Raw genomic sequence first — 72,089 nt, 5'->3', positions numbered from 1 at the left:
CCCCGGGCCTCAGCCCCCGCCCCGCGAGGAAAACATTCTTTGGCAGAGCCCGGCTTACTAACCAAAACCTCCAGGAGAGCTCAGCTGGGTGCTGCTGGGCCGGGGAGACTGGGGAGGGCAGAAGTTGAGGGGCGCTGGTGAGAGAGGCTCCTGCCAACGTAATGAAGTAGGCAAGGAGGAGATAATCAATAGCAGCTATCCCAGGCCCACGGCGGGATCCAGCCCCGCGGGAGACGTGTTGCTATTACTGTGGTGCCGCCAGACAGGATCTGCAGACCCCTTTCTTGCCCTTTCTCCCGCCGTCGCGACCCCTTCTCCAGATCGGCTTCCCACCTCCCTGTTACCCAGCAAAGATTTGGCTTCACAGGGAAATGCAGCAGGTGCGGTCCGCAGTGTGGCAGAAACTCTTCTGCTGTGTTCGCCCCCACCGACAGGAGCCGCAGGAACAGGCAGCACTGCAGGGCTGGCCCTCACCACTCCCCGACTCCCTCCCCCAGGACCCGGGCAGGGAAGGCTGGGGGACACGCTGCTGCCCTTGGGAAGAGTCAGCTACTCACAAAACGGGCCCTCCGGCAGAACTTGCAAAGCCAGCTGGCCCACGGGGCTCTGAACTTGAGAGTGCAGCTTACAGCACCCTAGGTGGGCAGACGAGGATGCCCTTTGCTTTTGGGAAATGTGTGTGGGCAGCCCAGCCTGCCTTCTGCCTAGATAGGGCATCTGAGAAGGTCCAGGGTGCTTTGGGGAGGCATAAGACAGCCTCAAGCCCCTGCTAGTTCTGTTCTCCAGGTCCCTGTCAGGGTCACCTAGACAGGTGTGCCAAACAGTGGTGGTTCCTTGAGATCAGACTGCGGTAGATATGGAGCTCTGGATTCAGAGGGGCTCTAGCACTGAGAAGTCCCCACTGGGCCCTCCCCCACCCTCCCGCCAGGAAACCCTCCTCTCTATGTGTGTGCCTCATGGGGAGAGCCCCGAAAGCCCATGAGGCCCGACTCCGGATTCTGGCATTTCGTAGTGGTAGTCTGTGAGGTGTGGTTGAAGACTGGGAGCCTGCCTAGAGCTGCAGGGGGTGGTCTGGGAGGGCAGTGGCCTCCAGGAGCCTGAAGGATGACAGATGACTATAGAGAAGGGCTGGTATGGTTTAGAGTCCCTTGAACCTGGCCTGTCAGTGTCCCAGTCAGTGAACGGCTCGGGTGTTTTGGAGGCAGCCAGATGGAAGTGTAAATCCCTAACAGTTACTAGGTAAGTTATTTCACTTCTCTGGGCACCAGTGTTCTCCTCTGAAAAATCAGGATGTCCCTAAGGGTGTGGTGAGGTCTTAATTGTTGAATGAGTTTAGCATCCAGCAGACACTGAATACATGACGATTTCTCTGCTCTGCTTCCTTGTGAAACTCTCCTCATAGCTCTCAGCCTCCAGCTTAGCTCTGGGGTGTTTCTCCAGGCTCCCAATCACCAGGTCCTTGTTGCCCTATTCCCTCTGCTTCCCAGATTGCCCCACCCTTTACTCTCCCTGAGATCTCACCATTCCCACCCCTCTACCAAATTGACCGCCAGTTCCCTTCCCTATATACTCTTTTTGAAAGCCTCCCCTGACCAGCACCAAGGGGCTCTGTTTCTCCGACTTGGCACACTGAGTTCTCCTGTCATTTAAAGTCAGGTAATCCTGTGTGGCCAAAGTCAGATGCTTTATCCATTTGATCATATGTATATATTTCCTTTGCCTTCCTTCTTGAAAACAGAAGCTGTGGACAGAGAAAAGCGCTTGAAGGAGAATCAGTTGTCATAATTGGTGACATGGGCTTACCATGTGTCAGACCCTGTGCTAAGCACTTCTAACCCAGGGCAACATTTAATCTTCACAGCCCTATAAGTTAGTGTATACATTAGTACCATTTTATAGGAAAGGAAATGGAGGCAGTGAGAGGTGAAATCACCTGCCTGAGGTTAATAAGTGGTGACTCTAGGACTGGAATTAGTTCTTTGTGATTCCAGGACATGTACCCTTAGCTCCCACACCACACTGTGCAGGTAGAATGAGTAGCCCTTGAATTTCATTTCCCTCTTTGAGATCTTCCTCTGACCTCTGCTTCTATTTTGTGACTTGGCCTCAGGGGTATGTTGTCCTCTCTCTATCCTTTAAACTTAAGTGTGAACAACAACAAAAAAAGAAATTAACTAAAGAAGGAAAAAAAAAAAAAAGAACCATCATAATAGTTGTTCAGGCACATTTCAGGGCTTCTGCCCTGAAAAGTATCTGTCAGTACTTGGTTTGGGAGTGCTGTGTAGGAAAAGAACTCAGGCCCTATTCCCAGCACTGACGCTTGCTAGCTGTATGAACTTGAGCAAGTTATTGACACTCTCTGAGACTCCTACTGTTCGTTTCCTAGTTGGTTGAATGGGAGAGCAAAGCTACTTTACAGGGTAATAAGGACAAGATTAGTATAAAGAATGGACAGCCAGCTAACTTAACTGAACCCCCTTTCCAGTTCTGTGGTGGGCTCCATTTCTGATTTTTGGCCACACAATAGCAGCCAGAGTGTCCCTTGATCCTTTCCCTGCGCAGGGTGAAAATCCCCAAAGACCACTCCCTTCCCTTTGGTTTGGTTTCCTGCTTGAGAGCCAGGCCTTGCCCTCAGCAGAGGGAAGGGCTGTGGTGGCTGTCACCGTGAGTGATTGGTGACTACGGTCATCTAAAAGAAGAGTTTATAACTGTGTGTGCATACACACCCACACCCACACAGAGGGACTGGAGGCAGAATCTCTTAGTTCTTCCCATTTGTGAATCTTCTCAGGTGTCACTCCCAGGGAACTAGCTCCCCTTCCTGGCATGACTGCCACTTCTGCTTGATGCTCCCCACCAGCCCACCCACCCATGTGCTGGCACAGTCCGCACTCACCCATAGGTAGGCAGGGCAGGAGGACACTGGACTGACAGCCCTCCAGAGATCATTTGATTTAATCCTTGCCACCAGCCAGTGGGAAATATATCATTGTCTCTATTTTACAGATGAAGATACTGAAGCTCAGAGAGGACCAATGTAATTTAGCTGATTAGTAGTAAGGCTGGAACAGAACTCAAGATTGTGTGACTGTAAGTCACCATGCCATTCTACTGTCCACTTTTACTGTTAGCTCGGTGCCAGGCCCCTGGGCTCAATTTCTGGTCTCAGGAACAGAGATTCCCCAGGGGTCGTCTCTCCTGGAGGCAACCTGACTTCACGCCAATCTGGTTTAGAAGGGAGTTGGTGCTGGTGATTAACTGTTCATACCTTAACTGAGGGCCTTGAGGCAGTGGTGGTGCAAGAGTCAGGACCCAAAGGCTCCCAAAGAGGAGGACAAGGCAAGGCATCTGACCAGGACTGCAGTCTATGTGACCCAAGCTCACTCACTTGACCTTTCTGTGTAGCAGTTTACTAATAAAATAGGTAGGACACTAGGCCCCCCCTACCCCCTTGCTTCATAGGCTTAAAGAGAGAGTGAGGAAGGAAGGAAGGAAGGAAGGAAAGAAGGAAGGAAGGAAAGAAGGAAGGAAGGAAGGAGGGGGCGAAGGAGGGAAGGAAGGAGGGAAATGGACCTTCGTTGTTAGTGTGTGTTAACATGTCTTTGGTTAGGACTACAGAGGATTAATACCCATGGAGGTGCATGGAGAAGCAAAGCCTGGTCAGTGTGGAACAGGACTCTGTTAAAGTCACTGTTGTTGCTGATGTTGTGGTTGTGCATCTGCCTGACGTTTGAGAACTTCCCTTGGAAGTGGCATGGGCCTCCACTCCAGCCCACTACTTACCTCCAAAGTCAAGGTCAGCCTCCTGCAGGAAGGCTTCTCAGATTAACTTCAGCTGCCTCTAAGGGGCTCCTTCATGGATGCCTGGGCCTTGGCTCCTGTCTTGAATGAGCTGCTACACACTCATCTCACTGCAATATTGGCTAAATAAAAGAATATGTTCTTTTATTACAGGGTGGCTCATGCCTATAATCCCAGTAACTTGGGAGGCTGAGGTGGGAGGATTGCTTGAGGCCAGGAATTCAGTATCAGCCTAGGCAACATAGGCAACATAAGGCTCCACCTCTAAAAATTTTTTTAAAAATTAGCTGGGCATAATAGCTTGTCCCTGTAGTTCCAGCTACTCGGGAGGCTGAGGTGAGAGGATCATTTGAGCCCAGGAATTTGAGGCTGCAGTGAGCCATGATCATGCCACTGCACTCCAGCCTGGCTGACAGAGCAAGATCCTGTCTTGGGGGAAAAAAAAAAAAAAACAAAGGCTGGGTGTAGTGGTTCATGCCCTTAATTCTAACACTTTGGGAGGCTGAGGCAGGCAGATTGCTTGAGTCCAGGAATTTGAGATCAGCCTGGGCAACAAGGTGAAACCCCATCTCTACAAAAAATAGAAAAATCAGCCAGCACGGTGGTGCATGCCTGTAGACCCAGCTGCTCGGGAGGCTGAGGTGGGAGGATCAGCTGAGCCCCAGGGAGGTGGAGGCTGCAGTGAGCTGAGATTGCGCCACTGCACAACAGCCTGGGTGACAGGGTGAGAACCTGTCTCAAATAAATAAATAAATAAATAAATAAATAAATAAATAAATAAAAGAAAAGAACATGTTAAGGAATGGCTAATGAGGGTAGTCCCTCCCTCATGGTTTGGAGCTGCTGCTCTGGTTCAAGCAGTGTGCTGGTTGTCTTACCATGAGGCCCCCACTACTAATACTCAAAGGCAGAATAGCAAAGTGGTGGAAATACAGTCACGTGTCACTTAACGATGGGGCTACGTCCTGAGAAATGTGTAAGGTGATCTCATCATTGTGCAAACATCATAGAGTACTTACACAAACCTAGATGGTATAGCCTGTCACACACCCAGGCTGTATGGTAGAGCCTTTTGCCCTACGCTACAAACCTGTACAGCATGTTACTGTGCTGAATAGTGCAGATGATTGTAACACAGGGGTAACAACATTCACCCAGTTGCCCAAACCAGAAACCTGGATGTCCTTATCAACACTTTTCTTCCTCCTTCACCCGACACACTCCACATGCAGCCAATCACTTGGCCTTGGTGTCTGTTTGCTTCTCTCTGTTTCCCTCTCCCTCCCCATGTCACCCTGGTTCAAGCCACCAGCAAGCACAGTCTGGGCCACTGCAACCCCTGTTGGTCCTGTCTTCAGACTTGCTCCCCTCTGGTCTCTTCTCCCCACAGTTGCTATAGAGACCCTGCTAAAGTGCAGGTAGGATCTGTCACCTCTTCAACTCCTCATTGGCGCCCTATTGCTAGGATCAACCTGCATTTCCTAAAAGGCGAGCAAAGTCTTTCATGATCTGATGTTCCCCTGTCTTCCCTCTAAACCCCCATCCTGGAAGTCCACACTGGCATCACATTAAACGGCCTTGAAGGCTCTAACTGGCTGAAAACAGACAGGTTAGGTTAAGACTTGAAGTCAGACAGGCCTGGGGTGGAGCCCCTCCTCCACTGCTTGCCACTCACATGGCCTTTGGTGGGGTGTTTTTCCTCTCTGAGTCTCAGGTTCCAATCTGTAAAATGGGATTAATAATGCCCAGTGCATGCTCTGAGGTTAAATGAGATAGTGTGCCCAAGGTGTTTATCTCAGTGACTTCCAGGAAGGTATCAAGAAATGTGAGCTTCCAGATGGTTCCAGGTGTTTCTGCTTTGACTCCAGCAGCCCCCTGGCCAGAAATCCCTGCCTTCCTCCTTCTCTGTCACTTCAATGACTTCTTCTGACACTCAACTCATGTCACATCCTCCACGGAGGCTTTCTCAACCCTCTTCCTGGTCTCCACCCACCAACTCTATGCTCCAGACACAGATCTGTCACACCAAGTCCTGAGGGGCCTGTGTTCATCTGCACGTGGTCTTCCACTAGGTGGAAGCACCCTGAGGGCAGGGCCATGTCTCTTCTGCCCTTGCATACTGGTGTCTGGTCTAGGCTGGGCATGAAGAAGCTGCCCTGGCAGTGTTTGTGAACCAGCAAACACCAGCAGATGCACGGCCTCTATGGTGCCCACAGCTTAACTGCCTCTCCTTGCCTTTCAGCCCCTAGACTTGGTGTCCTTAGAGGGCCCTCACTTACAAAGAAATTTGAGTTGCCACAGGGCCAGCCAGGGGCTATTTCTGACTCTTGCCCAAGAGGCTGAGAGGGGTCAAGAGGGAAGACCAGCCTTGCACCAGTCATCACTGCCAGGAGGAGGATGCACCAGGCAGCCTCTGTATCAGACGATAGCAGGGCAGGGAGGAGGGTTTCCTAGAGCTGGTGGCTCCCTCTCTATTTTACAGAGAGGTTAAGTATCTTGTTCAGGGTCACCCAGCCAGTCCAGGCAAGAACCAGGGTTTGAACTCAGGCACTGTGGCTCCAGAATTCATGCTCCTATCCATCCTGCTGTGTTGTTCTCATTAGAGTGTTTGGGTATACTGTGGGCTGAACCTGGTCCTGTCCAGTAGTCACTCTGTGCTTTAAGGTCTCCTAAGCACCCATGGTCTTCCAGCTTCTGCTCACATGTGCTTATTGCCTCCTACCAGGGGTCATTCCAACTTTGGACAGAGCTAACTTTTCAGTTGCCTTTGTGGACCAGGAATTATCCTTCTTGAAGCTTTCACTCAGGCTTCTCTACCCACCTGTGGCCATACAGAACAATTCTTCCTCCCCTCCCCTGCACCTTGCAGACATCAGCACTTTACAAAGTTGAAAACAGTGGCCAGAAGCTCTGTGGCTTCTCTTCTTTGAGGTCATTATTCCCAGGTCCTTAACTCTTCCTTACATGCTGTGGCTTGAGATCTTGCACCACCCTGGCCATCCTCTGAAGTTTTCTAACTTCAAAGTGGGCCATGTATCAAAGTCTCCAGAGAAGAACACTTTGACCCTGGTGTGGCCCAGTTAGCCCAGAAGGGCAGACAGTATCACTGCTTTTGCTTCATAAACGTAGCCTAAAGCAGGTTGACGCCTTAATGTCTGCGTTATGTGGCTGAATTAGCTGGGCCTGAAGGTTACTCTAAGCCCCAGGTCCTTCTCTCCCTTTTATGGCCTTTGGTCAGTAGAGAAGAGGAATAGAACAGAAAAACAAGAAGCAACTTGATATCATGGAAAGGCCCTTGACCTGCCAGTTCCTGTCCTGACTTTATTACCAGGTGACCTGGTAAGTCACTTCCCCTCTTTGGGCCCCTGTTTCTTCATCTGTAAAATGGGAAAACTGGGCTACTTCTTGTTCTATGATTCGTTCTTCAACTTTACCTGGCCGAGGAGCGGGAGCCCTAAGCAGACGAATGCATGTATCTCCCTTATCTCCACTGGCACCGTAGGTCCTCCTACTGTCACTATTTTACTGAGAGGACATCAAGGCTCAGAGGTCACAGGACCTGCTTAAGGTCGCACGGCTCTAGTAAGTGGCAGAGCTGGGATCCCAGCCCAGGCCTTGCTGACCCCCACATCAACGGTTCCCCCATCACATCTCACTGTCTGTTTAAAAAGGGAGAAAGGACTTTCGAAGATGCCAAATCATTTTGAAAATGAATCCTGCAAACATTCCAAACAGTGCAAACCTGATGCTCAGTGCATCTTAATGATGTTTTCTGAGTCCAAGAGGGGTCATTACAAAGGGAACACAGGGAATCTTTGACTCTGAGGCCTTGCAGAAAGGAGGCTGAAACTGCAGTGAGGAGTTTCCTGAAGTTGAATCTGAGGAAAATGACTGGCTTTACTGGAAGTCTGATGGCCTAAAGCACCCACAGGTGACCTGTAAGAACAGAGCAGGGCCTGCCTGCCATGCACCACTTACCTAGGGCCTTACCCGAATGCTAAGGAAGTAGAATTAGAGGTGCGAAAGACTAGGTAGAAAACAATTGGATAAAAAAATGTGTTTGTTGATTGGAGTAAGCTCATGCGTGGAGAGGCAGTGGCGCTTGCCCTGGGAACTCAAATCTGAGGCTCTGGAGTGACTCAGCCTCTCTGGCTCAAATATTTTTATTTTTATTTTAAACATACATATGTTCTGAATTTCTTAAAAGAACAAAACATTCTAAGTCCCCTACTCCCGAACTCTCCTGCTAGAAGGAGGTTCAAGTTGGTCACTAGAATGGGGCTATTAGAAAGATTTTCTTTGCCACCAGATGTTCCGCTCCTGATCTTCCTTAAAGGCAATACCTTGGCACTACTTGTTAGTGTCAGCAGCAGGATGCTTTGGTGCTTTGATGGACCAAAGTCTTTGAAGCAGGGGAGGGAAAGGTAGAGGACAGAAGGTGGCTAAAGCATCCTGGCATTCCTGGTATTGCAGAGCCAACGTGTATCTGGAAGAGTACAGGGAAGATGACTTAGGAGCAGAAGAGAGCCTGGGGCACAAAGGACAACTAGGAGGAGGGACAGAGGGTTGGGGACGCCTGGGGTGGAGAACCCCTGTGGTTTCCTTGGCTGGCGACTAGGAGTCTTGGAATGCTTGCTTGTCGCCTGAAATTCCAGGATCATCCAACAGTGCCCCCCAGTGGCCACATGGGTGCAGGGACGTGCCCAAGGAAGTGGAAACCAGATGGGAGGAGAAAAGGGCCTCACTAACTCAGAAAAAGAGAAAACTGACGTCCTTTCTGCCCTCAGGTGTGGTGTAGGGCTCCCCAGGGGTCTTTGGACCTGGGCAGAGCCATGCTTTAAGGGTCCTGCATGCCCCAAAGGAATTCCTCTCTTCTCTGAACTCTGGCCATTAGAATCTGCTGGATTAAACCAGGGATTTCATAACCTGCAGATCCCCAAGTCAGCCTGGAGAGATGGGGCATCTGTAGCCCCCGGCCCAGGTTTCACTTCCTGAGATGATGAGGGGCTGGGAATGCAGCCCCACCCCCACCCCTACCACCCAGGTGCATCTAGTCAGGGTCAGGGCCCATGGCAGTTGTCAGGTCAGCTCTGTGGGACAGCAGTGGAGAGAGCAGTGGAGAGGATGGAAGTCAGAAGGTGACTTCAAAAGAAGGCATCTTCAAAAGTCCTTTTTCCCCTTTTAAACAGGCAGTGAGATGTGATGGGGGAACCGTTGATATGGGGATCAGTGAGGCCTGGGCTGGGATCCCAGCTCTGCCACTTACTAGAGCCATGCAACCTTGAGCAGGAAGTCAGAAGAGTGACTTCCTAGGGGGCTGCATACCACTTCCCTTCTCTTCCAGCCGCACCTCTCCGAAGTCCAGGAGCTTTCAGGAAATAAGCAAAAGTTCTTTCTTTAAGAAACATGGGACCCCAGAGTTAGATCATAAAGAAGCCAGCATGGTTCCTAAGAAAAAAACAACAGAGCCTGGGAACAAGGGTCTAACTGAAACTCTCCAGGCTATGTGAGAAGGATAATTCCTAACAGAGGCAGGTGCTATGTTCACTCCCTTTCAACAGTTACAGAAACAAGCTTGGTGAGGCTGAGTAGCTTGCCAGTAGCCACATAGCCAGCAGCTGGGTGCAAAAGGCAGGAGCTGAGTCATGGTCTGTCCTCTAGCCCCAGCTCTAAACCAGGCATCGAGCCAAGCACTGTGGGGGACACACAGAGTGTGGCACAGAGGAGGTGATTGATAAATACTAGTTCCTTCCTTAGAAGGATAGATACTGAAGCAGAGTTGTCAACAATTGACTCTAACCCAAGGCAGAATGAATTGGCTTAAATAGAAGAATAAAGTACAAAAGCACCTAATAAGAGGAAAGCCTTCACTAAGGATGGACATTGAGAGATGTCTTTATGGAGGAGCAGAATGTCCAAAGACCCTGAAAGAGGTGTTGAGGTGAGGTTTGGGCATTCTGCATGCGCAATCTGCATGCCTCGCCACCTGGTTCATTCATTCACTCCCTGGAGAAGGGCTCTCTGGAACAGCCTGTCTCACACTGTGTGAGGAGGGATTTTGAGGATTTTGTTCTCTCCTGTACCCCCAGTGCCTGGAGCACTCTGGGTGCTTAATACATAAATACCAAATTGGTGAGTGGATTCCACGAAAAAGGCACAACAGGGACAGACCAGAGAAGCAGCCTCATCTGTGCCAGGGATTCTGCACCAGATGGAGCGCCAGGAGCAAGCAGTGTGGGAGGACGTGGTGAGATGAGAGGTCGATGGGGGAAGGCTGAGAAAGGCCTTGAAGTCATGCTGAGGAGTTCGGGTTGTCCTGTAGGTGACAGAGAGCCATTGAGAGTTCTGAGAGGGAGAGATACGATCCAAGCTATGTTTCAGAAAGATAACTTGGGAAATGTAGAGTGTAGTGGAAAGGATGGATCTGAGAACAGAAGCAGGAAATGGGTAAGGAGGAGGTTGCTTCACCTCAGAGATGTCAAGGGTCTGGACTCAGGCCATTTGTTCAATGGGTGAATGGTAGAAGGGATGAAGGCAGTGGTGAAGAGAAAAGCACCAAAAGGGAAACACTATAGGGGGTGTAGGATTCAGTGATCAGTGAGATGGGACAGGGAGAGAGACTGTGGAGGGCCTTCGCAGGGCTTCAGAGGGGTGGTGTGTGCAGTGCATGTGCACCTGTGTGTGTGCACTCATGCATGTGTCAAGGGATGGAGCTCACATGGTGGGCAGTTCTGGCATACATGGGGGTTTGTGGGGCTGCTCTGATGGGCCTGTTCCTTGTCAACAGGGCAGATGGCAATGCTGGCCTGATGCTCAGGAGAGAGGTTGAGGGTAGGGAATGGAGAGTTGAGAGTCATCATCATGGAGGGGTCGTTGAAGCCAAGGGCGAGAATGAGATCCCCCAGGATGAGATGGAGTGAGAAGAGCAGGGAGGGGCCGGGTGCAGTGGCTCATGCCTGTAATCCCAGCATCTGGGGAGGCCAAAGCGGGAGGACTGCTTGAGGCCAGGAGTTTGAAACCAGCTTGTACAACACAGTGAGACCTTGCCTCTACAAAAAATAATTTAAAAAATTGTCTGAGCAGGATGGCACCCACCTGTAGTCCTAGTTACGTGGGAGCCTGAGGTGGGAGGATCACTTGAGTCCAGGAGTTCGAGGTTACAGTGAGCTATGATCATGCCACCACACTCCTGGCTGAGATGTGAGTGACCTGTCAGTGTGTGAGAAAAGGCATTTTGTCCTCTTTTAATTCCCCTCTGGAGAGTGGAGCCTAGAACCCTGACTGCCTCTGACCTTGCCATCCAGTTGGGGTGTGGCTCTGGAATATGAGCGCCTTTCCTCCATTCTTTCCCTGTGGACTTGCTGCTCTGTGTGGGTTTCCTTTCCTTTCGGAGGTAGGATGGGGAGGCCTGGGTGGCCCTCAGATGACAAAAAGACCCAGAAGAGCCATGAAAAGAACATAAGGAGAGGATGGAGAGGGTAGAGAGCCCTGCTCAGGTGCACTGAACATCATGACTTGGAGTCTAATTGGCAGCTCAAACATGGCATATCCCAAACTAAACTCTTGCTTCCTTCCCATGCCCCCATACCTGAACCCCCATCCGTCTGGGTAGCACCACTTCTCCCTCATCCAGTTGCTCAGGCCCAAACCCCGGGACACAGCCTTTGGTTAATCCAGCAGGGATTCCTATGGCCTCTGCTTTCAGACCATCTTCTGAACTAGATGTCTTATCTCCTCTGGCAGGCGAAGCAAACTGGCCCCAGACACTCTTCTCTCACCTGGTCTCTTCACAGGTCTTCCTGTTCCTATTCACGCCCTCGCAGAAGCCAGAGTAATTTTAAAAACAACATGAATCGAGTTGTTTTATGTCTTTGTTCAAAGTCCAATGGTTGTTCACTGCTCTCAGAACTAAACCTGAAGTCCTATGGCCCAGAAGGCTCTGTACTATCTGTCCCCTGGACATCTTTCTGACTTCATTTCCAACCACCCTCTGCAGCTGCCTCCTTGCTGGTCTCCACACCCAGAGAATGCATCCCTGTGGCGTGGCTGTCCCCACTCTGGGAGACTACGCCCAAACATGCTCATGACTTGCTCCCTTCCTTTATGGGGCCTCTGCTTACACATTACTTCCCAGGAGATGCCTGGAATACATTGGGAAAACGAATGGATGCATGTATGATAATACCTGTTTTAACCTTGTGCTTGGCACATGGGAGGTTCTTGCAAGCTCTCCTGTCTCGGCTATGAAATCTGCTTCCACTCCCAAAGGCATGGCTGGTTCTTTGTAAAGGAGGCCCCACCTACACAGAGAAGGTGGAGATCAGCTCTGCAGAAAGGACAGACGCACGAGCTGCCACTGGACGCCAGAGGGCGCCGCATGCAGCGGCATCTGCACACTGCGGTTCGGGCGGCGCTGCTGCCATCTGGGAGGGCTGCAGCCGTCAACGCCTACGCAGCAGGGAGAGACCGGGACTGGACAGCCACTGGCAGGGCTTCTGAACCAGCCGCGCCTGGCTCCCTGCGCATCCCCCATCCCAGGTCCTAAGGGCTCTTAAATAAAAGGTCAGGGGAGATTTTGAGGGTATGATTTTTTTTCGCCACCTATTTGTTAAGGCCTTAAACCCCAGCACCTTCAGTCACCTGAGGTCACATCTCTGACAACACTTCCCCTTCCGCATTCTAAAAATACAGAACCCAGAAACAGAAGCTTTAGTGAGGTAAAGTAACCTACACCCTCTGCCTAACAAACCCCTCAGCCCTCCCCTGGACAGCTCCCAGTCTCTCCAAGCCGACTTCATGTCCTAGGAGACCACCTTTCCCTGTTCAAGTGCCCTGTAGCAAATGGTGCTGTGAACTGCGATTGTGTGAGCTTCCTGAGAGCAGGTTAGTGAGAGAGAGAGAGAGAGAGAGAGAGAGAGATTGCGATTTGGTGGGTATGCAGGGCAAGGAGGCTCCTATTAGACTTCTCAGCCCCCAGACCAAATTGGATATCCCTAACATAGCCCTGTCCTCACACATCCCGGTCTCTCCTTCCAGACTCTCTCTTCTGCTTTCGCTCTGTGTGAACCCTGTCAGGCAGGTTAGCCTTGGAGGCTCTCAGTGTGGACAGCGTCTTAGAGATCACCTCACTGTTCTTGGGCGCACCCAGCAAACACAGGTCCCAGGAACTCACTGATCACCGCCCCATCCACAGCCCAGGTCCTCCTGTTGTTTTGTGGTCTACTGTGATTGGTGGGAATATCTGCCCACCATAGCAAGCAAACTCTGTCTCCCAGGCATGACTGCCCATCGTCTCACCTGTTTTTCCCATTGCACCTTCTCAGAGGTGAAGGGTGTGCTGCTAAGAACCTGACTTGGCAGAAGGCCAGAGGGCAGGGCTGGGCAGGGCTGGGCAGGGCAGGGTAGGGTGTGAACAGTGAGCTGTTGGTCTATGCAGGGCATGAATGAATGGTGAGCTGTTGGCCTAACCAACGGATGGTCTGAGGTGAGGATGCAGGGTGGAATGAGTGCCAGGACCGGGTCAAGGTAGCATTTGACATGGGTAAAGTCAGTCTCCTATGTGCTTCTGTCTTCCACATAGCTCCTGATTTTTGTTCATTCTCACTGAAAGCTCCTTTTAAAATATCCTCCCCACACACCGCCAGGGGCCCCGCATGTTGGATCATCTTGCCTGCAAAACAAACTGCTCTTATTATGTAATGATGAGTGAGTGCGTCTATCCACCGTTAACAACCTGAACATTTGTAACAACCAACATAGCTTCTGGCTGGAGCGAGAGGCTGTGGACTGCCTCACTCTCACTAAAGTGTGAGAATTCAGCCCCAAGTAGAGTCTCTTGACATTCTGTTTTGCCTGGGCAGGCTTGTCACATGTAACAGTGTGACTTTCTCTCAGGCTTCTTGAAATTCTAAAATAATGGAAGCGCCTCCATATGACCCTCTTGGACAACCAATCTCTGGGGATTCCTGGGTGCGGATACCGGCTTTGGTGTCAGACTTGCTCTGTCCTGCAGAGTCCCACTTCTTGTTTTCTGGTTGGGTAGGGGTTCATTAGCTATTTTTTTAATGGTGTCGATAAAAAATGGATTAGTATGCTAATTTTAACCATAGCTTTCACATGGCATAATGCCTTAGCCCAATAAAATACATAAAATTGTATATACAGCCTGATTATAACTTTATTGAAAAGCAACAACAAGGGGTAGGATTTCTAGCCATGGCAGAGTGAAGATAAAATTATATGCTTATATTAGAAAAGAAGATCTTACATCAATGACCTCTTTTCCAACTTAAGAAACTAGAAAAAGGAGAGCAAATGAAACCGAAAATGAGCAGAAGGAAGGAAATAATAAAGATTAGAATGGAAATTGATAAAACAGAGAACAATAGATAAAATCAATGAAATCAAAACTGGTACTTTGAGAAGATTAATAAAATAGATAAGTGTCTAGCCAGTCTAACCAGAAAAAAGAGAAATAACCAACACCAGAAATGAGAGAGATGACATTACTATTAATTCTACAGACCTTAAAAGGACAATAAGGGAAATTCTAAACAACTTTATGCTAATAAATTGGACAACTTGGTTGAAATGGAGAAATTCTGTGAGAGACATAAACTACCAAAGCTCAGACAAAGGAAACAAATAACCCAGTACCCCATAGTTATTTAAAAAATAAATATGTAGTTTAAAGCCTGCTTAGTTTTAACTAATTTTCTTAGTTAAGAACAAAAATTCCAGGTTCAGATGGCTAAACTGACTAATGCTACCAAATGTTTAAGGAAGAAATAATTCTACACAAATTCTTTTAGAAAATAGAAAAGATAATACTTGTCAATCCATTATGTGAGACCAGCATTACACTGATACCAAAACCAGACAAAAACATCACCAGTAAAGAAAACTATAGGACAATATGCTTCATGAACATAGATGTACAAATGGAATAAAAACGTATCAAATCAAATACAAAATAACAAGAAAAGAATAATACTTCATGACCAAATGGGGTTTATCATAGAATACAAGGTTGGTTTGACTTCAAGAAATCAATGTAATTCACCATATGAAAAATATAAAAAAGCAAAACCACATGATCATCTTAATAGAGAAAAATGTTTGACAATATTCAATATTCACTTGTGATAACATCTTTCAGCAAACTAAGAAAAAAGGGAGTTGTTTTTCACCTCATAAAATGCATCTATGAAAAACCTGTAGCTAACATTATACTTAATGATGAAAGACGAAATGCTTTCCTTCTAACATCAAGAAGACAAGGATTTCTGCTTTCACCATTTCTATTTAAGATTCTATTGGAGCATGAACCTAGTACAATAAGGTAAGGAAAAGAAATAAACAGCTTCTAGATTGGAAAGTAAGAAGCAAAATTGTCTTTATTCACAGGTGGCATGGTTATTTATGTAGAAAATCCAATGGAATCTACCAGAAAAGCTACTAGAATTCATAAGTGAGTTTAGAGAGATATCAGAATACAAGATCAATGTACAAAAATCAATCATATTTCTAAATACTAACAACAAACAATTATAAATTGAGATTTAAAAACCCCATTTACAATAGCATTAAAATATAAAATACTTAGGGACAAATCTGAAAAAGGATGTGAAAGACCTATACACTGAAAATTATGAAACATTAATGGTAAAAATGAAAGACCTAAATAATTGGAAAAATAGACTGCATTCCAAGGTCAGAATATTATCAAGACATCACTTCTTCTCAAATTAATCAACGTATTCAATAGAATCTCAATAAAAATCTTGGCAGAATTTTTAACAGAAATTGACAAATTGAGCTATACATTACTGCAAAGAACCTAGAATAACCACTGCAACCAAGGCTGCAGTAATAAAAACAATGTGGTATTGGTGTCAAGATAGACAAATAGATCAATGGAGTAGTAAAGAAAGTCCATAAATTAATTCACACATATATGGACAATTGATTTTTTATAAAGACACAAAGGTAGAAAGAAGTCTTTCAACAAATGGCACTGGAACAACTGAACAGCTATATGCAACATGAACACATGTACATAGACCTTTTCCTAATGTCATAAACAAAAATCAGCTCAAAATGAATCATTACACCTAACCAAAAGAGCTAAAGCTATATACTTTCTAGAAAAAAACAGAAAATGTTTTGACCTTGTTACTCAAAGATGTCTTAGATATGACACTAAAGAAGCATGATGTATAAAAGAACAAATTGATAAATTAAACCTCGCTGAATTAAAAACATTTGCATTTAAAAGACACAATTAAGAAAATGAAAATATAGATCCAGGCTAGGAAAACATATTAGTAAATGCTACAAAAAATTGTTTTTTGTAGAGACAAGGTCTCGCTATGTTGCGCAAGCTGGTTTCAAACTCCTGGCCTCAAGCAGTCCTCCCGCTTTGGCCTCCCAAAATGCTGGGATTATAGGCATGAGCCACGCACCCGGCCCCTCTCTGCTCTTTTCACTCCATCTAACAAGGAACTCACATGCAGAATATATGAATAATTTCTATAACTCAGTAAAAAAGAAAAACAAATTTAAAAATGGGCAAGATAATTGAATAGACATTTCACCAAAGAACATATACTAATGGATAATAAGCACATGAAAATATATTCCCATCATTAGTCATTATGAAATACAAATTAAAAGCACAATGATCAGAACAGTAAAGACAAAAAAAAAAAAAAGAAGCATAAGAAGATATCATACATACTACAAAACTGTAATATAAAAGACTGAGGATAACATCTGTTGGTGAGAATATGGAGAAATTGAAACACTCATTCATTGTTGGTGAAAATGTAAAATGGTGAATCTACTTTGGCAAATAATTTGTAGTTTCTTTAAAAAGTTAAGCATACACCTACCATATTAGCAATTTATTTATAGGTATCCATCCAAGAGAAATAAAAACATATGTCCAAAGACTTATGTAAGAATACTTATAGCAAGAATAGTCAATATAGCCAGAAACAGAAAGGAATCCAAATGTCCACCAACTGCTGGATTAACACAATGTGCTATATCCATACAATGGAATGCTATTCAGCAATAAAAAAGAAATAGACTACTGGTATATGCTATAACATGGATGAACCTCAAACATGCTAAGTGAAAGAAAACAGACATAAGAAACACATATTGTATGACTCCACTCCTGTGAAATTTCCAGAAATGCCACATCTATAGAGAAATAAAGCAGAACAGTGGTAGCCTGGGGCTTGGGGCGGGAGTAGGGATTGAATGAAAACCGGCAGGAGTGAACTTTTGGGGGTGATGGATATATAAATCTCTAAATTTACCAAAACATTAATACTTAGTCTAAAAATGAATGTATTTTGTACAGTATAAGTTATACCTCGATAAAGCTATTAAAACTACACAATAACAACTACTACTACACATGCTGGGAAAAATGATGGGAAAAATGTGCCAATATACCAAAAACGGTTATGTTGAGATCATGTTGCGAGTGGATTTTTTTTTTATTTCTTACATTTTCAATAATCTGCAATACATTTATCGTGAAAAATATAATAAGTGGCAAGTCTTGGGAGATAGAGGTTGATATTGGTGAAAAGTCTGATTGGAAAGGCATTCTTATTTTGAGGTTCTTTCTAGGTCCCACGGCCATTTGGAAGTAATAAAATCAATAAGACTGGGGCTGCCAATAAAAAACCTTGGCATCATCCTGACTTCTTCCTCCTTCATTTTTAAGACTTCGTCTCCAAGTCTTGGCAATTCTTCTGTTAGAGTAGGGATAGTTCAGTTTCTTTCTGCCCATTCTGGCCACACAGCCCTTGCTCAGCCCTTGTCCCACTGCAGAAGCATTCTAACGGGTCTGCTAGCATTGTAAATACATTATTTGTAATGGGTAGGGAAATGCCCCACTACTTATTCCATATTGTAAAACCTCAATAATCAGAAGAGTGTGGTAGTCCCAGTACGTGAATAAACAGATCAATGGAATTGAATGGGAAGTTCAGACATAGCCTGAGTACATTTATAAATTTGTATAGATAAAGGTGACATCTCATATAACAATGAGAGTAGGGATGGCTTTTTAATAAATGGTGTAACGACTACTGAATAGCCATCCCACACCCTCTACCAGTGTAAACTCCAAATAAACTGAAGATTCAAATGTAAAAAGTAAAATTCTATTACTAGGAGAAATCTCAGGGAAGTATTTTATAATCATAAAGAATATCTTTCAATAGATGACTCACAATACTAAAGCCATAAAATAAAAAATTGATAAATTCAGTTACAAGAGCAACAAAACTTTTACATGGTAAAAATATGGTAAGAAAATTCAAAGAAAAATGATAAAGTGGGAAAAATATCTGTAACTCATCATCCAGACAAATGGCTAATCTCCTTCATATATAAAGAGCTGAAAGAAGTCAATAAGGTAAAAGGTAAGCAATACAATAAAACAGTGGGAAATGGCAATGAACAATCAGTCCACAGACAAAGAAGTGCATGTGCTCCTGAATATGTGAAAAGATACACTCCTTCACTCAAAATTAAGAGAAATACATATTAAAGCTACACTGAGACATCATATTTTTTGACCTATTGATTTGGCAAAAGCTCAAAAGTTTAACTATGTATTTGTCTTTGCTGTGCTCTCAAGAAACAGGCCCTCTCATTCATATATTGGAGGTGGGAGTGTTAATTGGTTCAGCCCCATGGAGGCCAATTTGGCAACAGTTTTCAAAATTGCCAATACATTTACCCTTTGACCCAGAAATCACATTTCTGGGAATTTATTCTATGAATACACCTGAGTATATTAAAATGACATATGCACAAGGTCATTCATTGCTGCATGATCTGTAATAGTAAAAGACTGGAAACACCCCAACTGTCTATCACTAGAGGACTGGTAAAATAAACTGTGTTAGAGCCATACATGGAATACTATGCTACTATAAAAATGAAACAGGTGTATTTCTATGTTTTGATATAGAAAAAAGCTCTGGATATATTATAAAGTGAAAAAAAGCAAGGTAAACCAGTGTATTTAGTATGCTACTTTTGAGTATAAAAATCAGAGGAAGGGAAAGATATATTTGCATTTGTTCATATCTGCACAAAAAGTACTAGAACGATACACAAGAAATGATTCTCGGTGGTTATCTACAGGGATCATGGAATGGAGTGGACAGGGCAGAGTGAGAATGAGACATCTCAGTGTGTATCTTTTATAATTTATTATTATGGTTTTTTGATTTATGTGAAATATTACTATTCAAAACAAAAAGTAAAAATCTCTTGAAGTTCACCATTAACGCATGTTAGAAAACATACATACACAACCATGTTGAAATGTTGTTCCCACAGTCCACACAATCAAGTGTAAACTCCTACACCTGCCCGCAAGAGTCTCAATTTCCCAGCTTTATCTCAGCCCTCACCTCTACACAGGCCTCAGGCACCAGCCAGACCAGGCTGGTACTGGTTCCGTGAGAACACCATGTGCTCTGGGACCTGAGTCTTTGTTTCTTCCACCTCCCTGCATGGAATTCCCAACCCTACCAGTTAATAACTTTCAAGACCCTCTTCCTGCATCTCCAGTGAAGTCTTAGTATAAGAAGAATGTGATGATGAGGATGATGATGATGATGACACCACTGTTTACTGGGCACCTATTGTGCTAGGCATTGCACTAAGTGCTTTATTGCATCTCATTTGATCTTACCATCAACCATGTGAAGGAGGAATTGCTATCTCTGTTTCACATACACAGGAAACTGAAAACAGAAGAGGTAAAACCAGACATGGTGCAGCACCACAACCCAAACCTTGGTATCTGGGGTTAGACAGGCTTGGCCTAGACTCCCAAATCAGCTCCTTTCTAGCTCAGTAACCTTAGAAAGTGACATCATCTATGGAAGGTTTAACTTAATCATCAGTAAAATGGTAATAATTAAAATGCTTATTTCATGGAGTTGTTCAGGATTAATGAGACACTGGAAAGAAAACACTCGGCATACCGCTTGGCACATAGTAAGTGTTCAATTATTGGCTAGTCACAAAGTCCTTATAGTACCAGATTTTATCCACTGTCCATGTTGAAGTCTTTCCCCCTTGAAGTGTGAAGTCCTAACCACCCAAGCTTCTTGTTTATACAGACAACACCATGCCAGCCAATGCTATGTTCTCTTTCTCTATCTTCATTTGTCTTTATTTCATCTGTTAGATCATAACGGTTTCAAGGGCTAGGACTAGCTCCTGGGTTTCTCTCTGTGTTCCCTCATTGGACCCAGCACTTAGTAGATGCTCAATAAATGTTTATTGATTTTGTCTGAAGAAAGTGGGTAGGAAAGGAAAACAAAAAGGGAGAAGGAATCTAAAATAAAACAAGAGACATCTAAGGACTAACATAATTATAAAAAATGTTAATGCAACCCTTGAGCCCAGAAGTTCGAGATTGCAGTGAGCCACCATCCCACCACTGCACTCCAGCCTGGAACAACAGTGAGACCCTGTCTCAAAAAAAAAAAAAAATAATAATAATAATGCCAGGCTTGATGGGGAGAAAGTGAAGAGGGAGAAAATCCTATGAGGTGGACAGGAAGTGAAATAGCAAGAATAGGAAGTGGGAAAAGAGGGTACTGAAAGTGGTGCAATACAATGAGGGAAACACATTTAGAGGGACTCTTGGGCAACATTGAATTTCCTCATTTCTTGAATTCATTAAGATATGGATGATTAAAATGAGATTAAAAGGCCACCCCTAACTCCCAAGTTAGTCTTATTGTTTGGAGATGATGGTGGTGGTTGAAGGGTTTTTAACTGATCACAAGTTGTTCTTGTGCCCTGACCGGGGAAAAGACAGTATGTAGCCCTGAGCATTAGTGGGCCTGGGTGCTGCAAAGGCCAGGAAGCAGTCCTCCGTTCTGTCCTCCACACTGGGTATGTCTTGATTGGGAGTTTGCATCTAGTTTTGATCCATGGACTTTATAAAAAGAGGGAGCAGGCCGGGCGCGGTGGCTCACGCCTGTAATCCCAGCACTTTGGGAGGCCAAGATGGGCGAATCACGAGGTCAGGAGATCGAGACCATCCTGGCTAACACGGTGAAACCCCGTCTCTACTAAAAAATACAAAAAAACTAGCCGGGCGAGGTGGCGGGCGCCTGTAGTCCCAGCTACTCGGGAGGCTGAGGCAGGAGAATGGCGTAAACCCGGGAGGCAGAGCTTGCAGTGAGCTGAGATCCGGCCACTGCACTCCAGCCTGGGGGACAGAGCGAGACTCCGTCTCAAAAAAAAAAAAAAAAAAAAAAAAAGAGGGAGCAGTGGGAGAGTCTAGCAAAGTGGTTGGGGAATGAAATGCTGTCCCCTTCGTCCATGATCATCCTCTGAAACCCCATTCATCCTGTTAGGTTCACTGTGAAGAAGCCTCCTGGGTGTTAGAAAGGGCCTGACCATCCTCCATATTCCACTGGTTTCCACTTGTTGACAGTACTCACACAAAGCTATTTTGTATAAGAGAAATGAGAGAGCAAAACTCCCTCACCCCAGACTGGGAACTCCTTGAGAGCAGACAGCCATTGTGTTCATCTCTGTACTGCCTGATGGGGGCCTTGTCCAGTGTCTGGCACCTGATGCCTGACTTAAAACAGGTGCCCCATAAATATCTGTTTGTTGAGGCATCTCTGTAGAGGACTGGACAAGAGGTGATGACTTGAAAGAATGCAGGAGGTCAGATTAGATGCCCCACTGCAGTGCTTCTGTGACACCCTGGACTTCCCACACATTATCACCAGTCTCACAAAATTCATCTGCACATTTTAGGCCTCTCTCCCCCAACCAGATCCTTTAGAGCAGAGATGAACTGACTTGTGCTAAAAGCAGGTGCTAGATGATTGTTTATTGAATACATGGACACAACTTCATAATCCTGTAGATTGCTTTAGAGCTCAGCAGAGCTAATTCCCCTGGGAATCATGGTGGTGCTGCACCATGCCTGGTTTTACCTCTTTCTTGGCAGCAAGACCTGATGTGTTCTCTTCAAATTTGCATTTGATATCATTCATCTCCCAGGCCAGATCCCTGAGGATCCTCAAGAATGGCTCCCAAATGTTGGCTGTGTAGTAGAATTGCCTGGGGAAGCTTTTAAATCCTAGTGCTCAGGTCACATTTTGGATAAATTCAATCAGAATGTCTTGGGGTAAGAGCCTGAGTTCAGTGGCTGTTAATGATCTCCAATTACCACCAAATGACCAAATGATCCCCAATCAGTGAGTGATTTTTAAGGACCCCACCAATGGCCCCAAGATCATCATTGCAGACAATCCCCAGTGGATATGAAAGTTTGGGAACTACCGGTTTCGGAAATGCATTTTACTATAGAAATTGAGTAAGTCTCAATATATCGGAAAATTAATAATGAGACCTGTGTCCCTGACACAACATAAATGGAGGTGCCACTGTAGAACATTTATCAAAGGATCTGGTGTGACAGCTGGAATTTGTACAGATGCTGTTAACGTTTGTAGATCATCCTGAGAAGTAGTTCAGTGAGGCACCTCTTCCTCAGCACGGTTACTCTCTCCTTCACCTGCGTGTTTATTCAGCACTTTAAATTATTTGTTGCTATGTTTTTCTCCTCACTAGTTGTGAGCAACTTGAGGGCAGGAACTGTGTATCCATAAGCACACTGAGCGTCTGGTGTCTAACCCTCGGTGGATGACAGACACCTGCTTGTGACATAAATGTGTCAGTGAATTCACTGACTCATTTATATACTCATTCAACAAATGATGATAGGAACAGACAGAAAGGTATGGCATTGGCAGAGAACAGGAGTTAATTAAGCAGAGAGCAAAACGAGGAGACTGAATTAAACACAGGGAAGTAAAAGCTGAAGAATAAGAGAAAGAAAAGGGTATTCATTTATCATTTGAATTCATGTAATGCAGTGGTGGGTAGGTTTGACTGGAAGAAGCATTTTTTAAAATCAAATGGACTCAAAAGTGAGTTAACATCTCTAAGTGCTCTGTACTTTTTTTTTTTTTTTTTGCGGGGTGGGGGGAGCGGGGGATGGAGTTTTGCTCTTGTTGTCCAGGCTGGAGTGCAATGGTGCCATCTCGGCTCACCGCAACGTCTGCTTCCCGGGTTCAAGTGATTCTCCTGCCTCAGCCTCCCACGTAGCTGGGATTACAGGCATGCACCACCATGCCTGACTAATTTTTGTAATTTTTATTTTGTTAGAGACGGGGTTTCTCCATGTTGGTCAGGCTAGTCTCAAACTCCTGACCTCAGGTGATCCTCCCACCTCGGCCTCCCAAAGTGCTGGGATTACAGGTGTGAGCCACCACGCCTGGCCAGTGCTCTGTACTTTTTCTCCTCTTTAGGATATTTAGTCACAAGTAAAATAAATGAGTTACTATATATTATTTGCATACCATCCCTTTTCTCTTCCAAGTTCTACAAAGGCAGATCCTACTTGTGTCACTCACCTCCGTGTCCCCAGCACCCGGCACGGCATGACACACAATGGGTGCTCAGTAAATATTTACCAAGCTATTCAATGGATTCACGGATTCAGTTCTTCTATTACCCAAAATCATCACGTCATCTTCATCTCAAAGTTGTTTTGAGGAATAACTTAGATAAAATATATAAGCACTGGACACATGGTAGGCATTCAGTGATTGTTAAGTCATTATTATAATTGAGAAAAACAATAGACACTAAGCACCTACTTTGAAACAGACCTTATGCTAAATGCCGTGAAAAAAGGGACAATCAAAAGTGCCAAGAAATTGCATCTTTTAAAAGCTGTATGGGTTTGAGGACCTCATTGTCACTGCCTCCCCCTGCGCTCTCCCCAAAGAGCCTCGGCAAAAACCAGTACTCACTCACAATCATCTACCTGGCCACACCCCAGCAGCCAGCCCTGGAACCGCTAAGCCTGGTCTTCCTTTCCACAACCACCAGATGGCAGCACAAAGCACACGGATGGACAATGCTCCGTGCAGGAGGGCTGCTGTCTCGAGCACAGGTCTGGCCTTGGTCGGCTGTTTGGGAGTCAACACTTAATGCTTTGCGATCGGTCCCTTCCTTTCCACTTCCAAGCCTCTGACCCCATCCCTTCACCCTGGAGTCACCTCACACCTGCAGGGTCCTCATTCACAATCCTTCCCAGAGTACCTGGAGTGCCTTCCTTTCGCCTCCATTCCTTTACTGACCCCCATGTTGCTTTTCATGAAGGTGCCAAATCCGTTGTCTCGCCCTTGAAGTGTCTCACCATCGCAGCTCACCTTATTCCTTGCTGCACTCCAGCAATGGCCTACCAGTCACCTCCTGTTCTCTGTCTTTGCTCACATCACTCCCTGCCTGCTATGTCCACACATGCATGCTCACCCTTGCTGCCCCTCCTCTTCACCTCCTTGAAAGCCCAGCAGAGGCTCTCCTGCAGAAGTCTTCACTCTGGAAACCAGATGATGGCTCACTCTTCTATGTGCCCCATCACCACTTCCTTTCTTGGTAAGTGTTCAAAGGGTTTCAGGTTCGAGGTGATCTGGTTGCATGATGCTTCATCAGCAATCTCCAGGTGTTTCCTGTCACCCCAGCCAGGGACTGCAAGAACAGGTTTTTCTCTTAAAAGAGAAACTGAGCACTGGCAGACTAGCAGGGGTCGGTGAGCCATGCAGAGTTAGGAAGAGCAATCAGCACTTGGAAAACATGGCGGGAGACAACAGGGAAGGCGAAGGGAGTTGTGTATAAGTAATTCATTGTCTAGAGCTCAGTGTACAAGCAATAAAAGAGAAGTGTATGGAGAGGGTAGCAGGGACCAGATCTTACAAGGTCTAGAAGACTCTGCCAATGTTATTTGGACTTTACTTTGGAGGTAGGGGAGTCTTAAAGGATTTTAAGCCAGAGGGGTGACATGACTGGAGTTTTCTATTAAGGAAGATCACTCTGGCTGCTGTGGGGGATAGACTGCTGGGGGGCAATGACTGCAGGGCATAGGGAGACCACCTGCTGGGAAGCTGTTGCAGTGGTCCAGACAGAGATGTGGGTATGAACTAAAAAGAGATACTGCAGGGATGGAGTCAGTAGGCTAAACAAGGCCTGTAGACCTGTTGAGTCTGAGGGGTCCGTGGGATACCTGAGTGGGGAGTACAATGGGATTTGGATGTTCCTGCCTGGAGCTTGGGAGATAGGCCTGGGCTGGATCTAGAAGTCTGTATGGATGAGGCCTCTGACATGGATGAGATTAGGCAGGGAGCAGGGGTGCATGTAGAAGAGAAGAGAGGAAAGTGGGAACATTTAAAAGCCTAAAGACAAGGAGGAGCCAGAAAAGGAAATGGAGAAGGTACAGCCATAGATAGAGGAGGAATCAGGGGAGAGTGATGTCTTGGAAGCCATGGGTGAAAGCTGGCTAAAGGCAGCTGAGAGGTCAGGCAAGACGAGACTGAATGTGTCATTTGGAGGAAGCCACATGGAGGTCACAGTCTCAGTGGAGCCGTGTTGGGCAGAGGCGGAGCTCCGTGGGTTGAGTGAGTGGGCAATGAGGAGGTAGGAACGGGCTTGTAGGTACTCTTTGAAGACATTTGATTGTAAATAAAATGATGAAATTACATGGTAGGTGAAGGGAATGTAGGATTAAAGAAGGTTTTATTTGTTTAAGGGTTTTCGTTTGTTTTAAGATGGAAGAGACTTATAGAGAGAAATAGATACAAAATGAGTAGTTGAAGATCCAGGAAAATAAGGAGAGAGAATTCCTGGAGGGGAGAATTGAGAAGGGATTCAGAGCACAGGTGGAGGGGTCATGCTCGGTAAGACCTGGGACACTTCTTTATTTTTATTTTATTTTTTGAGATGGAGTTTTGCTCTTGTTGCCCAGGCTGGAGTGCGGTGGTGCAATCTTGGCACACTGAAACCTCCATCTTCCGGGCTCAAGCGATTCTCCTATCTCAGCCTCCCAAGTAGCTGGGATTACAGGAGCCCGCCACCACGCCCGGCTAATTTTTGTATTTTTAGTGGAGATGGATTTCACCATGTTGGCGGGGCTGGTCTCGGACTCCTGACCTCAGGTGAACCACCTGCCTCAGCCTCCCAAAGTGCTGGGATTACAGGTGTGAGCCACCTTGCCTGGCCCAGACCTGGAACACTTATTTGATCATAGGAGGTGAGAATGGATTGGAATTGGCTTTGGCTGAGAGTACAGGGGCTGGCTGAGGTGAGGGTCCTCAGGCACCTGGAACTGAAAGGTCTTCGCTAAGACAGACTGAATTCTGCCCAGATCTTGGTGAAAAGGAATGATGTGGCAGTACTTCCTCTCCTTGTGGCTGTGGGATTTTCCCCATCAGGACCCCTAGACTGGGTAAAGGAGTGAGAAGGCCACCATGTTATTGATGCAGGGTGGGACTGTGCTGGTGAGGGAGCAGGAAAGGGGTTATTGGAGTTGGAAATCTTGCAAGAAAGTACTTAAAGCAATGCCTAAGGGTTCTGGGCTACTGGACTGGTGGGAGTGCTGACAGTAGGACACTGATAGGCTGGGAGAGAACACAGTGCTCAAGGGTGGAAGGTATCAAAAACATGCCAGAGACCATGCATATGGGATTCAGAAGCAAGAAAGCGTGAAGGCAGAGAGGTGAGAGTGGGATGTTTGAGCTTAAAATTCCCAAGGAGTGCAAGTCCCGTCAAAGTTCAGGATGTGGCCTTGAGTGGGGTCCCTAAGCAGAGTCAGGGTGTAGGAGCCTGGAGAGGAAAAGGTCAAAGGTATTGGCCTCCAGGATTCTGGATGTCAGGGTGAGGACTGAATTTGAGGGGAAGGCTGTGAGCCAGGTGCCAAGGCCTTGGATGGCTGAGGAGGGAATGGGTGGGCAGCTCTGAGAGGGGGTCTTGTCGTGTTCTAGATACTGAAAGATGAGCAGGGGATGCCTCAAAAGGCCACTGGGTGTAGTCCAGCCCTAGGTCAGCTGTGCTTGGGTGACCTGCCTGAGGACAGGTAGCAAGAAAGTGGCTGAGACAAAATAAAAATTAACTTTATGTCTGTAATCACTTAACTCTTCCAATCCTCACGGACTGACGGTCTGTACACATGTTCTGGTTCACTAAAAGCTTGGGGTTGACAAGACTTTTTATTCTCCTGAATTTGTAGTACATATTCACCATGTGACTTTTAGAAACGCATGTCATATTCTACCAGCCTCAGTTTCCCCCTCTGAATGCCAAGAGGCTGACCAGAGCGGCGAGTGTTCAGCCTTGTCAGGTGGAGCCCCAGTGATTCAGTGGAAGAGGCTAAAGGTACTTGGGTGGTGTTGCAGAGCTGGGGGTGGAGACATTACAGGGAATCTGTAGAGGATCAGCTCCTGGCCCCGCCTTGGTCTTCAGCTGAGCAGCTACCCTTGAACCTGCCAGAATCCTAGACTTCTGCATGAGATTTTGTTTGGAAAGAGGATTCTGCTGCCTAAAACAGTGTGAAAAATAATAATCTTGCCCAGCCCTGACACTGCGTGAGCCTGTTGCCTTCCTGTACTGGAAGGAGTACCCTTGGCAGTGTGTCCCTGCTGCTCGCCGCTGTCAATTTTAATGCCTAAGCGCTTGGCAGGAACATGGGCAGTGCCAGGACCTCTGTAATGCACTTGGCAATGAGCTGATGCTCGTCAGTGGTAGTTGTGATGCCTCTCAGAAATCTGACTTTCCTGAAGTGGTTTTGATGGGCCAAGGGCTTGGGTGCTCCTCAGTGACCTTGATGATGAATTACATCTGGGATCCAGTGAGTAGAACAGACAGGTTCTTTAGCTGAGGAACAAAGCCCAGACCTGTTCTTCATCACCTAGCCCCAGCTGGGATCTCTTGTTGCCAGGCTGGCAGCTGTGAGGGATCACTGGGCCACCAGGAAGCCTTCCCAGCTGGGACTGTTCTGAAGATTTGTGCCAGAGAAACTACATCTGTGAGTCACTGCTCAGCGGAAAACCCAGCTGCTCAGCTCAGCCCCGGCCCCAGTGACCCGGGGAAGGACCAGAAGGCAGAATGAGAATAAAAGATGGGCTGATTTGCTTTTCTCAGTTTCCATAGCAGGTTATCATATTTGCAGTTCTTCATTTCATGAGGGAAGTTGAGAGTGGAACTGGAATCAAAAGAAGTACTCAGATGGTGAAGCCCGTAGCTGTTGGGTGTGGAGGTTTTGGCTGAGCCACCAGAGATACTCCTCTGGCCCTCGGGGTCCTTACTTTGACTCATCACCGTTTTTTTTGTTTGTTTGTTTTTTGTTTTTTGTTTTTTTGTTTTTTGATCCACAGGAGGCTACAGCCAGGCTCATAGTCTGGCACATGGCATTTCTGAACAGTGAGAATCAGGAAATGGGGGTGACCGACTTCTTAGAGTGGGTCTGATGAATCATGGGAAAATCTCTCAATATTGAGACAGAGATACTGGAAGGAGGATGAGATTTGTTTTATAAACAAGAGGGATTCTTGGTGTCATGGCTGCCTTCTCAGAAGGGAAGATCGGCCAGGTGTGGGCCTGAAAGCCATAGGTGTTAAAGGGCTGACCCTGAAACAGTCCCTGCAAGGATAGGGGTGGACCATCAGGACCATGATGGGAAAGTGCTGGTGTTTGGGATGTCACTTCCCACAAAGTGACAATCACTGCAGAGGCCAAGAAGCCTCCCACTGGGTTTGGAGGGTCACTATCTCTTCAATTAAAGTAAGGCAAATTCTTAGCTGCCAAGGAGACGAGGTGACTTTGGGTTCTAGTCTCAGATGAGTCCTAGTGGGATAGAAGCCTGTCTTGCTCTGCTTGACGCAGACCAGACATGATGGGTAGGACTTAGTTCCACAACGATGTGGGGAGTCCTGTGAGCAGGTGGGAGTGTGTCTGGAGCATGCCTAGAATCGTGGGCCCTGCATGGTAAAGGTCCTGCAAACCAAGCCAAAATGGGGATGCTTGCAGGGCTGGGGATGTTTAGCCTAGAAAAGGGCACAGAAGGCTAGTGTTTTTGGAACACTAGCTGATATTTTAAGACAGTAAAGTCTAATGGTTAAGATCTTGGACTCTAGAGTAGAGTCACAATGGGCACCACCCTGAATCCTGCCCACAGATGTGGGTCTGCGACCCACTTGGTATTGGCCTGCCCTGCCCTGGGATTTAAAAACTTGCATCAGTCATCAGCACAAATTGGGAGATTATGCTTACAAATCTATATGGATAGCCTCTTTTTAAAAATCTGAGGATCTGATCACCCATGTTTCTACTCTCTCCTGTAACAATAAATTGGACGTGGGTGGCAGCTGCCTCTTCTGAATAAACAGTTGCACTGTGGTTTTTCACAAGTGCTACTTCCTCCACCTTTCTTACATTTGCACAGTTTCACGGATTCTCAGGTGTCTGTAGGTATTGTAGTTTGCAACCCTGTTCTAGTTAAGAACTGAGGGTTTGTAACCTGGCTTTGCCAATTTTAAGTTACTGTGACCTTAAAGAAGGGGGTCAATTTCTCTAAGCCACAGTTTCCTTATCTGAATATGAGAATCATAATAATACTTACCATGAGTTAAAGAACTCATCATCCTTTTTTTTTCTGATCCACAGAAGGCTACAGTCAGGCTCATAGTCTGGCACATGGCATTTTCTGGACAGTGAGAATCAGGAAATGAGGGTGAAGGAATGGCTGGCAAGGAGTGAAGCACGGCATGAGAGCTCACCAACTCTTAGCTGGTGGAACACTGTCCAACAGTGGAGGAGGTAGCCTTGGGAGCTCTATCACCAATGCTGGGCCTGCAGAGGGGCTGCATGACCTGACAGTAGCCAGGACTATAGAGGAGGACAGCCATCAAGAACTCTGAAATAAGTGGATCATGCAGCAGTACTCCTTGGGCTCTTCCCAATGACCAAGTCAAAGGTGTTGGTGTAGAGCTTCTTTTGATGCTCATTAAAATCAAATTTGAGGCCGGGTGTGGTGGCTTACACCTTTAACCCCAGCACTTTGGGAGACTAAGGCAGGCAGATTGCTTGAGCCCAGGAGTTTGAGACCAGCTTGGGCAACGTGGCAAAACCCTGTCTCCACCAAAAAACAAACAAACAAACAAATAAACAATAACAACAACAACAAAACCCCCCAAATTAGCCAGGCATGGTGGTCCATGCCTGTATTCCCAGCTTCTTGGGAGGCTGAGATGGGAGGATTACCTGAGCCCAGGGAGGTCGAGACTGCTGTGAACTGTGATTGCTCCTCTGCACTCCAGTGTGGGCAACAAAGGGAGACCCTGTCTCAAAAATAAGTAAAATAAAATAAAAATAAAATAAAATTGATTTGATCTGGAAGGAAATTTTATAGAAAAGAATGTGTCACCTGGAGTAACGTACATCCACTTGGGAGGCTGCCGTGTGCTCAGAGTGAGTTGGAGTTCCAGCCCCAGCTGATGGTGGGTGGGAGCATTCCCCTGCCCCTTCCTGCTCTGCCACAGGGCTCCTTGGAGCTCACTGGCAGCATGTCCTCCCTTGGTAGCTGGATAGGCCCCTCAGTGGGCTGTGCAGGCTGAGCAGCCATGGGGGACAGCTAAACCCATACCCATACCCCAAGCCTGTGACAGAGTGGTCCAGCACTTCAGGACCTGCCTGGGTCCTGGGTCTGCCCCTGGGTGGGGCCTGGGTGGTATGGATTCTCTTTGGGTGGTCTGGACTCAGCCTGATGAGAGAGCCTTTGGTGGCTAGTTTCCATTGGCCCCTGAGAAGCCCTCTGCTGGAGCGGCATGGAGTGACTGAGAGAGTCAGTTCTGTGTCTTAAGCCGTCATGTATTTTCTGGTTCTGGAAGCAGAATCTGCTTTATGTGCTTCAGATGCTGAGCCAAGGGCAGACACATCCTTATTCTCAGAGAGCCACTACAGGGGAGGAAGCAGGGGTCTACTGGCCATGAGCACAGCAGTACATGCCGCATATCTGCCCGACAGGCTGGGAAAAAGCTTGGGGGAGAAAGAGGGCTCATCAGGCCTGGAGGCTGCAGGAAGCCAGCCTCCTGGGCTCTGAGGATGGTGCCATGACACCAGTGCTGAGGACTGGTGGGCGTAGTGGGGTGAGTTGAATGAGCTGGGAATTCGTGTTCTGAATCTATTTCCCCCACTGCTTCTCCACTCCTCTGTTCTCTCTCCCCTCTCTTCAGCATTCACTGTAGCCTTGATAATTAGAATATCATCACAGTCAGTGAGCAGCTGTCAATGACCCATCTCCTTGTCTCAGCACTAGGTGGTGCTTGTATCTCCCTTCTGACTGGCTGAGGAAGCAGGGCAGCAGGAGGCAGGTGCTGGTCCAGAGCCCCTCTTCTTGCAGAATCATTAGGCAAAGCTCCCGGCAGCCTAACTTATGCAGATATCAGAGCTCAGGCTTTGGTTCTTGTACTTGAACTAATTGGCATCTTTGGAGAAGCTTTTCAGCCTCTGGCTTGTGGGCACCTGTCCCTGAGGGGTGGCCCATCGTTCAGCCTTGGTCTTTGCATTAGGCCTGTATTGCTGCTGAGTTTTCACCCCAAGCCATGTCTGATGGCCTTTGGCTGGAATCTGGGATGGTAGAAAGCTGTTGAGACAGTTGGGTCTAAATTAAATATTAGATCTGAGTGGGTTTCATGTATTTCATAGCATAATTTTGTTGGGATATTTATTTGCTCTTCTCCTGGTTCTCGCGAATTAATAATGGAGTAAAATCCATTTTGACATTCAGCACTGATTTGCTTACATTCTGCTGAAGTGCACCTGCTCTGTGAGAGAGTGGGTGTGTCAGGAGCCTGGGAGAAGTGGGGGCAGACAACAGAAACTTCAAAGGAGAGGCATGGTTTGGGCACTGACTTTATATGTGAAAATGTGATTCAGCCTTAAACTTGTGGGTCACCTGCTAGATGACAAGTGCGAGATCAGACTCCAGTGGGAGAGTAAAATCATGGAAGATACTGTCTTCTTTCAGGAAGCTTATGTTGGGGAAATAACAGCAAACACAACAATACCAGCTAAAGAGCAGAGTGCAAAGACAGGTGGCTCTCCCCTATTCCACTGCACATACACTCACAATCAAATACACATATGTACACATTTGGTCAAACCTGTGAAGACCAAACCAGGCTCTGGGTTTTGGGACTGGGGTCATCAAGACCTACAGGTAAAATCTCCTCTTTTCAAATCTGCATTTCCTTATAGCAAAGTGGTGAGAGCACAGGTCCTAGAGCCGGAAGGCCTGCCTGAGAATCTGGCTCCCTCCGTACTAGCTGTTTATGCCTGGACATGCCACTTAACCTGTCTGTGCTTCAGTTTCCTCATCCGTAAAATGGGAATTTCAGTGTCTATTTCACAGATTTGCTGAGAGGTTTAAATAAGTTAAAACATGTACATGCTTCAAACAGTGTCTGGCACATGGACTGTGCTCAGTGGCTATGACTGTTGTTCCAAAGATCTGACCACTTTTCACCGCTTGCAGAGGTAAATGATAGATGTTCAGACCATAAGGGAAAAACAGAGGCCCATTTTTAGGATGAGAAAGTGGGACAAATAATACAATATCTGCTTGGTTTCAGGAGAGGAGAGGGTCCTGGAAACTTGGTGCTTCTTACACAGCTGCTAAGCCCCAACTCAATTCAATTCATCAAAAGTATAATGAGGATCTGCTGTGCACAAGGTATGTAAGCATTGTGGGGAAACAGGTGCTTCAAGTATGGAGCCCATCCTCTACCTCAGGAGGTGGAACAGACAGATACAAACAAAGAGTAGGACATGATAAATATCATAAACACTCAGGAAGACTCTAAGTTGTGAGAAGGGAGGAAAGCCCTCATGAGTGTTGGAGAAGAAGATATCAGGGACAGCATACATCAGAACAGGAAGGCAGAAAAGCTTGAGAACAGGACAGAGTCTATTTTGGTTGGAGCAAGCTTGGGTGAGAAAGGGTGTTGGGCTATCAATGGAGAGTGTGGGATGCAAAGGCAGGGTGAGTTGGCACTTCATCAACAGAAAATGGAAGGCCACTGAAGGCTTTCTGAGCAGGAGTAGAATCTTTTTATATTTTAAAACTAACAGACTATAGTAGGTGAGGAAGATGGAGGGATGAAAGACGACAACATTTGTTCATTTGTTTGTTTGTTTTGCCTGGGTGACTATCCGCATGATGGTATCTGCTAGAGATAGGGAAGTCAGAAGGAAGGGCCAAATCACTGGAGAAAGAAAATGCTTTGCTTGGACAGTCTGCATGGGAAGTTCCAGTGAGTCATCCTGGTGGCAATGACTGGCAGATTGTTGGAAATGGAAGAGCTAAAGAGAGAGAGTCTAAGAATAGAGATAGGGATTTGGGAGTTAGTGGCAAATAGAGTCAAACTATGGAAATGTATATGATGGCCTGAGAAGAAATTATAGGAGAAGTAAGAAGGACTAAGGGCTGAGCCTGGGAGACAGGACATGGAGGGGAAAGGCAGCTGAGCTGATGAGCCTTGAAGAAGACTGAAGAGGTATAATTACTACTGAGGAGAAGCAAGGCAGTTCAGTGTGATGGATGCCAAAAGATGAAGAAGTCAAGGAGGTAAGACCCAAAGAAAGGCTACTTTGGGGCTCCTGGTGACCTGGGAGAGCCATCTGCGTAGAGTTCTGGGATGGGCAGGGTGAGAGAGCATGGTAGAGCAAAGGGTTGTGGGAAGATCTGAGAGGCTTTGTAGAATTAAGGGAAGAGATGAGATACTAAGCACGTTAAGTCTTGCCTGTCTTCCTAATGCATGAATTAAGATCAGAAAAGAGAACTAGAGAAAGAGGCTGGATGGCTGCCAGAAACCAGAATATTAAGAAATTGGGCCGGGCGAGGTGGCTCACGCCTGTAATCCAAGCACTTTGGGAGGCTGAGGCGGGCGGATCACAAACTCACGAGTTCGAGACTAGCCTGGCCAACATGGTGAAACCCTGTCTCTACTAAAAATACAAAAATTAGCTGGGTGTGGTGGCAGGCTCCTATAATCCCAGCTACTCGTGAGGCTGAGGCAGGAAAATAGTTTGAATCTGGGAAGTGGAGGTTGGAGTGAGCTGAGATCGCGCCATTGCATTCCAGCCCGGGTGACAGGGCGAGACACTGTCCCCCCACCCCCCCCAAAAAAAAAGAAAAAAAGAAATTGGTATTAGTAGCAGAAATGCAGAGTGTGAGAGGGTGTATATAAATGGATCACTAAGAAGACAAAGATTGTTTATAAAATAGAATTGCCTGATTATGAACCAAATACGAATCAGTTATAATATGTTAATATAAAACATTTTTTCTTAAGGAAAACAACTTAGACAATATCAAATATATTTAAAATGTTGGGTAGGCAATGGTTATGAAGGGGGAGAAGCATGCACTTCTCCAACTGCACCATCACTAGCCACATGACTTCCTGTGAGTTATGACCCCTCTGCTTCACATTCTCATCTGTGTAATGGGGATACTAACACTTTTCAAGGTTTTTGCGTTGTTGTAAGGACTGAGTGAGCTATTGAGGAATCTGAATGCAAAGGAGTTATTATCCCAGTGCGTTGTGCATGGTGAGTAGGTGCTGAGTAAGTATTAACTATCATCACTGTTAGCTTTTCTTGGCTGTCGGTAGCGCAGTCTTGGAGAGAACAGTTTGGCATTCTGGGCCCTGATATTTAGCTGGATGGATGCTCAAATGCTTGCCTTGGGTGGATAAATGCAGCTGAAGTAGAAGTGAAAGATCGTGTGTGACTAAACAAAAGAGAAAAGGGAAGAGAAAGGAGAGGTTTAGTGCATTTGTGAGTGAGTGAGTGAGTGTGTGTGTGTGTGTGTAGGGAGAGAAGATGGTAACAATGTTAGGAGAAAGGCAGCGTTTCATGACTGGCAGAAATGGGTTCCATGGTACCACTGCATGGTTGACTTAGATCCGGGAAACTTGTGGTTTCACAATTCACAGTTGTGAACATTGGTGCTCTTTATCAAACCCTTCAGTCAAAACTGCAAATATACAGTCCAGAACCACAGATTTCTTTAATTTTGACTTTGTAGCTAAGTCATCCTAATCAGGGACTCTCTATCCTACCCACACCCAAACTCAGTAAACCCAAAGAATACTGAGAATATCAGACCAAAATATTTGGTGTACAGTTTGGATTTGTGTTCTGTCTTCTCCAAGTCTCAATTTTCTTCTCTGTGATGATTGCCTAATGTCTACCTTTTTGAATGTCTATGGAGATATGTTTAAGTACTTGGTAATCTGGAATGTGCTAAATAGAGGTTTTTTTGTTGTTGTTTTGTTTTGTTTTGTTTTGAGACAGAGTCTCGCTCCGTCAACCAGGCTGGAGTGCAATGGCACTATGTTGGCTCACTGCAACCTCCGCCTCCCGGGTTCAAGCGATTCTCCTGCCTCAGCCTCCCAAGTAGCTGGGATTACAGGTGTGAACCACAGCGCCCGGCCAGAGGTTATCTTTCTATACTAGTTTTCTTTAATATTTTATTTTGGATTTGTTCTATGTGAATTTATCTGAAGTTGATTTGAACCTGTTTACATTGTAATCTGTAACACATTTTGGGCAATAAACTTCATATGCTGACTACTTAGCTTCTTTCGTTCATTTTAAATTTACTTCTCAAGTGTTCAGCTTCAGGGAATGCTCTTCAGGAACAACATTCCTGGATCTGGTGATCAAGAACCTTTGCTCTCATTTTTCATTTTCTCCCAGTCTGAGGAGGCCCTGACTCTGCCCAGTGAGGCTGCTCTCCCTCTGGTAATGCCCATCCTGTCAGCCACGATGTGAGTGTTCTTGAGCTCTGCCTTGTGCATGAGGTTTGTCCAACTGGGGGAGGAAGCTAGAGTCAACACTGTGTCCCAGATGTAGGCAGTATGGTTGCTGTTCTGGCAAGGTAATCTGTGGGTTCTATGGAACATTTTAAAATCCTAACCTGCTTTCTCTTTAACTAGCTTCTCTTCCTATCCCTTTAAATCTTTATTTAAAAATTATCCCAAATGTCTGCTAGTAGCCTCCATACAATTCAATATATTTGGTGCATTACAAAATCCTTAAACATGACTTCTGGATGATCTTTTTTTTATCTACCCTCCATTAACAGAAACGACGTAGAACTGCTTGGATTTCTCTCACCTCCTCCCTCACCTCCCACCCCACCTCACCCTCCACTCCCCCTCACCCTCCACCCCCAAATACTGAAGTGTTAATGGGGATAGTGCATTGCTTAAGCTGTCACAGTGTGATCAAGACAAACTGAAAGTCCTCTAAACCATCAATAGTAATTCCATTCTCCAGGAGAGATGGTAAATTCTTGCATGCAGGAGATATTAGTCGCTCTGTTTTAGTCTGAATTGTGCACAGAATTTCCTGGGCTACTGTAAGGTGGAGTAATCCCAGATTGCTGGAGCTGTTCCGTGCATCCATGGGATAATGTATAATGATCAGTAACCTGTAAAGTGCTGAACTAAGGTTATCCTTTTATCCTAGTTTCCTTTAATAATATATTTTGGATTTGTCACATGTGAATTAATCTAATGTCTTGTAAGTGGGTGGAGTTCTGGTGTGTCCTGATCTGTCTCGATCTGCCTGGAGTCAATCAACATCCAGGAGTGAGGAGTGGAATGAAGAATGGAGATTCTAGAACCAGTATCTAAAAATATGTGTGGAGGTGGGGGCAGGGAGGGAGTTCTTGGCAGGCTACCAGGAGGATTCTTGCTTCCATATTCATTTATCCATCAATCATTTGTTGGGGGCTGTGTTGTTTGGTGGCCTCTGTGGCTGAGCCATGAGGTAAAGCTGATGACAAAGATTTCACTCTGATAGTCTTCTTGCTCTCTGAAGAAAGGCATCCCCTCTTCCCCTGGGAGGCCCACCCTCTGCCTCTCAGCTCATCACTCAGTTTGAAACTAGGCTGTCTGAGCTGTCTCATTCCGCTTGTGATCATGAGCCATTCTGACTTCCTCTATTTCCTCTTCTTTTATTTACTATTCTGTAGTCCTCCCCATGCTTTCAAAACTGAAGGAATGGTTGAGTTGCCATGGCAACCCTCTGCCCCCACCTCTTTTTCCTTTCTCAACAATTTTTCTACATTTTAATAAAATTACTATTTATAGTGCACAAAGCTGCATTCCCCTCCACTGCAGCTCTGCAAGGGAGGTTTTCTGTCTGACCAGAATACTAATGACTAAACCATGGCTTTCCAGTGAGGAAGTGAGGAAGCCCTCCAGAGCAATCACTTTGGGAGACATATGTGTTCTTTAGGACATTGCTTAAGCATGTATGCAGGGCTTGGCCTGCATATATGAAGAACCTCAGTTGGCAGGGCTGAAACCCCATCCTTGTAAAATATACCACATAAATGTTGAATATGGAATTCGCAGTACTTTGGGAGGCTGAGGCGGGTGGATCACTTGAGGTCAGGAGTTCAAGACCAGCCTTGGCAACATGGTGAAACCCTGTCTCTACTAAAAATACAAAAAAATTTAGCTGGGCATGGTGGCACGTCCCTGTAATCCCAGATACTCAGGAGGCTGAGGCAGGACAATCACTTGAGTCTGGGAGGCAGAGATTGCAGTGAGTTGCGATTGCACCATTGCACTCCAGCCTGGGTGACAGAGTGAGAGCCTGGGTGACACAGCAAGACTGTGTCTCAAAAAAAAAAAAAAAAAAAAAGAACCGATCTTTTAGGGTTTTTTTAAGGATCCAGTAAATTAATATAGACAAGGACTTAAAAGAGCGTCTGTTGTCATTTGTTATAGGCATTTGAATTATCATTTTAGTAGCTTATTAACATCCATGAAGACTATTCCAAATGTGAGGTTTTACAAAGGTTTTATAGCTGTTGAGGGATAGGCCTGGTGGAGGGGGTTAGGAATGGTTATTTTGTATGAAATGAAACATTTAGACTACATTGAAGAGTGGAATGAAGGAGTAGCTTTTAAATTCTTAGTATTCAATAATGAAAATATTCATTCTTTATCATGTTTTGGGACTTTATAAAAACAAATTCTATATAGGAGCAAGGCAGATTATGTTAGCTTAATTTGAACTTATATTGTTTATTCATTCAAAGAGCTCACAGGTGGAAAATCTCCAAGTGAGGTTATACAGTAATGATCTGGTAGTAGTGCTATTTAAACTTTCATGTGCATATAAATCACCTGGGAAGTTTATTACAATTCAGATTCTAATTCAGTGAGTTTGGGGTGGAGCCTGAGAGTCTACATTTCTATCAAGCTCTTAGATGATGCTGATGCTGCTGGTCCCTGAGGACCACTGAGTAGCAAGGTTTAAGGTTTTTGGGGCCAGCTCTTCCTAAAGACACTTTTAAAACAAAGTTATGGGTTGAGTGGAAGGGGCTTTCCAATTTCCTAGTTAGACCCAAAGCTGGAATTACCCAATATTAATAGAACTGGGCCCTCATGAGAGAATGAGGTGAAGAATCACCAGTGGAAGCCAGAAGACTTCTCTTTTTCTGAGATTTTAACAAGAGAAGTCAGGGAAGGCTATATACTTTTTTAATTTTTATTTTTATTTTATTTTATTTTTTGGCCAGGAAGCTCAGAGGTGCCTGACTGCATTGTATTCAGGCTCTTCTCTTGCTTTATAAGTCAGATGTGATTACTCACTTAATTTTGTTCTTGAAGCATTTTCAGAACCCAGTAAAACTCATCATTTTCCTGAATGAGAGTTAAGGCTCTTTTTTTTTTTTTTTTTTGGTGGTGATTTATTCAGAATATTTTGAAGACATTATTGTTGGACTAAGATCCAAGTGAAACTGAGCCAAAAGAAGACATAATTATTAAAACATTAACTTGAAATTTCAACTTCTATTTGAAAGCATCGCTTTCCTATCTAAATGTCTGTCAATATCTTATTTAAGTCTTTTTTTTTTAAACAAAGCAAAACAAAACCTTTGACATGTTTTTAAGAACTAACAATAATGGTGATATACAACAGCTGCAGTCTCACTTCCGAATGGAGGAATTAAAGGCTCATGTTAGAAGATGAGAGGTTTAGCTACTTTAATCAGCCAGTGACTCACAATTACGAGTCATGTGATTCAACAATCTCAGTGACTGTGAGTTTCTCTTTGGAGGACTGGGCAAACTGTGAAGAAATATGTGAAATTAAAGAAAGAAATGTGAAGTAGACTTCCTCTTTAAATTCTAGATTAGCCATGACTCAAAGAGCATGGTAGGACATCTGTATATGCTCATTTTATTAGAAAGGGCATCTCAATTGGATTTAGACTTCTATCCATGTAATCCATCTTCTTTTTGCAGGCAGGATTATCTCTAGGCTAGTACAGAAAAATTGTCATTTCTATTAGATTATTAAGCAAGGTCTGTATCATCTCTCAAAAAGACCCACAGATCAAGATATGTTCACATCAGTGGAGGAGGAATTGCCCTTTCAGTGGCACTTTCAGCCTTTGCAGATGCCAATTCAATCAACCAGTAACAACTCAGATGGGAGATGGGAGAGTGCGGCTAAGATGGACAAGAATACACTTTCAAAATGCAAAGCTTTTCTGCAGCATTAGGGGTCATGGAGATGTTAAAAGACTTTTCAAGTAGCAACCACACAATAGGACTCCAGACTAAAGGCTCCTCAGTTGACAGATAACCAGTGGGAAAAGATGAAATGAGAATTATCTGAGAATGGCTATCATAACCTATCCTTAAAACAGAAGAGCTTTGTTCCTTTTAAGCTTGTGGGAGCCTGTTATAGTAGCAGCCTTATAATTTGTCACTGAATAAATCACCAACACCAAGTTACATTAATTATATCTTACTCTTCAGCTCCTTAAATTTCTCCTTAATAGACCTAAAGGAATTGTGATGAATAAGGATTGAGACCATTTGCAACCTTTGGAGTTAGTGTTTTGCTTTCCAATAATTGACATTTTTATCTATTAATGCAGTTAGGAAAATTCATGTTTTCAGTTTTGATAAGAATTTTGCCTAGAATTATCAGCAACTAAAATCTTACTCTAAGTTAGTCAATTGTTCTTGATGATTATAATGATCTAAAGTTTGATGCCCACAGCCTCATGTAGGTTAATTTCCAGTAGATTCCATAAGAATGAGAGAATGTGTGTATGTTTTTGAACTGGGAGACATTCTGACTGGGATGTACAGAGATATAAATGGGCAAATCCAGTACAGTTTAAACATAAGAGTTCTTATCCGAGTGGAATACTTTAAAGGGTTGGAGATTGAAGTAGCCCTCTGATGAAGTCTAGAAACTACTGGAAATGTTTAAATACTGTGGTTTAAAATTACACTTGAGATAAAATCTGATTTCCTGTTTCTAAGTCAAAAAGCTTACAACAAGGACCTTGAAGGTTCCTGGAATAATAAACAACTCTTCTAAAACGGCAACTGGATGAGGTAAGTGTGGTTGACTAGAAAGTCAGATTAATTTTCTCAACACTACTCATGTTTCAAAATTAAGAGGGAAAATTTCCAAGAGAGAGACATATCTGAGGTCATGTTGAACCCAAAATAGTTTTAAGTGCTGCAATAGTTTGAAACATTTTTAAAGGTTTTACACTGCTAAAACAATGAGCTAGTTTCCTCAGATTGCATTTGTTTTACCAATTTAGTGTTGAGAGCCTCTTAACAGTGGTATATCAATGTGCAACATTTCTTGCAACTTATAAAAGTAGACTGGCACTGGCTACAAGGAGCTGGAAATCCTTCCCCATCTCATTGGCCTCGCTTAGTCCTTCCTACTTAGTCATCAAGCCTAAATCCTTCTCTTATTTCCTGAAGGCCCCTAAGCTAATTTTCTCTTCCTTCTTTCTCACAGTTCCCTGAGCCTACCTGGTATAGAACTTGTCACTATGCCATAATCATAGGTGTTCTAATTTCCCACTATTTCTATGAGATATTTGAGGATAGAAGTTACATCTTCTCAGTATCTTATTTATTCAACAAATATTTATTGAGCATCTGTTATATACTAGGCACTGTAAATACAAAGATGACAAGGACACAGAGTCAGCCCTCAAGTTATTCACAGTTTTATAAAAGAAAAAAAAGAGTAGACAGTTATATTTTGTGTCAAGTTCTTTGATGGAGGGCTCTTGATATAAAATATCAGATAGATACTTAACTGAAATCTTCCTGGAGAAAACCTAAGTTTTGGAAGATAAGTAGCTATCATCCAACTGAGTAGAAGAACAATGTGGATGAGTGAAGTGGGGAAGAAAAAGAAAGGTGTAAAGATATTTCTTTATCTTTCAACATATACAGATATTTCAACATATACAGGTGAGAGATCAGCAAATGTGAAGGTATATGGGAGGGAATACTGTATATAAGGGATTCACAGTAATTCAGGGTGACTGGAGCAGAGAGTACATACTGGAGAGTGATATTGATGAAATTAGAAAGGTAGACAGAAGCTGGACCATGAAGATCCTTGGATGTCATACTAAAAGGTTTGGGCTTTATTCTAAAAGGATAAAGGAGGAGTCACTGAAGTATTTTAGCCAGGAGAGTTATTAGTGTATTTGTAATTCAGAGATCACTTTGTCTGCAGTATGAAAAATTCACAAGACTACTCTAGTAACATAGGCAAGAAATAATAAGATATAAAAATAACTCAGAGGTGAAGAAGGCAGCTAAAGTTGCATCAAGAATTTAATGGCTGTGAAGAGTGAGGGAGAAGTTTGAGATTAGTTGGTTCCCAGATTTCCAAACAGTAGCATTAAAGAGAGGTGGTTTGATTACCCAAGACAAGAAATACAGTTGAGATGACATTGCTGAGTGTGGGAAATGAGTTGTTCTGTCCTGGACATGTTGGGTTTGAGATATCATGAATAGTTTCGAGATCATCCAAAAGGACATTTATGGCAAAGTGATTAGTACACAAAAGATAAGTTGTCTGTGTGGGTCAGAAGACTCCATCAAGCTGGCTAATGCAATCATGGATTTTTGGAGGGTTTAGAAGAATCTCATAGAACCCAGTGACAGGGAGTAGAGTTGGGCCTCCCATGTGTTGGAAATTGTCTGTAAATTGTGCTCTTCTTTAAGATTTTCTGATAATAATCTTTCACAGGGGCAGTGTGCTTGTTTGCGTTGTGTCTGTTTCATTCTTCCCTTTGCTTCTCTGCTAGGCTTAGTTACTACTTCACCAGAATATAGATTACATGGACTTAGGGTTGCTATGATGCTGACTTTGGCTCAACTTGCTAAAACTTCATAGCTCTTTGCCTAATTGTTTCTACTTCTAACTCTCCAAGTTTCAATCGAAATTCCAAGGAGAGAGAATCACCTGGCCCAGTTGAGTTAGGTGACCACCTGTAGACAGAGAATGGGCTGACGTGGGTTTTAGGATTGCCCCTTCTAGACTGTGGGTTGGCAGGTTCAAAGGTAAAAAGGGCAGAAATGATTGGCTGAGAAAGTGACTGGTACCTGGAATATGGTAAGACTAGCACTCAGGTTGTAGCTCTGGGCTGGAGATAAAAATTTGTGGAAGTAGTTGAAACTAGGATATTGGATGAGATTACCTAGGGAAAGTGTTGACTCAGAAAAAGTGAGGCCTGAGATCAGAATCTTGGGGAGCAGCAGTATTTAAAAAGTGATAAGAGAAAGACAAGTCAGTGAAGGTGACTGAGAGAAAATGTCACAAAAGCCAAGAAGGAGGGAGGGATCAACAGTGTCAAATTCTACAGAGTTGGGGAGGTTGAGAATTGATGTATGAGAGAGAAACTAGTATTAAGGAAATGTTCAGTGTAGAAGTGGAGGCCAAAGCCAGATTACAGAGGAGTAACACTGCAGAAGAATGTCAAATAAATGAGGGGTCAGGAAGTAGAGACTTTTTAAGAAGTCTGACTTTGAGTGGAATGGGGCAAAGAGAGCTAACAATGGTCAAGGAAACATATCCACCGATCATAGATTCTGAGGTGGGGACATACTGAGGATAAGGAAAAGGCAGATGATATTTAATACAGTCAGGTTCTGGAGGAGGTTGAACAGGATGGAATGGAGCTCCAGAGACTGGGATAACTTTTCCACTGAAGTGAGAAGGAGAAATTGCATATAAGAGCTACTCAAACATTTTTGAACGAATAAATGAATAGATGAAGGGAATGGTGGTTGATTCAGTTTGAAGCGCTTGGGTTTTTATTTATCTTGGTGTCTCGCTTTAAGGTAAGGGGATTGGATCTTGAGGCTTGCTGAGGCAGGACTAGGCTCGCCAGTGTGAACATAGTATAAGACAAACACAATGGCAAGGGCTTTCTTCTGCTCTTCTTTAAGATTTTCTGATAATAATGCTCTCAGTTTCTTCACTTCTTATGGAAGCCAGAATTTGAGATAAGAGGGGTGTTGGGGGGAGGGAAATGTGGCTACACAGAAAGAACTGCAGATCAGGAGTCAGAAAACCTTGTATTCTAGTCACTTTCTGACATTTGCTGACCACATGATCTTAGGTAAATTGCATAACTGTGCATCCAGTTTCTTCTTTTATAAAAGGCATGTGATACTACCTCCTCTGCCTATTTCAGATAATATATATATGTATACTTTATATATTTAAGTATATAGAGTTGCTTTGAACTATATATACCTACTTAAAATATTGTAAATATTAGAAAGCACAGTACAGATATAATGCCCCATTAATGTATATTCCAGACATTCTGAGAATGTGGGTTGCCTCTGAGGGGTGCCCTGTAGAGCTGTCTAATCTTGTCTAACTATACATCTATGTATGGCATGCCCCTGGAGTTCTGTTGCTAGGTTTTTTCTTGGCTACTACACATGCTGAGAGCTTGGCCTGATAGTGCAGAGATTCCTACTGGCATGGAAAGTACCTGCAGGGAGCAGCATATTAAAATCACAAATTCAATACATTCTTGAGACTAGGACATACAAAGTTAAAATAGCCTTATAAATTGCCTCCAGGAATAAAGGCAAAAATTAACTCTACCTCAAAAATTTACATCCACACTTATGAATGTCATTTTCCTCTCTCTTATTTCCATCTCTATTGCCACAAATTAAGACACAACACAAGCCTTTTCCTCTGCAGAATTCCTCAGCTACTCTATGAGGTAAATGAAAAATAGACTGAAGATATATTTATCATCGTTTATTCCAGATTCCAGATTCCTACTAGGCCCTCTGACTAACTTACATCATGCTGTCTCTGATTACTTTTAGATTCAGGTTATATGGAAACAACTGTCTGTTTTCATGGCTGGCATATGGGTATGAACTAGTAATACCTGGCATCTACATTGCAAAGGTTAATGAATAGTACCTATGAATTCATTTGTGTTCTTCACCTTCATTTAGAAGCATTTTTTACGCCAAATCAGACCAGGCATGGGTGAGGGACTGTGCCACATTTATTCATTTCCTTGTCAATTGTGTGTTTTGAAATCAGATTTCTATTTGTTCCTTCTCTGGTGGCTCCATTTCCAAAAAAATTACTTCACTGACCTTACATTTTAAGATAGTATTTGTCACTAGAGTTTTAGTTCCTCATTTGGCTTTTCTAATTCCATGATATAGTCTCCTCCTCTATGACTCAAGTTATCAGATATCACTGAAAGTAAAGAGGATTTTTTGAAACAAAATAACCAATTTGTTTGTGATTAATGAAACCTATAAACAGTAGATCTAAGGGAGAGAAAGTCACAAGATTGATAAGGGTTTTAGTACAAAGGAAAGTACAGAAAAGTGAATGGATGATTGAGTGGGTCCTAACTCATAGTAGGTGTGCAGCAATAATTATGTACTAATTTGTCTCTGTTGAAATCCAGCAGAAAAGTGTGAATTCTTTTGAATACAGGCATGGTTCAAAGAGGATATAGGTAATCCCTTGGAAACAACCTACATCTCTTAATTTACTCTGTGACCATTTCCAAAGGACTTAAAGATTTGGTCCCTTAAAATGAAATACTTTAGGCCTGGCATGGTGGCTCACGCCTGTAATCCCAGCACTTCGGGAGGCTCAGGTGGGTGGATCACTTGAGGTCAGAAGACTGAGACCAGCCTGGCCAACATGGTAAAACCCCATATCTACTAAATATACAAAAATTAGCTGGGTGTGGTAGCACATGCCTGTAGTCCCAGCTACTCGGAGGTTGAGGCAGGAGAATCGCTTGAACCTGGGAGGCAGAGGTTGTAGTCAGCTGAGATCATGCCACTGCACTCCAGCTTGTGCAACAGAGCAAGACTCCGTCTCAAAAAAAAAAAAAAAAAAAAAAAAAAAAAAAAAAAAAAAAAGAAAAGAAAAACTTTACAAATAGTCACTAATGGAGTTCACTACCAAAATTCTATGACAAGAAAGCTTAAAAGTTATTTCTCATGTCAATTGGAGGATTAGAAAAATATGTTTTGTTCTTGTCTCTAATAACTAATCACATGTGTAAAGCCATCTAAATCTGCACTTAGTTTTTTTAGACAAAGTAAAATTCCAGGTGGAAACAAGAGACAGGGCCTCTGTTTTGATGATGTATCATTTGTTGACATTCCAAAAGTAAAAACACATTTGAATAACTGGCTGTTATTAGGAAAAAGAAAAAGAGTTAGGATCAACATTGCTAAGCACAAAATGAGAACAATGGGTATGTAAAAGGTGATTGCTAGAAATTACTCTCTCTTACGATACAAAAACATTGGGCATACACAGAGAATAAATATTGAAAACAGAATGTTCTTATTTAATATTTGACCAATTCTGGATCTAAAGAGGATCCTAACCTACTAGCTTGGGAATATGTGTGTGTATGTATATACATATATATGTGTGTGTGTATATATGTATGTGTATATATGTGTGTATATGTGTATATATGTATATATATGTATATATACATATGTGTGTGTGTGCGCACACACATGCATATATCTGAGAGCAGGGTCATCTACATATTGACATCCATATCCCTGACATTGCTGTGAACAGGTCAGTGCACGCAATTGATGTCCAATACTTATTTCTGCATAAAATAATGTACATTTGCTGTGCCATAATTTACTCATATAACTAGCACAAAGCATAAAGGCACAGACTATTGTGAATAAGTTTTTCCTTCCTTGAGACTTTACTGTGTCTCCAACAGTATAAGATAGGGAACACTGGAAGAAACCTAGGGAATGTTGGCTTTCAAAAGGCTTGCAAAGTGTAATACACAGAAGTCTTCATTATAGTCATGTGGGAGAATACATAAGAGTCTGCAGAGCTGGTCTCAAAGGCAGCTGATGCTTGAGGTACTGACAACTGCCCAGCTTTTGATGTTTCCTCTTTTGCAAAAAGAAAACAAGGAAAGAGAGGAAGGGAGGAAGGAAGAAAGGAAAGAAAGGGAAGGAAATCATTTGGAACTAATTAGTAATATGTGCAACAGGATTTCCTTTTTTGGTCTTTTATTGAATTCTCTATATAACATTAGCAAAGAAAACATTTTAAATCCAATGACAAATTTTAAAAATGAATCAGATGAAAACATCACATAATCAAAACTCACAGATATTTTCTGATATTTACTTAACAAAGGCCCAAAATTATTATGACAAGAACATCAGAGAACATGGCATAAAGCTTATTTCAACTTAACAATAATATGTGATAAGTTAAAACAACTCAATGTCAAAGGATAAACATAGAAAAAATAGAATATGTTTGATTTTATATCTTATTCAGAATTCCATTACTATCACTGCTTAAGAATGATTATTTCATTTCATAAAAAATAATGCTTATTTATTTGATGAAGAGAATTAAATTCAATGTTAGAAAATTTTAAATTCCAATATAATAAGTTCTAGCTAAATATTCACAGTAACAATGCATTGCTAATCAGTAAAAGTACAGCGTGTATCACAGACTGTTGACTTACAAGGGAAAGCAGTAACAGTGTCTCTCTGTTGTCTGAGAAAGAATAAAAATGTAATATTGTGTCATGAATTGAAACGAGTATCTTCCTTATTCAAACTAAGCAGTCATGACATTTTAACTGGGAAAATTCTTAAGTAAAATTTTAAATATGTGGAGAAATTTCACTAAATATTTGAACTATAATAAATGTTAGTAATATTGTTATCTAACACTTGATAATCAATACTTTTTGAATAGTTACAGGAAATGAGTTTTCTTAAAATAAAGGCAGTTTTTCTCCCCAGTCCCTCTTCTCTGTCCTCCACTAATCACAGAATAAATGTGATGAAATACAATATGCTGAAAAATGGTTACTAGGTTGGATTTTTTTTTCCTCTGAATCAGAATGGATGCAGTTTCTTGTGTTGATCACTGCTTTATTCAGCTGTTCAGAAGTCAGTCATTATGATGAATTTTTAAAAAGGGAGATTAGAAATGTCAGTCAAGAAGATTAACTTTTAGTCTAGCATTCTGACATCAAGTGAATTCAGTGTCTGTGGTCAGGGTGTGCAGACTTAAATGTTTTAGGTGGAAAATGTTTGAGTATCACCCTGTGGAAGGGCTATAGTCTGGAAGTATCTCAAAAGGTCTGACAAGAACAGCAACAATGTCTTTGCACTAAAATCTGAAAATTCCCAATGTATCTTTTAAAAGTAAATTTTTGTCAAAGTTTTAAAGATAATGGCAGTGACAGGATAAAAATAACATGACAAAAGGTGAATAGTATAAAGAACATAGGAGGTTTAGAGTCATTTATTGGCCATATTATCTTGGACTAGTCATTTGATCTTTCTAAACCTTGGTTGTTTAATCTCTAAACTTCAGATGACATTAGTACTTCATATAAATATTTTCAACATTTAATAAATGATGTAAATGATCTTTGCGAAGTATGATGTAAGCAAATCTTATAAGTAAACTAATGCTAGACTCTACAAAAAATTGAGGTGTTGTATTTGTTATTTTGACTTCTGCATAATCTGTGTAAGATTTTGAAAATGGATTCTTGCAACATGTAGCATGTCACATAGAAATACTGCATACACTGTTTGCTTTCCCTTGTACGTGTATATATATATTTGTGTGTGTGTATGTGTGTAAGAGCTTTTAAACTTAAATTATACCATTCTGTGGGATAGTTTCCCAAATGGTCTATACAGTGCCCTTAAAAGTGAAAAAAGAGAATATTCTTATTTGGCTTACAGTCATACAATTTTATGGCATTTAAGAAAAACACTTTGACAGCTTAAAGTCAACAAAATACTTAACCCCATCCCCACCCCCAAACACAGCATTAAGAGATCACACCATAGAAACAATTTACCAGAAGAGATACTACTATGATTTGTTTATGATGGCCAGTTCACAAATTATTGTAAGATACAGTATTAACACAATATGCTAGAATCACCATTTATCAAGTTTCATCAACTTAAAAAAAAGGACGAAATCACTTCTCACAAAGATCACAGTAATACATAAGTGACTCAATTACACCTAAAGTGAAAATTCAGATTCACAAAACCAAAATGATCAGATTAAATGTTTTAACTAATTGCTCCACTAGTCAAAATATACATTTCCTATAATGACAGAGGCCTTTAAAAACTGCCCCCTTTTCTGAATGGAAGGGATATGAGACTAAACTTCTGGACAAATAATCTCAGTATGACAAAATATTTCTGTATTATTCAATTTCCCAAGCGTCCAAATTTTAGTATCCTTCTAATATCTTTACATCATAAAACCAGGAACCAGAATATATTCCTGTTTTTCAATAGGTATAGTCACCTCTTATCTGTGATGTGCAAAAGCTATCATCCTTCTTTACCTAACTATCCACTACTGCCAAACAGACATGTTTGGGTTATCCCTGAATTTTGTTTCTCACTCCTGAGCAAAATGAACTACAATATGGCTTGATTAGGCCTCCTCTGTTTTCAAAAACATTCACAAAATTTTGTGAATATTATTTTAGATTATAGTCGTTGCTTCTGGGACCAAAAGGGCATTAACTTTTTAATGTGACAAAAATGCACCGTACAATCTGCTACAGTTCATTGATAAGCATGATATAGTTGCTTCTGATTTGCTACATGTTTATTAAACTACAAAAATTTAAAGAGAAGATTAACTGGAACAGACATTCTATTTAGGTAACTCACTCAGCATTCAAAGATGAAATGATAAATCATAATAATTTAAAGCCAAGGTCAAAATAAAAGGTAAGATTTACTTTTTTTTTTTTTTTTTTACTTTTTTAGGTCTTGCTGAGGTCAATTATTAATATTAGAAACAAGAACATTTGGACTTGCAATCTGTTCACTCAAGTAGAAATATGTGGCATCTTAGTGACCAGAGGGGAGCAACATATACATGTACACATATAACAATCTGAAAAACGTTATAGAATTCTGAGATGAAGAGACATACAGATTACTAAATTTAAAAAGTCTTCACTTTACAGATAAACTTGGGCTCAGAGAAGTTAAATGAACTTTCCTAGGGCACATGAGAGTTTTTGGCAGAGCCAGCACCACAGCACAGACACCTGCTTAAGCTCTACCAATCTGCTTCTTGTGTAAAAGGAGTCAAGAGATCATAAGGCAAACATTTCTATCACTCCAGCCTTTTCCCACCGTCCCCTGCTCCCAGGCTTAAAATGTTGAGCATGCAATAAGGCTGTGGTACGGTTTTAGCATTTCATAGACAATTTTCAAGTTACCTTAACATTTAATTAAACAAATGCTTTCCCCTCCTTTCTAGCTATTTCAATTAATCTGTTTTCATTCTGCAGACTGATTTTTCTACTTTTTGATCCCATTATAGATCAATGAAAATTCTGAGGAGAAAGAATCCTATTTTCTTTCATCATAATCAATTTGAAGAATGATATATTTATGATACGTTCAAGGCTTAAATCTTACTTCATATATTCTTTCCTGCATAAGAAAATCTGGGTACTTTTTTCTTTCTTTCTTTCTTTTTTTTTTTTTTTGAGACAAAGTCTCACTCTGTTGCCCAAGCTGGAGTGCAGTGGCGTGATCTTGGCTCACCGCAACCTCCACTTCCTGGGTTCAAGTGGTTCACCTGTCTCAGCCTCATGAGTAGCTGGGACTACAGGCACGTACCACCAGGCCCGGCTAATTTTTGTATTTTTAGTAGAGTTGAGGTTTCACTGTGTTGGCCAGGCTGGTCTCGAACTCCTGACCTTGTTATCCACCCACCTCGGACTCCGAAAGTGCTAGGATTATAGGTGTGAGCCACCGCACCCAGCCCTAAGTTTTCTTCAAAGCATTTCTCAAATGTGTATAATGAGAATTTTGGGGACTGGTGAGGGCTTTGGAGATCACTGAATCCAGCACACGCATCTTGCAATTCAAGCCTGCAAACTGAAGTCTAGTAATGTAACTGATTTACCTAAGGTCCCACAGGTAGAAAGTGGATAAAAATTCTGGTCTACTGTTATCTAAACCAGTACCATTTTTACTATCCTTTCTGTGAACCATATTCAGTATGACAGTTTACTCATCTGACACCATCCTGTGCTTTTACAATAAAAATCCAGGTTTTGTCTTTATTTGAAACTGTAATCTGTAATAATAATTCAGATATTAAATATACTATAATGCATACAGTTGTCTCATTGGTGTTTTATAAAGGTAGTTTTTGTGTCTATTTTTGTAACACCTACTGATGCTTACTAAAACATCTGAATGTCTAAGACCTCCTGTAACACAGTTGATCAGTTTGTTTCAATCATCCCAGCAGCTGATGTGCATTACTTTACTGCTACCCAGGCTGTGATAATTAATTATAAGTATTATATTGGCTGCAATGGACTGACTATTCTCCAGGTCCATGTCTCTACTAAATGGGCTAATGTAGAACAAAGACAAGGCAGTGGCCATATTTTCACTTCAATCACAAATCATCTTGACTAAAAGTTCACATAGCTCAAATCTGAGATAGCTGTCAGATTTTTATTTCATTTTTCCTGTAGTGATCTGTTCTCAAAGTTTTGACACAAAGAAATTACCAGCAGCTTGTGAGAAATTCATTGTAGACTTTGCCTCAAAGAAAGTTACCTAGATTGTATCTTTTATTTATCTATCTGTTTTGCTGCAGGAATAAGATTGTTTTAGTTACTGATTCTCATACAATGCAATTCATCACTTGTATTCCATTCTGTAGGGTATCAAAAAATTTATAATCTTGGCTTTGCTACTGAAATATTTTTATAATAATTAAAATTCTACAAGTGCTCTTATTATAACATAGCATTGTTATACATTTAAATAACAGAGGATTTGTTATTTATGCATTTGTTCAGGTATATTTTGAAACTAAAATATGGAAATAAAAAAGGGTTCTATATAATAAATTTTCACAGTTTGACTTTCCATAAGGCTTATGAAATAATATACAAATAGCTACCATTCTGCTGAAATGTCACAGTAAATACATTAATGGCATAGAAGTGAAATGTCCCCAAATGGGAAACCATCTTCATGACCTTCTAAATCTCTTTTCCAACTAAAACTTTTTTTAATTGAAAAAGAGTTCCATTTCTAAAAGAATATAAAAATAGAAAATGAGTTAAGGAAACTTTCACATATATAATTTTGAAGGAAAGGCTATAAACATTAGATGAAATATTATATTTATCTTTAAGAATGTGCTTTGTCTCAACACATCAAACATCCCATGAAAACAAAATTAAATGAATATATAACATATGAACTGTTGAAAGTATAACTAAATGTTACAATTTTAATTAAGATAAATACTAAAACATGTAATAAGTACTAATATATTTTTGTCAAGTTCAGCTCAGCTAAAACCTATGAGACTAATTTGCAAATCTACCATTTTGAATTAAAAAAATAAAAGAATGTTTAATTAAGCAAGGCACATTTCTTTTAGGCAAGTCTGTCTTTAATACCATTCATGTGGGCACAGTGTAGACTCACTTATTTATATGTAAATGGGCTAATCTATGTATGAGAGCCTTTGGTACAAAACACACCTTCACAAATAATGTTGCACATTAACCCAGAATATGGAATATAACATGATTATATCTCATGATTAAACACAGTCCACTACTTAATTGAAAAAAAAAAACAGTAATAGTTGGCTTGTTAGAAACAAATTTTAGGCTTTCTTTATCTGCAGCACTGATTATAGTTTTTGGATGATTCGATTTCACCAAAATGTCAAAAGGTTGCAATGATACCTTAATATTTTTAGCATTCTTCATCTCTTGATCAAATATATCTTTTATATGCATGCATTATGAAGCGAATCCTCCAACTTCAGAGCTGTTCCCTTTATATAAAGCATTTGTTAGAGACATATTATTTAATGTCAACTGAAATAAAAACATGTGCTGGCAGATGGATCACTGCCCATCAGTGATATAACTGCTACTGCATTCTTGATCCAGGCAATTTAAAATGGAGCATCCTACTGGTCAGTGCAGCTCTACAGTTCTTTATGTGGGGGGCTTTTCAGGGATCTGTCAGACAGAGTAAACACAATGATTTACTGGTATATTTAACTTTTTAAAAACTATAGACTTTATGTCAATAGAAAATGTTCCATTCATGAACCAACCCAAATGTCTATCATTGACAGACTGGATTAATAAAATGTGGCACATATACACCATGGAATACTATGCAGCCATAAAAAAGGATGAGTTCATGTCCTTTGGAGGGACATGGATAAAGCTGGAAACCATCACTCTCAGCAAACTATCCAAGGACAGAAAACCAAACACCGCATGTTCTCACTCATAGGTGGAAACTGAACAATGAGATCACTTGGACACAAGGCAGAAAACATCACACAATGGGGCCTGCTGGGGAGTGGTGGGCTGGGGGAGGGATAGCGTTAGGAGAAATACCTAATGGAAATGACGAGTTGATGGGTACAGCAAACCAACATGACACATGTACACCTATGTATCAAACCTGCACGTTGTGCGCATGTAACCTAATAAAGTATAGGTGTGGAGGGGGTTGTAATTCAACAGAAACAAAAATAAAAGTAGTATCAGGATAATAATCATAATGTCGGCCGGGCGAGGTGGCTCACACCTGTAATCCCAGCACTTTGGGAAGCCCAGGCGGGCGGATCATGAGGTCAGGAGATCAAGACCATCCTGGCTAACAGGGTGAAACCCCGTCTCTACTAAAAATACAAAAAAAATTAGTCAGGCATGGTGGCAGGCGCCTGTAGTCCCAGCTACGCGGGAGGCTGAGGCAGGAGAATGGTGTGAACCTGGGAGGCAAAGCTTGCAGTGAGCCGAGATTGCGCCACTGCACTCCAGCATGGGTGACAGAGCAAGACTCTGTCTCAAAAAAAAAAAAAAAACCCCAAAAATCATAATGTCTATATTATTGGTTAAGATGTGGGTTGAAAGGCTTAGAAGAATGGACTCAAAATCGATTCTATAAAAAGAGAGAAAGGAGGTACAATAGAAGACAGTGACCTATAATTTACCAAATAAATGTTTCAACATATAGAACAACATACAGAACAAGAATAGAGAATAAGAATAGTCAAATTTCAATAATTATCAAATTTATGAAGAAGTAATTAATACCTCCAAAAGGCCTAAATGAAAGAGTACAGAAACCTAGTTTACTTAACTAACTGTTAGTCTCATTAACTTATATTTGATGAGAAAAGAGTTGAAGCTATTCTATAGCATGTAGTTTTATGGGAACTTTGTTTTCATGTGTCTATATACTTTGACATCTATTAAATTACTTAGAGTTAGCTGCACACCAATAAGTTTTACCAGTTCTACCAAGTAAATGGTAATGAATAAGCTCAAGGACTAGAAAGATTTCTTATTCGGTTATATACAATTCTCTGATTGAGGTCTTGAAAATTATGTACTCTTAGCAAGCAAAAACCTTTAATCTGACTCAGTAATTAAAGTCAGTAATATGTTAAGATGTAACTTACATCTTAAAAAAATTTAGAAAGTCATGGGAAAATGAGCTGTGAGGTATAACTGATACTACCTTGAGCAATATTTAGGTCTACTAATAAGAAGTATCTTCCATTTATATGGTCACACAGTAAAATGCCCTTTTGAAATCAGTTAAAAGGTCTGCAGGCAAAAGGTCTACAGAATCTAGGTATAAAGCAATTCAAACAGTTCTTACCTGAAGAAAATATTTCTCTCTGTACTTTTTGGTTACCCAGTAAATTTTGCTCTTTAGAAGTCTGACACATAGTCACTCTTGTTTAACATGCTTTTCATAGTAATTTCTTATAGAAGAAATTTATTCATGACTATCTGATATTTTATTGTTCTGTAGTCAGACATGAGGTAAATACAAAATGTAATCGCACATAAGACTGCCTCTTAAATGTCTAATACCTTGACTAAACAAAGTTATAATAGAAAATCCAGTAAAATCCATAGTGAGTTAAATAATAAAAATAAACAATATCACAATCCTTCATCCAAAACCAGAAAAAAACACAAATATAGATTTCAATCCTATATTTTGTGTCATTTCTTTAAAAATCCCTAACAACATTTTTCTCAGAAGAGAAAAATGATCTTTATCCTACGTGAGCTTAACTGTGTAAAGTGATGTAAGGAGAAAAGAATTTCTAATTTCTGCTGGTCTACATATGTAAACTCAGGCACATATGTTAGTATCAAATTTGTTGACACATTTGGTAAGGAAATTGTGCCACTTGGGTATGCAGAGGCAAGAGTCAGGTCATTCTCTGGTCTGGTTTGCCTGAGAAATCCAGGGAAAGGAGGAAATTCAAAGGGGGTGTGGGGAAAGTTCCTCTCTATTCTTATTAGGAGAATCCTCATTTCCTACTGCAGAGGCAAGTGCCTTGGTTACAATATTACAAAAAATCATGGTAATATCTGCAGTAGTCATATCAATGCTTTAATCAGTTTCAGTCATTCCATACTATATGTGTTGGTATTTCAATGCCACTAGGAATCTCCCAATACTAAGAACCAAATGCTGCTGGATTGTCTTCACCTTCCATCTAATTATTTAGAAGTAGTTTAAGTTTTACCATTTTATAAATATCACTCTAAAAATCTGCTCTTACTTTTCATTAAGTGATTTAAATGTCCCCATCTCCTTTCATGTATGAACAATCACTTCAAAAAATAGCTAATTTTTATTTTAAAAAATAGCTAATTTTTAAATGTCATAATTTTAAAATGTAATTATCATTACATTTTAAATGTAACCTATAGGTTTATAGGTTTAAATGTAATTATAGGTTATTAAAATGTAATTATCATTACATTTTAAAATTAGGTTATTTTGCAAAAGATACCCAGTCAGTCCATATCTACAGTGATGTAATTCTGTAATGTGATTCACTAGTGAAATCTAATGTTTGATTCAATCAGCTTCCATAGTAATGAAGACTTCATGGATTTTTAGGACTCATCATTAACTGAAACTGAGACTGAACTTATAGAGAAGTTTCTTAGAATGTCTGCTAGATAGATAAGTCCTTTGGAGATATCACTTGTTTGTTCTGATTTTGCTGTGCCATCCTGGTGAATTAGTCAACATGTTTATGTCATCATTAATAAAAAGCACTCTGTTAGCTATTATGTATGAAAAAACATGGTCTTTGTGAAGCATTCTAACTTACAGGTATCCTTAGTGACTAGGTACCCTCAATGATATCTCATATAAGGTAACAGTTAAGTTACTTACATTAAGGGATTCCATCCCCATGATTGGGTGCTATAATACTTCTTGTGGAAAACTTGCTGGAGCATGTTTTAACAAATGCAAACCTTCTACAGTGAATTGATTACAAGGAATTTTGTCCTTCAGAGCATGATGAGGAGTGTAAACCACATAGTGATTAAATGAAGCATAGATGCATGACATGAAAATTTTGTTTATAGGTTAAAACACCTCAAATTGGAAGGTAATTTCCTTCCTCTCATCTCTCCTTCCAATAGATACTTATTGGGCACCAACTGTATTTCAGGTACTATGTCAGGTCTTGGGTGATACAGCACACTGAGCAGACAAAACTCCTTGTCCTCATGGAAGGCAATGGAAAACATACAATAAACAAAATAAATAAAATACCTAATACATTAGAGGGAAAATTAAGCAGAGAAAGGATACAGAGAGTGTTTTGAGGCTGCAATTTTAAATAGTGTGGCTAGGGAAGGCTTCAATGTGAAAGTGACACCTGAAGGAAGTGACGGAGGCAGCCATGCAGCTATCAGATGCTAGAACATCCTAGGCGGGGAGAACGAGAACAATAAACACAAAGCCCCCAAGGTGGAGCGTGCCTGGTGTATTTGAAGAAGATCAAGGTAGCCAATGTGGCTGCAGCACAGGATCAAGTAGAAGAGGAGTTGGAAATTAGGTCAAAAGGGTAAGGAGGGCAAAATGAGACAGGGCCTTGCAGGCCATTGTAAAAAAGCCTTTAGCTGGTACTCTGTGTGAAATGGGGTGCCAAACGGTGGTTTTGACACAAAGATGTAATACAATTTGATAAATGTTTTAAAAGAATCACCCTGGTTGTTATGTTGAGAATAGACTCAAATAAGAGGAAGGATGGAAACTGGAGGCCCATAAAAATCCAGGTGAAGATAATGATGGTTTAGATCAAGTGGTAGCGGTAGAAGTGGTATGAAGTGGTAAGCCTCTTGAAACATTTTAAAAGTAGTGTTAACACAGTGGATTAAATAAGGGATGTAAGAGGAAAAGAAGAATCAAGGATAATTCCAAGGATTTTATTTTGAGCGACTGGAAAACTGAAGCTGCCAGTAGTGGAGGTGGGGAAGAGGGCAGGAAGTACAGGCTTGATGGGAAGGAGGGAAGCTCAGTTTTGGACATATTGAGTTTGAGATGTCTATTAGATATCCAAGTGGAGACGTCATGTAGGCAGGTGGAAATTCAATCAGGAGCTCAGGGGAGAGATCTAGGTGGGAGATACAAATGTACATACCTAGATAGTTTAAAGCTATTAGAATAAGACAGAATGAAGAATGAAAAGATGAGAAAGAACCAGTAAATAAGATTAAGGAGAGGCCAGAGAAGTAGAAAGAAAATCCACAGTGTGTTATCTTGGAAGTCAAATGAAGACAGTCTCCTTAGGAATGGGGAGGTAGCCGACTATGCCAAATGCTTCTAATAGGTCAAATTGAAATGAGAACTGAGAAATGACCACTGGGTATTGTTATATGAGGTTACCAGTGACCTTGCCAAATACACTTCTGGTGGAGTGATAGGGGGGTGATAGCCTTTTGGAGCAGACTCAGGAGAGAGTGGGAAGGGATTCAATGGTGAACAAAGAAAGATATAGTCTCCACTCTTGTGGAAGAAACAGAAATTAATCATGTAACACAAATAAATATAAAATTACAGCTATGTCAAGATAACATACTATATTTAATGCATTCTAAGACATACATTTTTAGATTTGAGCATCTATGAAATTGGGATGCACCTTAAAATCACTGGTACTTTATCCTTACAATTGGAAATCTTTAAAATAAAGTACACAAATAATAGTATTTCTTATAATCAAAGGCATCTTAAATTTAATGAACTACTACACTGTAATAGGGGAACTGAAAAAAACCAGAATCATGAGAGATGCCTTGGAGGAGTATTGAAGTAAAAATAGAAGAGGTGAGGAGAGAAAGAGGAGGCTGGCAGCGAAACAATTGCAAAGATCCCCATTAGCTTAAGAGGGAAAGGGAGCTTATCCTGTATCTGGAAGAAGACCAGGGTGACTGGAGCACAAAAGGAGGAGGGGAGAAACATAAGCAAAGAGGAGGTAAGGCTGGATATGAGATCATGTGAGACCATAAAAGCTATGCTAAGCCTTTGGGTCTCTATCCTAAAAACAAGAAGACCCTGCAAGAATTTTAAGCAGGGGTGGGTTATGTAATCAGATTTTGGTCTCAAAAAGATCATTCTGGCTACCAGGTAGAGAAAGGGTCAAAGAGTGCCCACAAGAAATGTGAGGATGCCATGAAGAGACCTTCACACTTATGTAGGATAGAGATGACAGTGTGGATTAGAGTGGTCCTGGCAGCGCCATAGTAAAGTGGACTGTTTTTAGAGATATCCGGGAGGCTAAATGACAAAATTTGGTGATAGGTTGAGTATATTTACTATTTCTATGAATATTATTTCATTAATAAATGCATTGAGAACACTAGGCAATAAACCTGCATTTTAAGTAAGGCTGGAAAAAAAGAAAAATGATTTGTAAATATTTATGCTGCACATATGGAATGAAAACGAGTATTTTGGAAATTCACTAATTTTCAGAAAAAATGAGAACATTTAGATCAACAGACAGAAAGTAAATGTACTGCAGGATAGGAAGTAATCTATGAATAGGTAAGGGGTGTGTGTGTGTGTGTGTGTGTGTGTGTGTGTGTGTGTGTGTAATAAATTGTCCCCACTGCTCCTCTTCCAAATTAATTATGTTTAATTTAAAGAACATGTTTAAATGTATAAAAATAAGAACCTTAGGATTCAGAGGGACTTCCATAATGAACGGAAGTTTAAAATAAATGTAATGGAAGACAAATGAAATAACAGTGCTGTCTGATATAAAACGTGTAGGCATGATGCTAACTTTCATTCTAAAAAGTTGGTGGGGGCCTCCATAGAGATTCCCAAGAGCCTTTGTGTTATGATATTAGGAGTGGGTGTGAAGTTGGAAGCTTACTGTAAGAGAAAAAGCTTCTCCCCAATCACTATCACCATACTGGAAAGTATGACCCCTGTATCTGCAAAGTCAGAGTCTTGCATGAACAAATTTATTCATAACATTCTTTAGACATGATGAAATATCATTTTTTTTCTCCATTTAAGTGCTGTATTGCTAGCAACCAGAATTCCAGGCTTTATTTTTTAGGGCAGAGCTCCTATTCCACACTATTTAGGTTACAACAATAACAACATGGCTCCCAAGAAAATGATGGGAGGCTCTTTTCCAGATCTCTTCTTAATATGCATTTGATGGCTAATGGTGCAAATTTTAAAACAGAAGAAAAAACACATCTGGTACAAAAGAACCCAGTAAAATCATGAAAACGTTTTCTTTTTAAAATGTATTTTTCTTCACAATTTTGAAAATTAGCTCACCACGTCATTAAAAATCAAGACAAACATCTGAAAGCTTTCTAACCAGTCTGAATCATTTAAATTATACTTGCAAACTGAATATGAGTACATAAAGAATACTATTATCATATGCTATGTAGCAATGGCCATTTTCTGGCAGAAAGTTAAGAGCTGAGTCACAATAGTAAAGGTCTGGGCTCTGATTGGCTTCTGCCCCCCTTTTCCTGCCTTCTTTGATTTACTTTCTCTCAAAGGCTATCAACCACTTCCTAAAGGTATATAAAAAACAAGTGATTTCATTAACATATATAGAATTGCCCCCCAAACCCATACGGAATAGTACAAAAACCAATAATTGTATCCTCCTCAGTTTAAAAGGTCTAATACAAGACAGAAAGAAAAAGCTCCCACCCTAAAAATGCATCCCTAAATATCCTCGTCCAATTCTTATGCTCCTCACCTCTATCTCACAGTGTTTCCATAAGTCTTCAGATTATGGGGCACGTGTGCTTCTTTGCATTTCTTAGTGGGAAGGGTTATCACTTCTATTCACAGCTGAGAGGTGGGAAGGACTTGGAACTGCTGTAGAAAATGTTGAAATTTTAAATGTATAGAAGTCAATAAGTTATAGTTATGGTTCTCAAAGGAATAGACTACTAGGATATATTATATACATTGTATTTATATACTATGGCAAAACAAATACTTGGGTGTGTTATATGCCAAAAAGGTAAATAACAAATTTTATGGCAACAAACCATAACTTTAAATGTCTTCATACTGTGCATTTAAAATTTCAATACTGAAAATTTATTTCAAAGTTTAGAAAAAACTGACATAATGCTTCCTCCTACATGTAGGTGTCTGTGGTTATGTCACCATAGTTGGTGCATCATGTCATTTTAAAACATCATAAAAGAAATAAAATAATAACAATGTTAACTTCCATGTTTCTATCTGGATTCATCAGCTGTAGGGCATATACATTTTTCCCCAGGGGGTTGATGGATGTGAACTGATCCAGTCACACCTCCTCACATGAATCTCTTGCTATACACAGACATCTGTATATTTCTTCAACACCTAAGACATGCAACTGAGCTTAACAGTGAAGCCTGTAGTTTGGCAAAGCTAGCTGGCATGTGCAAACATAGGCTCATTAGAATTTTGCTCTAAGCCCAAATCACTATCCATTTTCATTTCATAAATGATTTAAGAACTTAGAGAAGGGTCTGCAGCTATTATGTAGGAAAAATTATATTTTAATTTTTTTAGAGCACAGATGACCTTAAAGATCCATGGAGTGGTTAGGTAAGGCAATAATGTCACAAGTTTCAATGAACTGGCAATCTCATTCTGCTTTTAATACTTCTGTTCTGAATAATTTCTTCCCTCTTTATAAGGGAGAGTGAAAATATTTACACAACTTTCTGGTATGGTTCTTCAGTAACTTAAGCAAAGTATAAGGAGATAGAAAAATAATTTGCATAATGCTATCATCTACTGTTGATTAAAACACATGAAAACAGAACATCCTAAAACTGAAAAATACCCATTGTCGTAGCAGTTATCACTGAACACTACTACGACTGGTTATACTTTCTAAGATTAAATTTAGATAAACCAACCATAAGAAAATAATCTTTTGTTATTAGAAAAGTCAATCTCTTCATCTTATTTAAATAACTTATATTTGATCCTTATATTTGGTTAAAATATCTGATTATTTTAAACAGGTTAATTTTCAGTATACTGAAATGAAATAGGTTTCTGGGGATATGTTATCTACATGAACTCATTAATTAGTGACACGGGCTGAAGCCAAGCCTAAAAGCATAAGAGATTTATTTTGCTTTTCAAGTCACCTAATAAAAGTAGCACGGGTTTCAGAGCCAGAATAACATGGCTTTAAATCATTGGAGTCTCCTGCTAGCTGTGAAGTCTTAGGGAAATCACTTAACTTTAAACATCTGTTTTTTGCCCTCCTAAAATGAGGTTAATAGCACTTACCTTGTGGAGTTGACGACTGTCCAGGACATGGTTGACTCTTAATAAATGGTAATTATTATTATTCTTATTATAGAAAGGAAATAGGAAGACACTGATTATTTATATATTTCATATTCACAAAGCATTGTATTAATTATACAATGTTTGTGAGTAATGATCACAATATAATCTCTTAGCAAAATCTCTGATGCCATGTCATGGAATTATTTTTTCTAAGTGTTCTACCTATATTAACATTTACTATTCACAATAAACCTATGAGGTACTATTACTCCATTTAACAAACAAAGAAACTGAGGCACAGAGAGGTTAAGTAATTTGTTCAAGATCATATAGCAGAGTCAGGATTCAAATCCTGGCAATATGACTGCAGAGCTTATGCTTTTAGCCACTTTATTAAAAGCCTGGAAATAACATTCATGTAAGATAACAGCCATTCACTCAACAAATGTGGCACACATTCTGTGCTAGGCACTAGTACCTAAAACCTTCAAGACACAGAGCCTGTAGCCTTTAGGGAACTTATAATGTGGTGACTATAAGCAATCATATTACCTCAAAGTTATGAGTCAAAAGCCAGGATATTTCTCTGGATTAAAGAACAAAGTTCCCCTTTAAATTACTGCCATTTAATAACCATAAGAATTATGGCACAACCATAATTTACTTATAGAACTAATCAAGGTTTCTACATCTCTTGAATAAATATGAATAAAATTGCCATTGCACTTCGTTGACCTCTATGTTATTTTAAGAACAGACACGAAAATTATTTTAATGTAATTGTTACAATGTATCTAACATATTATCAAAATGTGTCATAAAAATAATTTCTGGTCATTAAGGGTACCAAAAGTTTGGTCAAGAGGTAGATCAATGTCAAAGGTTAACTCAAACAAAAGCAACGAAAACTAGATAATGAAGTCCTAGTTAGATATACACAGATAAAAACAAACAACAAATCTATGACCAGGTATATTTAGATTTCTTGCCTCTATTTGTTTGGTCTTTTCCTTCCTCAGCTCTCTCTTACAATCTCAATCATTATTTTCCACTCTCTTCAATGCATGCATCATAAATATGCTCCTAACTGAAAATACTTTATGGGCTTTAAAAATAGGGTTATTCTCATTTACTCTGGAAGGATAGAATAGTTATATGCTATCAAAACCAAAAAACAATTGTGGATAATGTATAATTTATATAATATATATGAAACAGAATGACTATGTTTAAATAAAATGTTACTCTTATTTTATGTTTAACCATTTTTTGTTTCAAAGAACTGTACCACTGCTTACTATTAAATAATTATGTAAATTAAAATTGGACCAATAATCTAACAGCAGTAGATTCTGCCATTTATCCTTTTTTAAGGGAAACAGGTTGCTTGGAGGCCAAGTGGGTTAGTAAAAGGAATGGAATGATTTTCAGTTCAGCTTGGGCAAAGGTTATTCTGAAGAGCAATGACTGTTTTTTCATCCTTTTGTAATAAACAATGGAAACTAAAGGACAGTTAGCAACATGGAAATCAAATGAGAAAGGTGAAAATTATTTTTAAAAAGACACCAAGCATGCAACTAATATAAAACTGTTGGTTTGGCAAATACCATCAGTCTCTATATGAATGACAGTTCCCTGGCTCTGGATAACAAAAGGGACTGCTCCCAGTAGATCACACAGTGCTCACCTGATTCTGTCTGTCTTCTGGCAACCCTTGGCATATGGCTGAAACTTGCAGGTGTTCTCCCGAGATCTGGTTACTTCCTGTCCCTCCTTTTAATTGATTGTCTGCAATTCACTCAGTTTAAAACGCGCATCCTTTATTTATGTGAAGTTTATTTAGCTTGTCAAGGGCTGTGATGACGACAGAGCTGTTGGGGGATCTGTATTTTTTTTTTTTTTTAAAGAGAAAGCCTGAAGGTCCCTCATAGTAAGGTTTCAGGCACACTGATTGAATCTCTCATTTGCTTATGTACAGAACACTTTTACATTTGCTTTTAAATTTCATTTGTTGGCTTGAAAGTTCTTGGATAAAGAAAACTGTAGAGAAGCATCTTTTAAAATTATTGCCTAATAAATAGCATGTAATCCAGGTCATGCCTTATTGTGGTTAATATCTAACATTCCAAACACCATATTTTCCTTCTTGATTCAGTCATTATGGAATGACATAATGATTTTCATAGTCAAAAAATGCATTTGGGATTCATTTCACCTCCTTAGAGTCTCAGACTTAACTTTTTTTGTGCGGCTTATTCAAACAGTGGTTTTCCTTATGAAATCATGTAAGTAGGAACCATCTGGAAAGGTTACTGTGGAAACGGCAGGGGCTGGGAGGTGGGGCTAGAGAGCAAGAGATGCCATGACAACCTTTTTCGGGTTTCCCAGGAAACATGGGTTGCTATGGGAACTGCATCAGTCAGGTCCGAATTAGTAACTTCCGCTGGAAAGGGTGTCTGCCACTTTAATCTTCTTGTGATACTGCCGAAGCTTATCTCTCAGATGCATTAGGAAATTTTTTGTTTCTCTCAGCAGCACTGAAAACATCTGTTTCTAGACTTTGATAGATATTGGGGCTGGGACATATGCACAGAACATCACAGGAATCTGTTAGTCTAATGCTTTAGAAATGCTTAGCAAGCCCGAAAGAATTAAACTAATTAGTCAGATCAGGACATCTTGGGCACTTCTCTTTATTCAAAGTTGTAGAGACCCTTAAAATTCCGGGAAGGGGGATTCAAATAGGAATTTCAGTCAAAAACCAAATAACTCACGGTGGGTTTACAAGTCATTATCTAGTTAGACTCTTCATCCACATATCTACAGGGTAGGCAACCGAAATTCATATTCAGGAAATAACGTTGAAAGGTCCATCAAACTGAAGCATCATTTACTGCGAATTGATGTACTTAGGAAAGAAACAACTGCCTTTAAAATTCTGAGGTTAAACAGTTATTCTAACTGTTTAGTTTCATTTCCTCCCAGGATGTACTGCTCTTTTTAAAATAGGGCGTGTACTAGAAATGCAGTTTAATGTAAGTTTGTTGTTTACAATGTTAAGAGAGAGAGGGTAAGGGGGAAAAGGAGAGCTGAGAGAATGCAGCCCACTTGCAAAACAGGCACCTGTTTCAGTATGAAGCAGTAGGGAGAGGGAGAATGAAGTGTGCTTTCCACTTCTTCAGGTCCTTTCCTTGATGAATGGTCTGGAAATGTATAAAACAAGGGCATAGGCAGACCAAGGGGGCATGTTCCACACAATACGGAGCACAGCATGTCACTTGTATCATATATTAAACATCGGTGAATATCTTTTTGATGTTGACACAAGAGTTGGGATTATTGTTCGTGGTGCAGGTGGCAGTGGAATTGCCCGTTTTGAAAGGGGTCTGGGGGAAAGCGCTATGGTTCATACCCCCCTCTTCGATCACCATATACTCCGACTTACTCAGAGTCGAGTTACTCCTTGCTTTTCGGAGCTCCTCGGCTGAAGAGGAGAGGTGCTGGCAACTTCCCACGTGCATGTACTGGGCTTGCTCTTCCCCTTCTGTCTCCCGGTGGTAGAAGTAATTGAAGTTGGAAACAATCACGGGAACAGGCAATGCGATGGTCAAGACACCGGCGATGGCACAGAGAGATCCCACAATCTTGCCCCCTATGGTCACTGGGTGCATATCGCCGTAACCCACTGTTGTCATGGTTACCACTGCCCACCAGAAGGCATCCGGGATGCTGCTGAAACCTGAAGTGGGGTCGTCTGCCTCGGCAAAGTAGACCGCGCTGGAGAAAAGGATGACCCCAATAAAGAGGAAGAAGATGAGCAACCCCAACTCCCGCATGGACGCCTTCAGCGTTTGCCCGAGGATCTGCAGCCCCTTGGAGTGGCGCGAGAGCTTGAAGATGCGGAAGACCCTCACCAGGCGGATGACCCTCAGGATGGCCAGAGACATGGCCTGCTGTCCGTTGCCCTGTCGTTCGGCCAGCTCGGTACCCAGAGTGATAAAATAAGGGATGATGGCCACAATGTCGATCAGGTTCATGATGTTTCGCGAGAAGGTGGCTTTGCTAGGACAAGCGAAGAACCGCACCAGCAGCTCGAAGGAGAACCAGATGATGCACAGCGTCTCCACCACGAAGAAGGGATCCGAGAAGCTGGAGGCTCCCGCGGCGGCCCCCGACGTGCTGTTGCCGGCTGCATCGAAGGAGTCCTGCGACGGCGAGGCGGGGTAGTCCTTCTCGTCGCGGAATTCCGGCAGCGTCTCCAGGCAGAAGATGACAATGGAGATGAGGATGACCAGCACGGACACGATGGCGATGCCCCGGGCTGGCCCGGAGCTCTCGGGGTACTCGAAGAGCAGCCACACCTGGCGCTGGAAGTCGCGGCGGGGCAAGGGCCGCTCCTCCTCCCGCAGGAAGCCCTCGTCCTCGCGGAACTTCTCCATGGCCTCCTCGCCCAGCTGGTAGAAGCGGATCTCCTCGGAGAAGATGTCGATGGGCACGTTGACCGGCCGGCGGATGCGGCCCCCAGACTGATAGTAGTAGAGGATGGCGTCGAAGCTGGGCCGGTTGCGGTCAAAGAAGTACTCGTTGCGGAGCGGGTCGAAGTACCTCATGCGCCGCTTGGGGTCGCCCAGCAGCGTCTCGGGGAACTGGCAAAGGGTCTTCAGCTGCGTCTCGAAGCGCAGCCCGGAGATGTTGATGACCACGCGCTCCCCGCAGCAGTCCTGCTCGCCCGCGGCCGGCAGTGAGGGCGGTAGCGGCTCGTAGCGGTCGCAGCCGCCGCCGCCACAGCCGCCCTGAGGCGGGGCCCCTCCACCATCCGCCACCTCCGGCTCCAGCAGGTGGTCCCCGGGCACCACGGTCATGTCGGGCGGCAGCTCGGGGCCTGCGGCGGGCTCCGCGTAGCCGGGGTTTACCAGCGTGTGGGCGCCGCCGCTGCTCGCGGGGCGCTGGGCAGGGTGGGCGCGGTGGCGGGCTGAGGGCGGCGGCGGCGAGCGCAGAAGGCTGAGGTGCTCGTCCATGCGGCGGGGAAGAGGCGGCTGTGGTGGGGCCGGGTCGCTCCTCCTGGCGCTCCCCGCCCCTTCGCCGCCTCCGCCCCCGAACCGAGCCCGCCGCCTGTTGCAGCTACAGCCGCGAGGCTCTGTCTGGGTCTGGCGCGGTCAGCCGGGCTCCCGCACGGAGACGCCTCCTCCCTCCTCCTCACGCTCTCCGCCCCCTCCCCTGCGGGACGCGCGCTCGCCTCCGCGTCCCCTTAGTTTTCCCGCCCACCGCGCGGGCGCGCGCCCCGCTCTCGGGGAGAGCCGCGGGCCTCCCTTTCTTGCAGCCCTCACGGCCCCTCTGTCTCAGCAAAGAGCCCTCAGGTTGTACCTCGGCGCCCCGCGGGAATGCCCACCCAGCGGAGCCGGCCCACGGGGAGTCCCGCCGCCTGCCCGGGCCCCTAGGCTCCGCCCGCTTCTGGTCAGCGCCCCTCGCCCCCGGCCCGCGTGGCCGCGTCCCAGTCCCCAGGGTTTTTGGCTCGTGGGCCGGGAGAGCTCCACCGCGGCCCCGCGGGCGCCGGCCCCCTGGCCTTCACACCCCTTGGGCCAGCCCGGGGAGGGCAGGCGGGCCCAGTGTCCAGGGAGGGAGTGCAGGCCAGGCGGGCGCCCTGGGCCAGAGGCAAGCCTGGCGCCGGCATCCCACGCTCCCTTGAGGGTCGAGGACCGCCAAACCCTGGGAAGGAGCGGGGGTTTGAACAATTTAGCTTTCTGCTAGGATGCGAAGCCGAACGGAGTAATGGGTGCTGATGGGCTTTGCAAACGGAGTCCGAAGGAAGTGGATTATTAAAGGCGTTTGGGCCCTGCTGCTTTAGAGAATAGTTCACACCCTTTTTCGCAGCGGAGATTTCGGCCACTGGGAAGAATCAAGGACCAAGTTTCTGATTGGGATTAGCAGTGACATCCTGGTCTTTACCCACTACACAGATTTCCTATTGGCGGGGAAATAAGAGGAAAAATGGGAAAGGAAATTCACGAAGTCTAAGTTGTGTGGTTAGGAAGTCCGACTTTATGACTCAAGCCTGTTGTGGAAGGGATGAGAGCAGGACCTGTACCTAGACTTTTCACTTAATATTTTGGCACTGCCCTTGTGGTAGGGAATTTGCATCGCTCTAGTTGTTAAACTGGAAGGACATTCATTATGCACCTTGTACCTCTTGCTTGATCTGGGCCCCGAGATAACTTACATGTATCTTCTTTAAACTTATTTTTCCAAATTGTTGTGGTTACTTTGAACACAATTTGTTTCCAGAAAGTTTGGCAATCTAATATAACTCAACCCTAGGCTTTAAAAAGTCCGTTTTTTTAATTGTATCATTCAAATCATTTACAGAAGAGGAACTATTGTCTAGACAGCCCCTCACCCACCCAAAGTTAGCTGACAATTCAATTTTAAGTAAGTGATTTGTGGTCAATACTTCACACCACCACTCCCAACCATGAGGTTCTCTAGGGCACAGAGTAGGTCCTAGCCAATTTATATTTCTAGCAACTACCAAAGTGCCTTGTAAATGGTGGGGACTCGGTACATATTTGTCAAATTGAATTCCCCAAGGAGTGGCTCTTTGCATTGCTATCTGTTCTGACGTGTCAACATTTCTTCTTTTTGAGCCCAGAATCCTGCTGTGATTCCTAAGATGAGGAGTGAGGGAAAACTGAGCTCACCATAGAAAACACTGCTCGTTTATTCCATAGGATTTCCACCGCTGGCTCTCCTGGGCACAACAGGCACCCATGTCCTTTACTGTCCCTTCATCTTCTGTTTCACCTCCTGGTCAGTGCCAGGCAATGCAGGCAGTCACTTATGTGGTGAGATGGCAAAACTGGGCAACCACGTAAAACTCTCTTACAAAACTCCAGAACACTGGAATGTGACAGCCACCTCATTATTTTGCATATATATTTTGAGCTGGTGATTAGAGTAGCAGTATAATCAATCATTCATATATTTAAATCTTGGAATGAGACAGACTGCTTGCTGCAATGATAGCTCATGGAAAGGCAAAGACCCTATTTTTAAAGACCAGATGTTTCATGTACTTCTATGTCTGACTTAGAAAGTGATTTATTCCTTCTTTTGCAGGAATTAGTACTGAAATTAATATTAATCAATGGCAAGGAAGACCAGAGCAGAGGATAGTCCTGTGATGAATGGTCACAAGCTTCTTCCAGCTGTGAAATATCTTTCCTTCATAAATGACTATTTCCATTGCTTTCATGTATTTGCCTTGTCTGGAAGACTTTGATTATGAGCTTCTTAGGACATATATAAAGCCCTTACTTTATATTTGAGGCCCAGAGAAGTTTTGCAATTTGTTTAAGCTCACATAGCTAGTTAGCAGCAGAGCTGGGCCTAAAATCTTGGACCATTTCCAAATCCAGTGTTTGCTTTACTGTATCACACTGTGCAACTGTTATGTTGATCACTGTGAGTACTTAATATACTAGATTTCTAACAGCAGCCTATTTGCTTCTGATTGCCGACTAGTTCATTTCAATTCATATTTATCTTAACTGAAAACCACTCCTTCTGATGGCTAGTCTGTTGTCTGTAGAAAATGAGTTGGTGGACTCATTCTAGCCCTGTTGGACAGCCGAACCCATCACGACAAATCAATGCCAAAAATGGCATTTCAAGAGGAAAACATACCGTTTATTTAGTACCCCCAACAGAGTAGCTCAAAGTGATTTGAAAATGTCTCATTAATCCTCATGACACCCCTGTGGGATAATAATAATATTATTATAATGTTTAGGCGTAGAACTGTGGCAAAGCCAACAGCTTCTCTGAGCATGTGCAGGATTTCCTCATATTTCAGTCTGCAATGCTAGAGCCTGACAAAAACCATCAGGTCTGCAAACAGCAAGGGTAAATAAATCTTGGTGTTTGGCCTTTCTGTGTTGCTCTAGGCATAGTTTGTGTTTCCTACTGACCACATTGATCCTAGAAATAGTTTATCAGTTGTTGGCCAGATGGTAAGTAGCATCTAGGATTAGCTCAGAAGTGTTTGAGAGTGGGACGAGGCAGGGTTAGAGATCCTGATCCACAATTATAGATAAATGAATGGAGAAAGAACACCTAGTAACAGTATAAAAGCATTTCTATTTCTCCACATCATCTCCAGCATCTGTTGTTTTCTGACTTTTTAATGATCGCCATTCTAACTGGTGTGAGATGGTATCCCATTGTGGTTTTGATGTGCATTTCTTTGATCAGTGATGATGAACTTTTTTTCATGTTTGTTGGCTGCATAAATGTCTTTTGAGAAGTGTCTGTTCATATCCTTCACTCAGTTTTTGATGGGGTGGTTTGTTTTCTTCTTGTAAATTTGTTTAAGTTCCTTGTAGATTCTGGATATTAACCCTTTGTCAGGTGGATAGATGGCAAAAATTTTCTCCCATTCTGCAGGTTGTCTGTTCACTCTGATGATAGTTTCTTTTGCTGTGCAGAAGCTCTTTAGTTTAATTAGACCCCATTTGTCAATTTTGGCTTTTGTTCCCATTGCTTTTGGTGTTTTACTCATGCAGTCTTTGCCCATGCCTGTGTCCTAAATCGTATTGCCTAGGTTTTCTTCTAGGGTTTTTATGGTTTTAGGTTTTACGTTTAAGTCTTTAATCCATCTTGAGTTAATTTTTGTATACTGTATAAGGAAGGGGTCCAGTTTCAGTTTTCTGCATATGGCTAGCCAGTTTTCCCATTTATTAAATAGGGGAGCCTTTCCTTATTGCTTGTTTTTGTCAGGTTTGTCAAATATCAGATGGTTGTAGATGTGTGGCCTTATTTCTGAGGACTCTGTTCTCTTCTGTTCCATTGGTCTATATATCTATGTTGGTACCAGTACCATGCTGTTTTGGTTACTGTAGTCTTATAGTATAGTTTGAAGTCAGGTAGTATGATGCCTCCAGCTTTGTTCTTTTTGCTTAGGAATGTCTTGGTTATATGGGCTCTTTTTTAGTTCCATATGAAATTCAAAGTAGTTTTTTCTAATTCTGTGAAGAAAGTCAATGATAGCTTGATGGGGATAGCATTGAATCTATAAATTACTTTGGGCAGTATGGCCATTTTCATGATACCGATTCTTCCTATCCATGAGCATGGAATGCAAATTAGTTCAACCATTGTGGATGACAGTGTGGTGATTCCTTAAGGATCTAGAACTAGAATTACCATTTGACCCAGCAATCCCATTACTGGGTATATACCCAAAGGATTACAAATCATGCTACTATAAAGACACATGCACACGTATGTTTATTGCAGTGCTACTCAGAATAGCAAAGACTTTGAACCAACCCAAATGTCCATCAATGATAGACTGGATAAAGAAAATGTGGCACATATACACCATGGAATACTATACAGCCATAAAAAAGGATGAGTTCATGTCCTTTGCAAGGACATGGATGAAGCTGGAAACCATCATTCTCAGCAAACTAACACAGGGACAGAAAACCAAACACCGCATGTTCTCACTCATAGGTGGGAATTGAACAATGAGAGCACTTGGACACAGGGCAGGGAACATCACACATCGGGGCTTGTTGGGGGTTGGGGGACTGGGGCAGGCTGATAGTGTTAGGAGAAATACCTGATGTGAATGAGGAGTTGATGCTGCAGCAAACCACCATGGCACGTATATGCCTATGTAACAAACTTGCATGTTCTGCATATGTATCCTAGAACTTAAAGTATAATAATAATAATAAAAAAGAAAGAGCACCTAGTACATGCACAGCATTGTCCCAGATACTTTGGGGATATGGAGTTTAAACATGGATCATGCCTTCGGTGGGCTTACATGCAGTTGAAAAGATAGGATATAAATCCATGAAAATTTTTACAGTGTTATTTATTAATAGTACCTGACAAGAGTACTAGAAATGTTACTTGTGGCTATTTTGTCTATTCTAGCCAAGCTGGATGCCTGGCTGTTTCTCAGTTGTACTAAATGAGTTCTTATCTCAGGGTCTTCATACTTGCTCTTCCCTCTGCCTGAAACACTCTTCCTCCAGTTTTTGTTTTTTTTTTTCTTTTTTCTTTTTGGCTCTCTCCATCACTTTAGGTGTCCATTAAAACTGTCAATTTCAGGGAAGTTGCCTTCTCTGACCACAACCACACTATTTCAAATAGCCATCCTTCCCCGCCCCCCTTTGGTAACTATCTAGTCTCTTACCTGCTTTATTTTTCTGGCATTTATTTACTTCACATTGTATTTTATATTTATTTGGTTACTTTTTTATTGTCTGTCTCCTGCACTAAAAAATAAACTCCTTGATGGCAGGGTTTGGACTTTTTAACTTCTGTATGCTCCAGATCTAGAAGGGTACCAGGCACATGGTAGATGCTTAATGGAAGAAATACAAGGTACAGAATGAACATACAGACATGTGACAGTACTCTCTCTCTGTGTGTGTGTGTGTGTGTGTGTGTGTGTGTGTGTGTGTGCTGAGTAGTTATTTTGAAGAAGTATCTGTTTAGTTCTGGTTCATAGAACCAGTTAGGCTACACACACACACACACACACACACACACACACACACACACACACACACACACAAGGATTGTTTTTTAAGTGCCACTTCCTCCCTTTTTTTTCCTCTCTTTTTTTTTTTTTCACCTTCCCTTCTAACCATCCTGAAGGGGTCTGTCCTGCACTCCAGAATTATACTTTAAACTCCCTCACTTGATATTCTTCCTGCAGTTCCCCAAACTTAATATTTATAACACTGAGCTCATTATCTTTTTCCCCCAACTTGTTTCTCTTCCTGTTTTTTTAATTTTTTTTTATTTTTCTGGCATGTGTGTGTGTGTGTGTTTGTGCTAGATTATGGAGTCATCCCTGCATCGTTCCTCTGCTCCCACATCTATTCGGTCACTAAGTGCTTTCCATTCCCCCTCCAAGCCCTTCTCAATTCTGTCCATACCTCTCCATTCTCACTGCCACTGTCCCAGTTCAGGCTGCCATGACAGTTTCGTAACAGGCTCCCTGCTTGCAGTCTCTCTTTTATGTATTTTATCCTTCAGGATATAGCTGAGTTATTTTTGTAAAACGTAGGTTTGATCACATTGCTCTCCACTGCTGCCATGATGGTCAAACCCTGGCTCTGACCTGTCATTTTGGCCACATCTCCACACTACTTGCTGGTCCTTGGACAGGTCATCCACTTACACACTGCTGAGGCATTGCTCATGCTAGCTGCTTATGCTCTAGCTTGCTGGATACTCCTTTCACCTTTTTCCCATTGGTGA

At 42.4% G+C, this 72,089-nt stretch overlaps 2 protein-coding genes and 1 non-coding gene across 3 annotated transcripts in view; all 3 read right to left on the bottom strand.

Moving 5' to 3' along the window:
• Positions 1-411, bottom strand: part of KCNA2 (potassium voltage-gated channel subfamily A member 2) — a 5,603-nt gene extending 5,192 nt beyond the window's left edge. Inside the window, exon 1 of the mRNA XM_005542404.5 lies at positions 63-411. The gene's annotated coding sequence lies outside the window, so the exon portion shown is untranslated. The remainder of the gene's footprint in view (positions 1-62) is intronic.
• Positions 412-30,142: 29,731 nt separating this feature from the next.
• LOC102128988 (uncharacterized) lies at positions 30,143-62,658 on the bottom strand. Its single transcript, XR_012416610.1, has 3 exons — positions 62,497-62,658; positions 59,257-59,375; positions 30,143-31,360 (listed from the first exon to the last, which is right to left on the bottom strand). It is a non-coding gene; the product is annotated as an uncharacterized protein (transcript).
• Positions 62,659-62,816: 158 nt separating this feature from the next.
• Positions 62,817-65,958, bottom strand: KCNA3 (potassium voltage-gated channel subfamily A member 3). The gene has a single exon (XM_073999327.1). The coding sequence runs from the start codon at positions 65,825-65,827 to the stop codon at positions 64,100-64,102; it is 1,728 nt and encodes a 575-aa protein (XP_073855428.1). The 5' UTR covers positions 65,828-65,958; the 3' UTR covers positions 62,817-64,099.
• Positions 65,959-72,089: the final 6,131 nt, after the last annotated feature.

The sequence above is a fragment of the Macaca fascicularis genome, chromosome 1 (genome assembly GCF_037993035.2).
Source record: "Macaca fascicularis isolate 582-1 chromosome 1, T2T-MFA8v1.1".
In the NCBI taxonomy this organism is placed as follows: domain Eukaryota; kingdom Metazoa; phylum Chordata; class Mammalia; order Primates; family Cercopithecidae; genus Macaca; species Macaca fascicularis.
This window is presented reverse-complemented; position numbering and strand designations above follow the sequence as displayed.

Excerpts from the sequence above, each read along its gene's own strand:
- KCNA3 (XM_073999327.1), bottom strand. The coding sequence starts at position 65,827 with ATGGACGAGCACCTCAGCCTTCTGCGCTCGCCGCCGCCGCCCTCAGCC.